This window comes from Schistocerca gregaria, chromosome X (genome assembly GCF_023897955.1).
Source record: "Schistocerca gregaria isolate iqSchGreg1 chromosome X, iqSchGreg1.2, whole genome shotgun sequence".
NCBI classification, from domain to species: domain Eukaryota; kingdom Metazoa; phylum Arthropoda; class Insecta; order Orthoptera; family Acrididae; genus Schistocerca; species Schistocerca gregaria.
This window is the reverse complement of record NC_064931.1, coordinates 862,553,118-862,625,206: the sequence shown is the minus strand read 5'-3', so window position 1 is coordinate 862,625,206 and position 72,089 is coordinate 862,553,118. Positions and strand designations below refer to the sequence as shown.

At 41.6% G+C, this 72,089-nt stretch overlaps 1 protein-coding gene across 1 annotated transcript; it reads right to left on the bottom strand.

Annotated features, from left to right (window-relative positions):
* Window positions 1–36,798: 36,798 nt before the first annotated feature.
* Window positions 36,799–61,909, bottom strand: LOC126299225 (beta-1,4-N-acetylgalactosaminyltransferase bre-4-like). The gene is made up of 2 exons (XM_049991011.1): window positions 61,617–61,909; window positions 36,799–38,190 (listed from the first exon to the last, which is right to left on the bottom strand). Exon 2 carries the CDS (start codon window positions 38,042–38,044, stop codon window positions 37,040–37,042), a length of 1,005 nt encoding a protein of 334 aa, XP_049846968.1. The 5' UTR covers window positions 38,045–38,190; window positions 61,617–61,909; the 3' UTR covers window positions 36,799–37,039.
* Window positions 61,910–72,089: the final 10,180 nt, after the last annotated feature.

Here is a 72,089-nt window from a genome sequence, read left to right as displayed (position 1 = left end):
AGTGCCGACTTTGTGAAACCATAATAGTGGACAGTTCACAGTTCATACAGAAATTAATAGTAACCAGATAAATGACAATACCTCAAAAAGAAACATGTACATTACCATTGTTTGCACGATGATTCTTATGGTGTAATGATATTTTCAATATATTTATTAGTTTAAAGTTTAGTATCTGACGATAAATTATACAAGTAACACTCAGCAACGAATTTCCGAAATCTAAACGGTTCATCCGATTTTGTCGATCTACGTGTCTTTAGAAAGCTATTAGTGTAATCCTAAATTGGTATGAATTACAGGTATGTAACTTGAATAGTACATGAGTTATTGGAGGTCAAAGAGGCCCATTACCACTGATCGCGTGAGGCCACAAGTACTCCACAGTTACACGAACAACGATAGCAGCATGCTTATAAACATATTTATTCGTCTATGTCTATATTTAGTATGTGCTTAAATATGTTTATGAGTGTACGTTGGCTTGGAGACATGGAGGGAGCGCTCACAGCGCTCGTTAATGGTGAGACTGTATGGAAGTGGGGGAGGAGGATCGTTTTCGAGAGAGGACACGAGGTTGGTTTTGGCAGTGCGGGACAGTACAGCACGGGACAGGGGACATGCTGGACGCAAGGAAGGACTTGGAGTGTGGAGTGGTTTGCGCGTGGTCGCGAGAGACAGAAATACTTCGGAGTGCAGACGTGAGATTTCCAAGGTTTCTACAGTGAAGACGTAGTATGCGTTTAGAAGTGAACGTCTCGCAAGCTATGTTGTTGTTCATAGCTAATTACGTGAAGTGGGAATCTACTGTTTCCCTGTAATTCAAGTTGTATTTTATTTAATTGCTGGACCATCGACACCAATAAGTGTTTTGCAGAAATATACCGCATTCTCAAAAGTACTTCTACTGTCGTACGCATCATTTAAAGTCGTTAAGAAAGTACGTGCAGATTTCATTTAATTGCAATCTTTCATTTATAAACGTCTTTGTTACGTTCTGAATTCGCAATTGCCGAGTGATAGGAACCTTCGAGCATTCGATTCATGTGTATATCTACATCTACATCCATACTCCGCAAGCCGCCTGACGGTGTGTGGCGGAGGGTACCTTCAGTACCTCTATCGGTTCTCCCTTCTATTCCAGTCTCGTATTGTTCGTGGAAAGAAAGATTGTCGGTATGCCTCTGTATGGGCTGTAATCTCTCTGATTTTATCCTCATGGTCTCTTCGCGAGATATACGTAAGAGGGAGCAATATACTGCTTGACTCCTCGGTGAAGGTATGTTCTCGAAACTTCAACAAAAGCCCGTACCGAGCTACTGAGTCTCTCTCCTGCAGAGTCTCCCACTGGAGTTTATCTGCCATCTCCGTAACACTTTCGCAATTACTAAATAATCCTGTAACGAAGCGCGCTGCTCTGATAGTCCAAATGCTCTTACTTTGTATGACGTTGGACTGCATGGCAACATGAGCGCAGGCACAACCGTTGCGTATGTCCTAGCCAACTACGTCTGTTCACAAGGGAGGAGCACCGTACTGTACATCAAGCATATTGCAACCCCTTCACATCTGTGCCTGCCATCCAATATCGATTAATGGATACCCTGCAACATTCTGGGTCACTTTGCACCATATGTCGGAGACTAGCAGCATCTGGACTACGGAATTCCTGTTTATCACCACAACTGCTATTATCACCACAACACCAAAAGCTGGTTTTGGAGGGCTGCTGTAACCAGGATGCTCGAGTGCTGCTAATGAATGAGTTGTATTGTGCTCAGCAATGAATTGCTGTTCTGCACTGTCCTAGATGACTATCAATGGTAAATGTGGCGGCTACCTGGGGAGAGGTCCCATTCTCTCCGTGTTGTGGAGGCACTCCACTGTTACACATGACATCATGGTGGGGGGAGATGAGAGGAATGACTTCAGGTCACAGCTGGTAGCGATTAAGGAATCTCTGATCGCGCATCGTGGACATCCTGCGTCCTTGTGTGGTACCATTCAGGTGACAGTATGGTGGTGGTATTGTTCAACACAACATCGCTCATTCACACACACAGCATTTTTCTCTGTACATCTACATCTACATGATTACTCTGCAATTCACATTTAAGTGCTTGGCAGAGGGTTCATCGAACCAAAATCGTACTATCTCTCTACCATTCCACTCCCGAACAGCGCGAGGGAAAAACGAACACCTAAACCTTTCTGTTCGAGCTCTGATTTCTCTTATCTTATTTTGATGATCATTCCTACCTGTGTAGGTTGGGCTCAATGAATTATTTTCGCATTCGGAAGAGAAAGTTGGTGACTGAAATTTCGTAAATAGATCTCGCCGCGACGAAAAACGTCTTTGCTTTAATGACTTCCATCCCAACTCGCGTATCATTACTGCCACTCTCTCTCCCCTATTACGTGATAATACAAAACGAGCTGTCCTTTTTGCACCCTTTCGATGTCCTCCGTCAATCCCACCTGGTAAGGATCCTACACCGCGCAGCAATATTCTAAAAACTGTCTATGCAGTGATGTGATACTCCTGTGGGCAGTATGATTCTCAGATCTGTCACTGACAGAATGTGGACTGGACCAGCTCAGATATCATTTCCACCCCAGTGCCAGTATATCAGGACCAATTACAACGGCCGTGGTGAGTTTGCCTCAAGAGTGTATGCAGTACATTTTTGACAGCCTTCTAAACCAAGTCATTTCAGGCATCCAGACGAGAGGGGGTGCAACTTTATATGGAGAAGTGAGTTCATATTGTCAAGTTGTTTGTAAATTTAATCCAATATTGTAGTCACTGAAATTACATCACATACCTTCACCCGTTAAGTGTCATTTTGCTTCTACCTCCACTTTTGTGTGCTTCACTTTTTTGCTACGCAATCTGATTAACATTATAACTGTAGTGCAACAGTATTTTATACTGAGATCTGACAATTAACAATGTTGTCTGAAAACCCATTATTTTAAATTACTTAAAAAATGTCTTAGTTTCATCCATTTGTTAACAACAAATCTCGCTACTGTGTTAATCCAACAATAAATATGTAAGATCAAATGTATTCGGTGTTTAATATTGTGTTCATGTTTATTCCCTTTGCTATTTAGATTTGATAGTAACACCGAGTACCTTTTAAATCATCAGTGATTTGTTACTATATTTGAAACACATTTCTGTAACAAGTTTTAAAAAATGTAGAGCATATATAATTCCCCAGTTGTAAGTTATGATTAAATTTTGTTTTCAGCTTTCACGTTTTCCTATGCTTGTGTATACACGGATAAACTTCTGCGTACTGCTTTTCAGTATGTCCGTTTCATGTCATGCAGATATATTGTGAGAGATTGCAGGGCACTCTCACTTCTGATTTGACGTAGGGAATACGACTACGGCGATATGACATACATTGTGATGAAATGGTGGGCAGCAGTTTATGGTCTTGTTTGTGTGCTCTAGGGAAAGAAATACGGTAAGCTTTACCTGCGTTCAAAGAAACAGGGTGCCAACTTAAACGACTGCATTAAAAGCATGGCGTTGGTGGGGCGACAAAGCGTTTCTCGAGAACGATGAAGAGACATTTCCAGACAGCTCTGAGCCACTGTCGTATTGTGCAGAAACACATTAGGATTGGCTCCACGGACAGGGGCAGACGTCCAGGTATACGGCCTAGCGCCGAAAAGTCGATAACAGCGCATTGCAGGCATTGTTAGCGAGCAAGCCGCCAAAAGAAATGTAAACGTCCTGCAAATGTCGGTGGGACTGGAAAACTGGCGCCCAGACGTGCAGACTCTGTTTCAAAACCTCTTTTGTCAATGCGAGATTATGGCCATTCTTTGCAAACTTTGAAATGAACGCAACAGCGGAGATATTCGTCAATTCGGTTTGCAGTGCAAAGACCATACACTGAGCTGAGAATGCCAGGCTCCAGCTCGTTATTGGCTTGTGCGAAATTGAGGGAAGACAAAAAAGAGAAATCTGCTTCTGGAACCGAGCTGAGAAGGCAACACAGAGTAAGGGAGGTTGTCACACTCTGGTACAAGTCTCTTGTACTGGCACTTCGCTAGTAAAGAACTGCAGGTCTCTACCTAAACGGTGAGACTTGTGTCCTTTGCTAGGGCGCGACTTGGAGCCTGTGCCAGTCACCTTCTGAACCGCCAAAGGAACTGCTTATATCGTCACGGTCACAATGAGTGACGCGTGGGTGTACTTATTTGTCTTGAGTTGGCCGTCTAAACATTTCACGTATTCCGACACGCACAGTCGTGGCACGGAGTCAGATTGGTTTGGAAGACCAGCAAACGGGTCCACCTGCACACTAGAATCTGTCGGAGTTTCAGAGACTGTTAGGGCAGTACCTGTGTTCTGAATTAACCGAACGCGAGACCGCGTACTTGCATTTTTCGGGAACGCGCATTTAATAACAGATTTCCGCCGTCCATGACTTCAGTCGCTGAACGCATCGAAGTGTGGAGTTTTAACCGGTAGGATGGTAAAGTATTTGCTGCTGCGACGTAGGGATATACTGTCTATTTCTCGGCACCCTGTTCTTTCGAAGCATATTTTTCCTTTTTTTTGTATGGTAGAATATAGATGCTTGGTGGTGGCGTAGTTTGATGCCATAATCTGGATTCACGTGTATGAAGTGAGACAAAGCGAGTAGTGTTCTGGTTAGTGTCGTGTGTCGATCCCCAGCAGATCACTTTGTCCACCATAGATCCCATTTTAGTAAGGCTATTGCGAAATAAATATTTTTTTGTATGATGATTCTTTAATAATTTTGTTACCTTATCTTGTTTAAGATCAATAAATCGATTGTGAATTAGACTACAACTTCTGGCATACAACGTGTATCATTTTCTTAAGGTCAAAATTATACAGATTGTACAGGATCTTAAAGTGGGACTTTGAGGTAGGGATCCATGGTTGCAATATTTCAGATGGTATGAAATCCTAATGAGCAATGTGTACGTAACTATTTGTAGTATCGTTCGCAGAACCGATCGCAGTCCTCTGGTTTGGAGGCGAGTGGAACGCTTAAACCAGAGGCTCAGACGATACTGCGGAGATCTGCAGTGCAAATTTCTCGACCTTCGCTATCGGGTGCAGAAAAGTAGGGTCCCCCTGAATAGGTCAGTCGTGCACTACACGCAGGAAGCGTAGCAGAATACGTGTGGAGTGCACATGTGGTTTTTTTAGGTTAGAGAATTCCCTCCCTAAGCCCGACAAGACGCCTCCTGAGACGTGACAACGTAGTATTAGGCAAAACGTAACAGGGAATAACAATATTAATGTGGTAATAGTAAACTGCAGGAGCGTCTATAGAAAGGTCCCAGAACGGCTCTCATTAATAAACGGTCACAATGCCTACATAGTACTAGGGACAGAAAGTTGGCTGAAATCAGATGTAAACAGTAATGAAATTCTTAACTCAGATTGGGATGTATATCGCACAGACAGGCTGGACAGCAAAGGAGGTGTGTTTATGGCGATAAAAAGTGCAATAGTATCGAAGGAAATTGACAGAGATCCGAAATGTGAATTAATTTGGGTGAAGGTCACGATTAAAGCAGGCTCAGACATGGTAATTTGATGTCTCTATAGGCCCCCTGGCTGAGCAGCTGTTGTAGCTGAGCACCTGAAGGATAATTTGGACAATATTTCGAGTAGATTTCCCCACCATGTTATAGTTCTGGGTGGAGATTTTAGTTTGCCGGATATAAACTGCGAGAGACAAACTGTCATAATGAGTGGCAGGGACAAAGAATCAAGTGAAATGTTTTTAAGTGCTTTATCTGAAAACTACCTTGAGCAGTTAAACAGAGAATCAACTCGTCGCGATAACATATTAGACCTTCTGGTGACAAACAGACCCGAGCTATTTGAATCAGTTAACGCAGAACAGGTTATCAGCGATCATATAGCGGTTCTGCATCGATGATTTCAGCCGTAAATAGAAATATTAAAAAAGGGTATGAAGATTTTTCTGTTTAGCAAAAGTGACAAAAAGCAAATTTCAGAACACTTGACGGCTCAACACAAAAGTTTTTTTCTTAAGTACAGATAGTGTTGAGGATCAGTGGACAAAGTTCAAAACCATCGTCAGTATGCATTAGATGAGTATGTGTCAAGCAAGATCGTAAGAGATGGAAAAGAGCCACCGTGGTACAACAACCGAGTTAGAAAACTGCTGCGGAAGTAAAGGGAACTTCACAGGAAACAAACACAGCCAAAACCTTGCAGACAAACAAAAGTTACGCGAAGCGAAATGTAGTGTGAGGAGGGCTATGCGAGAGGCGTTCAATGAATTCGAAAGTCAAGTTCTATATATTGACTTGGCAGAAAGTCCTAAGAAATTTTGGTCTTATGTCAAAGCGGTAGGTGGATCAAAACAAAATGTCCAGACACTCTGTGACCAAAATGGTACTGAAACAGAGGACGACAGACTGAAGGCCGAAATACTAAATGTCTTTTTCCAAAGCTGTTTCACAGAGGAAGACTGCACTGTTTCCTTCTCTAGATTGTCGCACAGATAACAAAATGATAGATATCGAAACAGACAATAGAGCGATAGGGACACTATTAAAATCGCTCAAAAGAGGAAAGGCCACTGGACCTGATGGGATACCAGTTCTATTTTAGACAGAGTGCCCGAAGGAACTTGCCCCCCTTCTTGCAGCGGTGTACCGTAGATCTCTAGAAGAGCGTAGCGTTCCAAAGGATTGGAAAAGGACACAGGTCATCCCCGTTTTGAAGAAAGGACGTCGAACATATGTGCAGAACTATAGACCTATATCTCTAACGTCGATCAGTTGTAGAATTTTGGAGCCCTTATTATGTTCGAGTATAATGACTGTTCTGGATACTAGAAATCTACTCAGTAAGAATCAGCATGTGTTTCGAAAAAGGCGATCGCGTGAAACCCAGCTCGCGCTATTCGTCCACGAGACCCAGAGGGTCATAGACACGGGTTCCCAGGTAGATGCCGTGTTTCTTGACTTCCGCAAGGCGGTCGATACAGTTCCCCACAGTCGTTTAATGAACAAAGTAAAAGCGTATGGACTATCAGACCAATTGTGTGATTGGATTGAAGAGTTCCTAGATAACAGGACGCAGCATGTCATTCTCAATGGAGAGAAGTCTTCAGAAGTAAGTGATTTCAGGTGTGCCGCAGAGGAGTGTTGTAGGACCGTTGCTATTCACAACATACATAAATGACCATGTGGATAATATTGGAAGTTCACTGAGGCTTTTTGCGGATGATGCTGTAGTATATCGAGAGGTCGTAACAATGGAAAATTGTACTGAAATGCACGAGGATCTGCAACGAATTAACGCATGGTGCAGGGAATGGCAATCGAATCTCAATGCAAACAAGTGTAATGTGCTGCGACTACATAGAAAGTATGATTCTTTATCATTTAACTACAATATAGCAGGTCAGTAACTGGAAGCAGTTAATTCCATAAATTATCTGGGAGTACGCATTAGGAGTGATTTAAAATTGAATGATTATATAAAGTTGATCGTCGGTAAAGCAGATGCCAGACTGAGATTCATTGGAAGAATCCTAAGGAAATGCAATCCGAGAACAAAGGAAGTAGGTTACAGTGCACTTGTTCGCCCACTGCTTGAATACTGCTCAGCGGTGTGGGATTCGTACCAGATATGGTTGATAGAAGAGGTAGAGGAGATCCAACGGAGAGCAGCGCGCTACGTTACAGGATCCTTTAGTAATCGCGAAAGCATTACAGAGATGATAGATAAACTCCAGTGGTAGACTCTGCAGGAGAGACGCTCAGTAGCTCGATGCGGGGGAACATACCTTCACCGAGGAGTCAAGCAGTATGTTGCACCCTCCTACGTATACCTCGCCAAGAGACCATTAGGATAAAATCAGAGAGATTAGAGCCCAGACAGAGCATACCGACAATCTTTCTTTCCATGAACAATAAGAGACTGGAATAGAAGGGAGAACCGATAGAGGTACTCAAAGTATCCTCCGCCACACACCGTTAGGTGGCTTGCGGAGTATGTATGTAGATGTAGATATGTAACCAGTGTTTGTAAACTGTTAGTGTTTGGTGAGCAAAGTGCCTGTCAATTCAAGTTTGCTGGCACTACATTATGAAACAATACAGAACCATCAGCCATCATCCATGGTGAAGGTTAGCAAGCTTTACAGTTCATGACTGGTTCTTGGAGATTAGTATTACGCATTACAGGAGCTTTTAGACTTGCATTTAAGGTATCGCATGCCAGAATGTAGAGCTTCGAAAGCTGAATGACGGCACTTGAAAATTTTCCAGCAACTGGCATCCTAAGCGGAAGAAATTTGTTGTTGTGGGCAGAAACTTACAAGAAACTGGTTCATTCAAGCAACAGCGTTTGACTAAAAGTACTTCAAAAAGAATTGCTCACATAGCAGAACTTGAGCTTTTGTTTGATCATGTGTGAGAACATTCATTAGTATGCCCTTAACTTGTATGTGAAATGTTTACTCCAATGAATAGTGTGGACACTATTGCTGGAGTGTAAATTGAACCCAAAGCAAAGTAGGCATAAGCACTGAGGCAAAATTATTTTGAACCAAATTATGTTGTAATAACGAGCTGATATTGGTGGTAAACACTAGAAATTATTTCCATTAGCTTAAACTCTTGCGGTCAGGTGCAAGTTAAAAAAATATTAATAATAATAATAATAATAATAATAATAATGGTAATAATTAAGTATTCATTTCCAGCCATTAGTTCTTAATCTAGGTGCACTCTGTTCTGGCATAACTACAAGTGCATGACGATGAAGAATGACAGAGCATAGAGAGCTGTGATATATCAGCCAATAGTACGCTGATTAGGGCGACACCAAGACAGGAGTGGCATCTGTAAGAAGAGAATACAAGCGCCGCACCGCCTAGCTGCGGGCAATGGAAGACGAGCTGTCATAGAAACACTACAGCAGTGACTTATGAGCTGTATTGTTTTGCTTGCATTGAAATTGTATATACCGAAAGACATTGATTGTTCGCATGTGGCCAACTGCTTTGGGACACACCTTTGTAAATACACAAAGTTAAGTACTGTCAATTTAACTTACTGTAATAAACGCCATGAATACGATTTGCTTGAATTGCTGTCTAGCGATCCGAGGAAACAGTTTGCTAGGCATCCTATATTATATGAGTGGGCAAGAACAAAAAAAAATCTCAGTTTGGGAACCCCTGCTGTACTGCAATTCTAATCATAAATGTTTGAGACATAATATCTGTATAATTCTCCCTGTACAAAAATAAGAATACAATGAAAGAACTTCACAGAGTTCTAAAAATTTTGCAAAGAGGCAGTCAACTAATGAGCAATGTGTCCTGAAAGCCTGTGCTGAACTAGTAGCCAACAATACTCCACTATACAGATTAATGTTACCAGACTTACAGACCATATCGTTGTGCCACAACTTAACCTGGTGTAATGAACTGCACAGCATCGATTCAGCTCAACGATATCATAGATGGAAAAGTGCCTATCAACCCAAAGGCCAGGCATTATCAAGCAAGTATATTCAGAAAGTTAGATCACTGTTTGAGTATGCCAATCCTGCAGAATATGCCAGCCACCTACTGCAAGGTGAATTTGTGACACCTTACAGCAGTGGCAGGTGTCTGAAAGAGCTGACTGGAAAGGAAAAAAAAAAAATGGGACGATTGAGGTCACCACTGCCTGTTACAATTTCTGGGCTATGGTAGAAAAAGTTAGGCACCCCACTGTCACATATATACCACCTAATTTAGTTCCTCACTTTAAGATGTTTCTTGTGCACAGCAGTGTCCAAGTATGTGCAGTACGCGTGCAGGGCATACAGGCTGCTTTTTCCATACGTGTAAAGTGTTAGAGATGTGGACTGCACCTACATTGTTGCTGACCATAGTCGAGGGCAGGTGCACTGATACCAGCCACCATGGTTTACACACTGTCCACAGTGGTGTATTTCGTGATGCAGCCGAGCAGCAAGGGATTTTCTCTGTCATGCCACCTCCAGTCGAGAGCGTGCCAGCATCGGGCACTGCCTACGTGACAGGCAACCGCTGACAGCAGGAAGCTGTAGTACACCACAGAGAACAACCACCTTCTCTCTGGCTACGATTCTGCCTGTCACTGTCACGAGTAAAATACTTTCTTAACCTGTGGTAACTTACTGACAGCCTACTGTACAATTCACCACCATCACCTCCAAAGCCTACGACCATGCGGGTAAACGGCAGTCCATCCTGACTTGCCCATAGAAAACTATGATGACATTAAAAATAATATTTGTCAGTGTCTGTTGGTTCCTGCAGCAGTTGGTAGATGGCACAAGAATGGTGTGACAGGATACTGTGCAGGTGAGTTAACAAAGGATGTGTTTAGAACAATGTGTTCAGATAATCACAAACTTTCCAAGATTATGCTATTTAGTTGTTGAGTTATTTCATGAGTTCCAGTGAAAGTAGTGTTAAAAATGCACCAAAGAAAAATATTAGCCAGGGGAAAAAAAGAGAGATGAGTTCTATCAATCATGAAACACAAAGGGCCACGAACATGAAAATTAGAGAAGTGATTGTTCTAGCAAGAGAAACAGGTCCTCAACAGGCACTGCATGTAGCTTTTTCAAAATTAAGTGTTATGTTCCTGCACCAGTTTGATGATGATGATGTTCGGATCGTGGGGCACTCAAATGTGCGGTTATCAGCGCCCGTACAAATCCCCAATGTTTGCTCAGTCCAATCTCGTCACTTTGAGAGGTGGCATGAGCCCCCTCTCATATTTCTATATTACTCTGAGTAATTCGATGTTACTCTCTAATTGCATGCGGTGAAAAGTCACTATTCCTTCGCACGCGGACTTACCACGCAGCGTCTCTCATCACCCGGATGGTCTGGTGACAGGCGGGTTCTGCTGATCTTGAAAGGGTTAAGCCAACGGGTGTGATGGAGTCGAGTGGATGCTTTCCAGATGCCGACATTGTCATAAGAGGGGCGGCGACACGCCCACAGGGGCCTGACGGAGCGGCTGGGCTAGAGATTCTGTTACTTCGCAAAAATTTAGTGAAAACACTTCCTGGCGGGCTACCAGCGAGGCGTTGGAATGACTTGTGTTCCCAGGTAGTCTCGGCGGGCAAATTCCCACGTTTTCTGCAAAATCATAACCATGATTAGCTTGCTCAGGGAATAGCTCCGTGACGTAGCAAAATCGGCGCAGAAATTGGCGCCAAGTATCTCCATTGGTGGAGTAGTACTACGTCGGCAATAGAGGGGAATTTTTCGCCGGTTTTCGAGTTGTTGATTGGAACGTTTAACCACGACCACTGTCGTGGGGGCTGGAATGTTCTGTGTTCGGTTTTTACGGGTGCTCTTGAGAGTGTCGGCTCTCGGCTTTTAGTCGGAGTAGGTTACAAAACTGAGCTCTCGCTGCTCTGGACAGCCTGCCTTCCGTTGGCTGTCTAATATACTTTTATTTAATTGTAACTGTTTGACGAAGTTGCTGAAGTTTCGACTTCAACGTAACTTTCCGAGTACAGTTGGCAATTAAGCGTTCTGCGTACAAGCGGCCTATGTTGTCCGTCTTGAGCAGTTTTGGCTTAAGTTGACTGTACCGGAGTTACTGTGTGACTTCGCTTGTTAAAATCACTCACTGTACCGTTAGTGATTCTGTAACGAGCCTTCTTCATCTCCCTCAGAGGTGTATTTGTGTTGCTAGGAAGTCTTTAGTCTGTAACAACCAGACCAGGAGAATTTGTTTCGGGCTATACTCACGACATTATCATCACCATGACGGGACGTCGAAGCAACCAGCCATCGCCTCCGGTATGCCAGATCATGTCCTTTCAGTTAAGAAGACAGCTTGGTAATGTACGTCGGCAGCACCGGCAGATCAGGCAATTTTGCTAGGTGATAATCAGAGCTCAGTAGAGTGCCCCTGTTCATCTTTTCTAACTTTGTTCTGTCTTGGGTGTTCATTATCTGAGTTATCACTACTGTAGCAGCAATTAATGTTGGGTTGGCTGGGTGTTTCTCGTAAGATTTCAGTTGCAAGGAACTGGCTCCACATACCACTTGGTCATAAATGTCACAATCTAGTTTATGGACAACTTGACCTTCACAGCATTTATTTGAATATCCAATTTCATATATAGTAAATGTTTCATGTGTTTTGTTTATAATTTTGAGTTTAGTCATAATAAATCAAATTGGTATTTTGGATCGAACTTTCATTCTGTTAATCGGTAGAGCAACCCTTTCATTTCTCACTATGCTAATGAATCTTTCCTTCATCTAATTAATTTCTATCCAATTAAATTATTGCAGGTGCCAAACTCTTTTCTACTCCACTTGCAGGGTCAATTACAGTCCGTTTGCGTTTCTTCTTAATCCATGTGCAACAGCAAAAGTCAGAGTTAGGAAGGGGGGGGGGGGCTTAGTGCATCATTTCCATATGAAGATTCGAGAAGAATTTAGTGCTAAATACACTGCTAGCCCCGGCACCTCGCAACTTGCACGAATGATAATGAAGTTATGAGGACGACACAAACACTCAGTTATCTCGAGGCAGGCGAAAATCCCTGACCCTGAATCGAACCCGGGACCCCTTGCTGGGGAAGCGAGAACACGACCGTGAGACCACGAGCTGTGGACCCCAGCTAAATGAAATGCTTGATGTGAATAACAGTGGCTCTCCAGAATCATGTTCAGCCTCCTTCACATATAATATTTTGATTAACGGAAAAAAATAAATGTATGCAAAAAGTGTGCATTGCATGTTTTAACAAAAACATGGTGTGGTGATTGACAAACCTGCTGCTGGGAGTATTTCTCAAATAGGGTAAGTGAGCTGAAAATCATGGTGCTTCTGAAAGACATTGAGTTAATTTTCTGTAGGAATATGAATATCAACTATGACTGGTTGTCTGAAAAATAAAATTCTAATTGATCTTCTCAAGACATGCAACCTGCTGCAAAGAGTAGACTTCCCAACTAGAGCACACAAATGATTGCACAGTTATTGATAATATCCTGTACTATATCTTAGGGGCTCAAAGAGACAGAAAAATTAGTAATGGCTTGACAGATCACACTGCACAAAAAACAAGACTGAAAGCAATCAAGAGTAGAATCATATCCCGAGGTAATAAACAAAAGATTTAGAGCTTTCCCTCGACTTGCAATGCCATTAAGAAGCTGATATCTAAGAACTTAGTCAGGAAGAAAACTGCAACACATACCATTAAAATGATAAATTACATTCCTATAAAAAGCTTCCTCACTGTCTAACAGTTTTTTCTATTAAAAATAAAGTACAAATGAGCAACCACTTTGAATAAACAAAGGTATTATACTATCAAGTGAAGGGAAATAATTAGACAGTCATTAACTGACAGAAACTGATGGTCAATAACAACACACTTAAAACACAAACAATGAACATTTAGTCCAAAAGTGACAACTGCAGAAAAACTATGGCTAGAGATCAGTGATGTAATAAACTACAGTCTACATAAATGTGTTGATTAATAAAAAAAACAATGACCCACCTTGATTTAATGGTACCACTTGGAGAATGTTCTGATAACGGACACACTATTGCTAAAAAAAAAAAAAAAAAAAACCTTCATCAAAATTGGTGGAGAAAATATAACAGCATTTTGTGCATCCACATGCATATGCAGTGTCAGTGTCGTAACTGCCGTCTGCTTCACGCCTGCTGTGCAGCGAGCTACGTTAATTTAAGTATTAACTGTATTTTTCTTACTTGTCACTTCTTCCGTGTGTTTTCGCTTTTAGGAAGCTTTAATTGTCGAGTGCTAGTAATAGTGTTCCATAGATTTCGTGTTTCTTTTGAATACAGTCAGAGTCCCTTTAGTCAGCCATAGTGCCAGTAGTGCAAGTGTTTGTTTTGAATACAGTACAGAGATAGGTGGTGCTATTTTCATTGCTTTCTACTAGAAGTGTCTAGCAACCATAGTCGTCAACTATCACCCGCCTTTAGTGAATTAGCAGTCTAGTTAAAAGTTGATTAACTCTACAGTAAATTGATTTCTTAGGATGGATAGGTGTACGGACGCAGGAGGAGCTGGCCACTGTTCGCGTACAGCTGAACTTGTTGATGGCCGTGGTCAGCCGTCTTCAGGCTGCTGCCTCGGAGTATAGTGGCAGTGGGGAGTCTGGTGCGTCGCATGGTACACCCCAGGTTTTACAGGCTTCACTCACTGTCCCTGCTGTCGAGACATCTACGCAGGTACCGGGCATGGTTGGCCACCCTCTCCCCAAGAGGAGTGACGGGTTCAGCGGCGTTCGCGGCGCACGAGGCGGAGGGTCAATGTGGAGGCTGGGCGTGTGGCATCGCCCGCTCTGCCTGTGAGTCGACATGTGGCAGCTCTTTCATCAATGTCCGAACAGGCACACGGGGGGAGGGCTTTATTAGTGATTGGGAGCTCCAACGTTAGGCGAGTGATGGAGTCCCTTAGGGAAATAGCGGAAAGGTCGGGGAAGAAGGCCAGTGTTCACTCTGTCTGCTTGCCGAGAGGTCTCATCCGAGATGTGGAGGAGGCCCTGCCGGCGGCGATAGAGAGCACTGGGTGTACCCGAGTGCAAACTGTTGCTCATGTCGTAACCAATGACTCCTGCCGTCTGGGTTCAGCGGTCATCCTCAGTTCGTACAGGCGGTTGGCGGAGTTGGTGAAGGCGGAAAGCCTCGCTCGCGGGGTGGAATCTGAGCTAACTATTTGTAGTATTGTTCCCAGAACCGATCGCGGTCCTCTGGTTTGAAGCCGAGTGGAACGCTTAAACCAGAGGCTCAGACGATTCTGCAGAGATCTGCAGTGCAAATTTCTCGACCTTCGCTATCGGGTGCAGAAAAGTAGGGTCCCCCTGAATAGGTCAGTCGTGCACTACACGCAGGAAGCGTAGCAGAATACGTGTGGAGTTCACATGTGGTTTTTTTAGGTTAGAGAATTCCCTCCCTAAGCCCGACAAGACGCCTCCTGAGACGTGACAACGTAGTATTAGGCAAAACGTAACAGGGAATAACAATATTAATGTGGTAATAGTAAACTGCAGGAGCGTCTATAGAAAGGTTCCAGAACGGCTCTCATTAATAAACGGTCACAATGCCTACATAGTACTAGGGACAGAAAGTTGGCTGAAATCAGATGTAAACAGTAATGAAATTCTTAACTCAGATTGGGATGTATATCGCACAGACAGGCTGGACAGTAAAGGAGGTGTGTTTATGGCGATAAAAAGTGCAATAGTATCGAAGGAAATAGACAGAGATCCGAAATGTGAATTAATTTGGGTGAAGGTCACGATTAAAGCAGGCTCAGACATGGTAATTTGATGTCTCTATAGGCCCCCTGGCTGAGCAGCTGTTGTGGCTGAGCACCTGAAGGATAATTTGGACAATATTTCGAGTAGATTTCCCCACCATGATATAGTTCTGGGTGGAGATTTTAGTTTGCCGGATATAAACTGCGAGAGACAAACTGTCATAATGAGTGGCAGGGACAAAGAATCAAGTGAAATGTTTTTAAGTGCTTTATCTGAAAACTACCTTGAGCAGTTAAACAGAGAATCAACTCGTCGCGATAACATATTAGACCTTCTGGTGACAAACAGACCCGAGCTATTTGAATCAGTTAACGCAGAACAGGTTATCAGCGATCATATAGCGGTTCTGCATCGATGATTTCAGCCGTAAATAGAAATATTAAAAAAGGGTATGAAGATTTTTCTGTTTAGCAAAAGTGACAAAAAGCAAATTTCAGAACACTTGACGGCTCAACACAAAAGTTTTTTTCTTAAGTACAGATAGTGTTGAGGATCAGTGGACAAAGTTCAAAACCATCGTCAGTATGCATTAGATGAGTATGTGTCAAGCAAGATCGTAAGAGATGGAAAAGAGCCACCGTGGTACAACAACCGAGTTAGAAAACTGCTGCGGAAGTAAAGGGAACTTCACAGGAAACAAACACAGCCAAAACCTTGCAGACAAACAAAAGTTACGCGAAGCGAAATGTAGTGTGAGGAGGGCTATGCGAGAGGCGTTCAATGAATTCGAAAGTCAAGTTCTATGTATTGACTTGGCAGAAAGTCCTAAGAAATTTTGGTCTTATGTCAAAGCGGTAGGTGGATCAAAACAAAATGTCCAGACACTCTGTGACCAAAATGGTACTGAAACAGAGGATGACAGACTGAAGGCCGAAATACTAAATGTCTTTTTTCAAAGCTGTTTCACAGAGGAAGACTGCACTGTTTCCTTCTCTAGATTGTCGCACAGATAACAAAATGGTAGATATCGAAACAGACAATAGAGCGATAGGGACACTATTAAAATCGCTCAAAAGAGGAAAGGCCACTGGACCTGATGGGATACCAGTTCTATTTTAGACAGAGTGCCCGAAGGAACTTGCCCCCCTTCTTGCAGCGGTGTACCGTAGATCTCTAGAAGAGCGTAGCGTTCCAAAGGATTGGAAAAGGACACAGGTCATCCCCGTTTTGAAGAAAGGACGTCGAACATATGTGCAGAACTATAGACCTATATCTCTAACGTCGATCAGTTGTAGAATTTTGGAGCCCTTATTATGTTCGAGTATAATGACTGTTCTGGATACTAGAAATCTACTCAGTAAGAATCAGCATGTGTTTCGATAAAGGCGATCGCGTGAAACCCAGCTCGCGCTATTCGTCCACGAGACCCAGAGGGCCATAGACACGGGTTCCCAGGTAGATGCCGTGTTTCTTGACTTCCGCAAGGCGGTCGATACAGTTCCCCACAGTCGTTTAATGAACAAAGTAAAAGCGTATGGACTATCAGACCAATTGTGTGATTGGATTGAAGAGTTCCTAGATAACAGGACGCAGCATGTCATTCTCAATGGAGAGAAGTCTTCAGAAGTAAGTGATTTCAGGTGTGCCGCAGAGGAGTGTTGTAGGACCGTTGCTATTCACAACATACATAAATGACCATATGGATAATATTGGAAGTTCACTGAGGCTTTTTGCGGATGATGCTGTAGTATATCGAGAGGTTGTAAGAAAGGAAAATTGTACTGAAATGCACGAGAATCTGCAACGAATTAACGCATGGTGCAGGGAATGGCAATCGAATCTCAATGCAAACAAGTGTTATGTGCTGCGAATACATAGAAAGAATGATTCTTTATCATTTAGCTACAATATAGCAGGTCAGCAACTGGAAGCAGTTAATTCCATAAATTATCTGGGAGTACGCATCAGCAGTGATTTTAAATGGAATGATCATTTAAAGTTGATCGTCGGTAAAGCAGATGCCAGACTGAGATTCATTGGAAGAATCCTAAGGAAATGCAATCCGAAAACAAAGGAAGTAGGTTACAGTATGCTTGTTCGACCACTGCTTGAATAATGCTCAGCGGTGTGGGATCCATACCAGATGGGCTTGATAGAAGAGATAGAGAAGATCCAACAGAGAGCAGTGCGCTTCCTTACAGGATCATTTAGTAATTTCGAAAGCGTTACGGAGATGATAGATAAACTCCAGTGGAAGTCTCTGCAGTACAGACACTCAGTAGCTCGGTACGGGCTTTTGTTAAAGTTTCGAGAAGATACCTTCACCGTGGAGTCGAGCAGTATATTGCTCCCTCCTACGTGTATGTCTCGAAGAGACCATGAGGATAAGATCAGAGAGATTAGAGCCCACACAGAGGCATACCGACAATCCTCCTTTCCACGAACAATACAAGACTGGAATAGAAGGGAGAACCGATAGAGGTACTGAAGGTACCCTCCGTCACACACTGTCAGGTGGCTTGCAGAGTATGGGTGTAGATGAAGAAAACCATGTTAGTTTCCATAGCCACATGATTTATTACAAAATCCCAGGAAATCCTACATGCATGTAAAGTCAATGGACAGTTCCAAACCTTTCATTCAACATACAGATGAAATACTAAATTTCACAATTAGAAATGTATCTTTGAGTGGGGATACTATCATACAACACATTAACAAATGAGAGATACTGATGTGAATTCAAGACAAGTCAGTCTATGCAAGCTGAATGAGCTCCTTGCCTCTGATGAAATTCAGCTAAATTATGTAACGAATGTGCCACAAAATTAATTTCATCCTAGCTCACATTTACTGAAAATGTATTACTCAGTTAATAATCCCGTGTAACTGGAAAACACTGCAGGTCAATCCTGTTTATAAAAACAGATACATAAAATTACACACCAATATCTGTCCATTGTGGTCTACTAGAGCATAAACATAATCTCAAACGTTACAAAAATAATGGAGGAAAAGAAGCTTTTCTCAAAGAATCAGCACAGATTCAGGAAAAATTATGGGTAATGCTGCTCACTTTGTTCACATACAATATTTAGTAATCAATCAGTGAAACTCAGGTCTGTTAGAAGGGTTCTGGGAAAGTGCAGAGTATCTATAAAGGAAATCACATACTAGATAATAATGTGGCCAGTTCTAGAGTACTGCTCCTCTGTTTGGAGTCTCTATGAAGTAGACACCACAGCAAGCATCAATTGAATTCAAGAATGTATGCTAGTATTTTAACAGGTTCATATAAATCATATGAAAATAACAAAGTTATTTGGGGAACTTAACTGGGAAAGTTTGGTATTGTAATGTTACACAAATTTAGGCAAACGATTTGGCTGCCTAGAGATGGTATGAAGGGAGGTGAATTTGCTTGTGTGACTGAGGAGGACCTGCCATGCGGTCCGAGGGCCGAGTGCACATCACGTCTGGTACCTGCCAGCCAGGTGCAGATCACAGAAAAATGAGGCACATCCCATAACACAACAATATTTTCAATGTCCTTAAAACTACAGAAGTCAATATTTCACAGTGTATAAACATTTTCATAACAAACCTCTGAATTAAAAATTTTTAACAGTTCATGCGATTTCAACAAACGATATCTCAGATGATAGTATTGCACTGTAGCTGTCATCTCAGAAAGATATGTATCTATTTTATTTATTGATTTATTAAATTTTTTATATCTTTCCATTATACAAATGTTTGTCCGGACATCGTATCCTCCACAATTACACAGAAAATCAATACAGCATGAACAGCTCACATTTTTGTCATACTTGTCTATTTATTTAGAGAACATTTTACTATTTTTCCAGTAACTTTATGTGACTGTTGACTGCAAGTGCTATCAAAAAACGGTGTTAATTTAAAACTGGTCAACTGCATCTGTGATCGGACACCACAATTGAAAATAGAACCAAGATCCTTCTGCCAAGAAGGCATAAATAATTGTTTAAGTAATATTTAACAACATCTTGTCAATTAATGTGAACGATTTTGCACAAGAATACTAGCTTATTTATTTATTGACAAACCTTTATTTGTAATTATTGTGAATGATCTGAGTGTGACCAAATATTTATTACATTTCTTTATTTAAATATTGTTGCAATATATTTGTAGTTTTTGGGACATGGTCAAGTTGAGTCAAAAAATGTCTGTAGACCATAAGAATGAAGCATTTTTGATGGGGACAGCCTTCAAGCCAATGGAAAAACAGATAGCAGAACACTATGGGAGCCAAGTGGAGACTGGGACTTCTTGAGTGAAGACCTAAGGGCATGATTCAGTCACTTTTACACGAGTTCTGGAAGGAAGCAGATCTGACTGTGGTAATGAGGGGTATTTGATCATGTGGGTGATTGATTCTGGGTGGTAAACTGCCACTATAAAACTAACTTCTCAATGGCCTTTATTATTTCAAGAGGTCTGAAAATAGTTCAGTGTGGGATTCTAACTTTTTCCAATTGTATTATGGAACTCAGGATAGACAGAGTATGAGTTACTATCCTTGGTATTGTGTGTGTTAATTTGTGAAACCATCAAGTTGAACTCTGAAATGTGTTTGAGCTGGTGAAGATTTTGTGTATTGTGATTATGAAATGGACTTAGGTTTTTATGTATTTTTGACTACAATTTAGTTTGAGAATTTTGTTACCGTTCTCATAACATTGTCAACTTCAGCATTTCATATGGGCATATTCTGTCTGTATTTCAATTGACTGTCATAAGACCACTTGTTTATTTGAGATGTCCTTCCTTAAATAAACATTATTCAGCACAACTCTGTCATATACATCATTGACAGATGTTAGAATATAGCCCTTGTCATTTAACTTTAATCTGTATATCTGAGTATTTTATTAACTTGCAATTTAGGTCAATGCATAGACTATTTGACTGCAGGATCACAGCTATAGATTATTATTTGCAGCAAATTACCTGCGAGGCATGAAAGCAGATGTACATGGGTTGAGCCTATGATTAAATCGAGGTATTCTTTTTAAACAGAGCTGTGCATAGCCAAAGTAACTAAAGTACAAGTAACCACATATAAAGCTGTAACTGGTTTACTCGTATTGGATGCTGTTTACGAAGAATAACTACATATAGCAGTAACCATTAGATATTGTTGCAGTATGAAGATGACATTCTTCACCCAAGACCCTGTCAGGCAAACTTAACAAGGTGATAGTTGAGGAATTTTGTGTGACAAGGTATATACAGGACGATTCAGCAAGAATGTCACATAATTTGTGAGGTGATGACAGAATAATGGTGGGACAGATGTCTGATCTATCCTACACGAGACGTTCAAAAAGTCTCCCACCCATCTCAATGCTCTTGTTAACACATTAGAGGGTGTGTGGTGTTGCACATTGAATGTCATCTTTGCGGGCTACAATGCCGACAACAGCACCAATGGAGTGAGTGCCAAGTTAATGAGTCTGGCATGGCCAATCCACCGGTAAAGAAATGTGTTATTCAGATACTAGGACACTTGTCTGCTACAGTGAATCCATGAGCCATCACACTGCAGGTACATTTGCCATCATTGATCTACCGTCATGTCTCCCAAAAGTGCAGGTAGGTCTTTTACAGGAAATGTGGATATGCTGCAGCTCTCAGATGAATTGGCAGGAACACAAGCCCTATCACCAAGTCACCAATCATACCACACCAGAAGTTCACTGAGAAACTAGGAATTTTGTTTCCGTGGTGTCATGTGGGTTCCCCATCATACAAGTATGAGAACTGCAGCTGTTCATAATACCACTGTGTGTAAATGTAGCATCATTTGTAAATAAAGTGTATTGCACATCTTTGCATTCAGGCAGCCATTCACAGAATTGTTGTGTGCTTACTGAGTCACCTGGATGCACATATTGCACAGGCTGCACATGGAATGGGTACAAGCCCTCAGAATGTAACATATGCCACACTCATGTTTGTGGAATATCGAGTTGATGGCTAGTGCTTAATGTAATACTGGTGGGACTCAGTTGTATAATTGCAACAGTGTCGTCCATTCCCTCAACTGACTGGACACCCTCATATTCTGATGTTACGTGTATACAGGGTACTGTTTAGGATTCAGGTCATGTTTGAAAAACCCTGGTACAAGGGGTTCGTCGATCAAGAAAACGTTTATGATACTCCCTCATTACAGTACCCATACACAACCAACAGGCCTGTGTATTCTGCACGACTGAATGTATGCAGCATATTGGTATTCACAGACACAATGGACTTGCTCAATTAAACAACACCCATGCATGACACACACATGACCTCATGACTGCTCACTGATCCAACACATGATCGCACACTGGGTACAATTGCAGCTGTTGCCTCTGTGTCGACGTCACAGTGTTGTCACCTGTTGGCGTCATCTGACTCTGCATTGTTCTGTCCATCACCGTGCCTACACAGCATTTTGGTAAGTAATATTCACACTTGTCTTCATATCCATTTATTCCAAGATGTGTGTAGTCTTCAATCTACTCCAGTTTCTGAATGATGGAAAATCCAACACAGGTTCCATAGGACTTTTTTGGTTTATTTTCACAAGTGGAATCATATCACAAACTGTGTGGCATTTCTCCTGAATCACCTTGTACATATAGCCTTTTTCTCTAACTCAATACACAAATGGGGAAGTACAGAAAATTAATATTGGTGCCAAGCACCCTCTGCCATGCATTGTATGTAGCTTGATATGTGGAAGTAAGACATATCACTTTTTTCCATAACATTTTAAATTGTTTAATTTTTCAACTTTCTTAACAGACCGCTGTGAACTATGTAGTGACCCACTCGATATCTAGTAGCTGTGGCTCACACGGTCAAGTGAAGGGATGCTCAACCTATTTAGGCTTCAGATCTACTTCATGCAATTTAGGCCATTTACAGAACTACTGACTTAAAAATTCATAAAGCCTCAAGCGCAAAACAACACTGTGGCCAAAATTAAGCATTTTAATTACACTAAATACATAACAGGTAAGTTTCTCTGCATCAAAAGTTGTATGCTTACTATCCAGTTTTCGAGATATTACACTTGTCGAAGAAATTAAAACATATACCATCATAAATGCTGAAATAATTTGGTGAGAAACTTGTGTTTGCACATAATCGACCAGATTATTACAATCTTGTAATAATTACAAGGGTTGGCCGAAAAAAGTGCTAACCCACAAGAGTTTTGAGCTATTGTGTGTTTGGTTAAATCTGTAAGTCTTCGATCACAACGGACTTAGCTATAACTTTTTCTATAAATTGTTCCACTATTTCTTTAACTATGTAATATCTTACATGCATTAGACACTGCTGGTCAGTCCTTCTCCAGTGAGTACCTGCAGAACTTTTGAGAGCAAGTACGTGATTTTTATTACCATACATGATGGAAGAATATACAAAGTTGTTAAACGCAGGAAAGAAAAAGAAACTATTATTATAATAAAACTAAAACATTAACAATGTAACAATTTCAGTTTTTATCCTCAGTTTAGTTGGAGCATAAAGTGTTTCTGAGTTCTGTGTTCATTTTCTTTTGTTTACAAAACTGAATACTAGAAGACTAAATTTTCAAAATAAAATAATCTTAAATGGAATATGTATAACACATTCATGAAGAAAACAGTGGGTTTTAGTTAATTGTTGTCACAACTCTAATAAAGTAATTCTAGATTCCAGAAGAAATTAAAAATGTCATTCTTGAGATATGATAGATTTCCTTCGCACTTCAGTGGACATTTACGCAGTTCGTCAACAGATTCTCCAGGAACTGCTTCCCGTTTACAGTTTCTATAAGGTCGGCCTGCCTGAATTCCTTCTCTGATTGTTTCTTTCCTTCTTAGCAATAATTCTGTTCCTTCTTCAGGTCTGTTGTTATCTATCTGAACTAGGATGTGACGAACTGCTTTCTACTATTCTTTTGGTGAATGTAGATTGTGCTTCTTCCTCAAAATAAAACCACACAAACATTTGTTGAGGGCTGAAACAGGATAACGTGTGTGTGTTTGAGGTTTACGGGCGCTAAACAGCGTGGTCATCAGCGCCCAAGCGCATAGAAACAGGAACACAGGCGGCGAAGGGACGAAGACGGACGCCGAACAAGGAGAACGGCTAAAAGACACAGGCCTGACGCAGTTCCAAATGCGCACATACAGAGGCAAAACAAGAGGAGAAGAAACACACTAAAAAAGGAAAGGAAACACAAGGAAAAGAGAACAGATACCGAAGTGAAACAAGGAGGTAATCGTGACTGGCGGACCTCTTACCTAAAAACTGGGTGAGCCAGTCACCCAGCAGCACATTAAAACCTTCTCCCTAAAATCCGAGGCAACAGATTGGACAGGACACAAAACCGTAAAACCTTAACTACAGTCGCTGCGTCGTCTTGCAAAATAGAGGGCAAATCCGGTGGCAAGGAAACCACCGCCCTCTGGTCAGAGAATAAAAGACAGTCAAGTAAAATGTGGCGGACAGTAATCTGGACGCCACAAGCACTGCAGATTGGGGGGTTCTCCCGCCGGAGTAAAAAACCATGCGTGAAGGGACTGTGTCCAATGCGGAGGCGAGTGAGGAGAACCTCATCCCGCCTGTATGACTGGTAGGACGTACGCCATGGTCGCGTAGTGGCCTTTACCAGACGCAGCTTATTGTCAGAAACTGCCAACCACTCCTCTTCCCATTGACGCATAACACGAAAACGCAAAAGGGAGGTTACAGCATGGAGGGGGACGGCACATTCAACAACGTGAGGGAGGGAACATGCATCTTTGGCAGCCACATCCGCCAGTTCGTTTCCCCTAATACCCACGTGCCCCGGCACCCAGCAGAAAGAAACCTCCTTCCCCTGCCGTTGCAGGTGGAGTAGGGCATCATGGATGTTCTGGACGACCGTATCCGCTGGGTACAAGTGTTGAATGGTCTGAAGGGCACTCAGGGAGTCAGAACAGATGAGGAACTTAATACTGGGAACACATCTCATCTGCTCCAATGCCCGCAATATTGCAAACAATTCGGCATCGAGGATGGTAAACACCGCAGGAAGCCGTAACTTGACGACTCGATCAGGGAAAACAACAGCACAACCAACAGTGTCCCCCTGTTTAGAGCCATCTGTGAATACAGGTACATGGTCCGGATGCTGGTTTAAAATATCGTAAAATAAGGAGGTAAAAACAAACGCCAGAGTGCAGTTCCTCCGGTTCTCCGACAAGTCTAAAAGGATGCTGGGCCTCTGGAGCAACCAGGGAGGCAGGAGAGTAAAACCTTGTCGTTGGGGGGCCACACGCTCCACACCAAGGGACTCAAGCAAATGCTTGGCACGAATCCCAAATGGTTTTGTTGCCCTGGGACGACTGGAAAAGAGACGTTCCATAGGCGGTCGGGCAACGGTAGGGTACGCAGGGGAGGTAGGACAGGCAAGGAAATGACACACCCGTCGCACCATGAGGAGTTTCCGCCGGATGGCGAGCGGCGGTTCCCCTGCCTCAGCACACAGGCTGGGGATGGGACTGGTACGGAAGGCACCAGTGGCCAGCCTGATACCCTCATGGTGTACTGCGTCAAGGATCTTCAGATACGAAGGCCTTGCTGACCCATACACGGTGCAAGCATAGTCAAGACGCGATCGGACGAAAGCCCTATAAAACTGCAGCAGACGTGCCCGATCTGCTCCCCAGGACCGATGGCTCAGACACTTCAAAATATTCAGTGCCTTCAGGGCCCGCACCTTGAGGTCTTTAAGGTGAGGCAACCACGACAACTTGGAATCAAAAGTGAGGCCCAGGAACCTCACAGTGTCTCTAAAAGGAAGAACGGTGTCCCTCAGACGCAATTCAGGGGAGGTAAAAAGACGCCGAGAACGATTAAAATGAACACACACAGATTTGTCTGCAGAAAAGGTAAAACCCGTCTTTGCAGTCCATGCCTCTAAGCGCTTTATCGTAAGCTGTAACTGCCGACTAGCACTGACAAGACTGGAGGAAGAACAGAAAACAGCAAAATCGTCCACAAACAAGGAGCATTGGGCAGGACTCCGGATAGTGGACGTGATACTGTCAATAGCAATGGCAAAGAGGGTGACACTTAAAACGCTGCCCTGAGGAACACCATTCTCCTGCACGTACAAATCCGATAGCACATTACCAACCCGATACCGAAAGAGGCGGTGAGAAAGAAAGGACCGAATGAAGATGGGGAGACGGCCACGAAAGCCCCACTCATGGAGTTGATTGAGGATAAGGCGGCGCCAAGTAGTGTCATACGCCTTATTAATGTCAAAGAAGACCCCTAGACAATGCTGGTTACGTAGAAAGGCCTGCTGGATGGCGGCCTCAAGCAGGGTCAAGTTGTCTATAGTGGAACGACATCTCCGAAAGCCACACTGAGAGGGGCTAAGGAGCTGCCTGGTCTCGAGCAGCCAAACCAGGCGGCGGTTGACCATGCGTTCCAACGTCTTCCCAACACAGCTCGTCAAGGCAATACTCCGATAACTACTGGGATGCGTTCGGTCCTTCCCTGGTTTGAGGAGGGGAATCAAAATTGCCTCCCTCCACGAGTCAGGGTACGTGCCAGATAACCATATCATATTGAAACAGTTCAGGAGAACTTCCTTGGATGGCAGCCACAGGTGCCGCAGCATGCTGTACCGGATTTGATCATGACCAGGCGCAGTATCATGAGCCACAGACAGCGCAGAATCCAGTTCCCACATTGTGAAGGGGCAGTTATAGGGTTCAGAATTTAGAGACCGGAAGTCCAAGTGACCCCTTTCGACGGCAGTGCGGTAGCGGCAGAAATCTGGATCACAGTTAATAGTGGCGGTAGATTCCGCAAAATGCATGGCCAGTGTCTGGGCAATGTCTCTCGGCGCCGTGAGGAGACATCCCTGATGCAGCAATGCCGTGACAGGTAGCTGGCTGAGTTTTCCGGAAATCCTCTTGATGGCTTCCCATACTTTCGTAGAACTAGTGGAGCGAGAGATGGAATTCAAGAACGATTGCCATGACCGTCGTTTGCTCTCTTTAATCACTCGCCGCGCTCTGGCCCTTGCCACCCGAAAGGCCGCAAGATTGTCAGCTGAGGGACGGCACTTGAAGCGGCGCAGTGCTGCACGGCGGGCGCGGATGGCTGAGTGGCACTCACTGGTCCACCAAGGGGCAGGACGCCTCTTGGGATGACCGGATGATCGTGGGATTGACAATTCAGCAGCATGAGAGATCACGGCTGCAACATGGTCTACCCATTCGTGGACGCTGGCACGGTGTTCCAAAACAGCCAGTTGGCTGAAAAGTGTCCAGTCAGCTCTGCAAAGGTGCCACCGGGGCGGCACTGGTAATGCCACAGCCTCATCCAGGAGGCGAATCCAGAGGGGGAAGTGGTCACTAGAATGGAGGTCAGCTGCAGCCTCCCACAGAGCAGAATCCGCGAGTGCTGGAGAGCAAAAGGAAAGGTCAATAGCCGATGACGATCCGGAAGCAGTACAGAAATGAGTGGGAGCACCAGAGTGGAGGAGGCACAGTTCTTCAGACATCATGACGCTTTCCAGAATGCGACCCCTGGGGCAAGTAGTCGGAGAGCCCTATAAGACATTATGAGCGTTGAAGTCCCCCAGAAGAAGAAATGGGCGAGGGAGTTGGCTAATAAGGTCCGTGAGAGCCTCAGAGTCTATCGCATCCGGAGGTGGTAAATAAACAGAACAGACTGTGAGCCTCTGACCCACAAGAATGTCAACTGCAACTGCTTGCAAGTCGGTGACGAGAGGGAGCTCAGATGAGGGGTGCACATCACGGTCAAAAACCGCAACACCACCCTTTGCCCTTTGCCCCGTCAGATCATCTTTTCGATATGCGGTATAGCCGCGTAAAGAAGGAGAATCAGTGGCCTGAAAATGTGTCTCTTGGATACATAAGCACAAGGGGCACTCTCGTATGAGGAGTTGTAATTCGGCCACATGCGTCCTGAAACCATTCAGGTTCCACTGTAATATGGGAGCCAGTGATCAGGGTGGCTGAACTTTCACCCTGCCTCTGTGCTTTGGAGGAGAGACCGTACTGGCCGGAGATTTATTCCTGGGGCGAGAAGATCGCCCCCGGTCGACATCAATGTCCATAAGATCCGATGACGACCCACGGGAGATGTCAGACAGTACGATGGCATCATCATCGGACCGACGCTGACTAGTCTCCTCAGGTGGCAGAACCTTCATCTTCTGAGGCTTTGTCTTGGGGGGCTTGGAATGCAGAGCCTTGTCAACAGTTGGAGGTTGACTCGCCTGGGCAGAAGGCGCCATATGGGGGGAGGCTGGAAGTACCTCAATGTCAGCAACCACGGCCTTGTCCGATGTAGCGGGGAGAGCCGCAGATTGCAAAACAAACGCAGCAGCACAAGTGCACTGGCAAGCGCAGGTTTTAGTGCTAACACTAGCAACCTCCGTTTGTGTAGCAACAGTGGCCAGTTGTACCGGTTTTTTGAGAGCGGAAGCGAAAGATGTGGAAAACACAGGAGGTTCCATGGCCTTAAAGATCTTCTTGGCCTCACCATAGGGGATGCGCTTAGATGTTTTAATCTCCTGTACCTTCCGCTCTTCGAGATAGATGGGGCAGATCCGGCTCCAGACAGGGTGACTCCCAGAGCAATTCACGCACTTCACAGGCGATGAACAATCGGCTCCGTCATGGGCAGGCTGACCACATTTACCACACGTGGCTATCCCATTGCACCCCAAAGTAGTATGCCCAAAGCGCTGACATTTAAAACAGCGCATTGGGTTGGGGAAATATGGCCGTATGGACAAACGTAAGAACCCCGCTTTAACATGCTCCGGGAGTCTCGGGCAACTGAATGTGAGAATAAACGAGTCAGATTTGACGAGGTCCCCATTGACTCGTTTCATAATGTGCTGCACGTCAACAATTCCTTTGTCAGCCCACTCAGATTTCAGCACGTCTATGGGGATATCCACCAAGTCCCTACACGTCACAACACCCTTACTATAGTTCAAAGTGGAGTGGAGCTCAGTCTCGACAGCGTACTCTCCTAGACAATTTGCTTTCCGAAGGGCAGCGACTTGACGGGAACTAGAAGTTTCAACTAACAGAGTCCCATTGCGCAGTCGCTTTACAGATTTCAGTGTTCCTGCAATTCCCTCAAGACCCTTGTGGATGTAAAAGGGAGAAACCCTCTCAAAGCTACCCTCCTTCCTTTTAATAATCAAAAACACATTCTGATTATCAGCATGTGCTCCGTTACTACATTCTGTTAAACCTCTAGCAACACCAGGCGCTGGAGGACTCGCAGCGCGTAGCCGCTTTTTCGATTGGGTGTGTTTTCCTACCAGCGGCCCACCCAAGCCACTGGTAGGGGGAAATGTAGAGGTCGAAGGGTCCACTGTGGTCCCACGAGCAGCTAGGGAACTAAAAGTCCGCTCAGACAGAGCCCCGCGTGCCTGAGTAAGCCTTATACAACTGGGGTGCGGCAGGTGCCCCAGAGGTTGCCCGCTTGCGACTGTTCCACCCCAACAGCCATGCATCTTCTAGGCGCGGAGCACACCGAAAGATTGAGGGGTTTTTATAGAGCTTGGCCTTCCTCGCAATCCAGGCGGTCAAGCCAAGATTACCATTCCCCGCAGCACACAACATTTCACCGCCGCGCCGTACGGTGGTCGCTGAAGCATGTCCGGGGGTTACGGTGACAGGACACTGGCGGCGCAGACCAGTCCCCAGCTCAGGACCCCGGGGTCGCCAAGCCCGTACTCAGCAAGTGAAACAGGATAAAAATCATGCAAGCCCCGAGTGTTTAGCATTAGGGCGAAAACAATGATAACCCTCAAACACATCTACAACAGGTATATTTGTTGTTACACAATGAGAAAGTGGTTATAACAACCTTACAAGGATTTACTGATATATTTTATGTTAAGTTTATGAACTGTTAACGTTACTGAAGTCCCTAAAATTTTTCTAAATGCTATGCATAACCATGTTAGGGTGCATTGGTGGTAATATAATACCAAGCCACACTTACAGAATTTTTATAAAAATAATGTAATTACTGGTGTGTGATGAGGATCAACATCACTGTCATCAATAAATGGATTATTTTTATTGTTATTAACATACTTGCCAAATAGCCTTCTCTTTATCTGATGACAAGATTTCATTACAACTGCCACGTTTTCTCTATAGCATAGCACTGTTTTCACCTGATGATAAAAACAAAGCTACGGTAAGATAATACAATGTGCATAGCTGTCGGCATTTTCCAGTGGTATAAAAGTGAACTTCGTGTTATCAGCATGTGGTGCAACTGAAATCACAACAGTAATCCCAAAATTTCACTACTCTACATTAATTATTTTTTGGTGTAGCATTTTTTTCCAGTCAGTGGATTTGATTTGAAGATGTGATAATGTATCTTTGAGAATTCACAAGTGTGATCAGGCTAATTATCACAGAATTAAGGGTTAGCAGTTTCTTCTGCTAAACACTTCAATTTGTCACATGCAACCTTACATGGTCTGAAAGATGAAAATCAGTCATTTTATTTCTACACTTAGATTTCACTATGTTCACTGTTGAAAATTCTGTCTCAGATGCATAAACTGATCCAAAAAACGATAAAACATACAATACCACTTTTACAGTATTTGAGCAGGATTATACACCAACTAATTTCCAAAAGTTATCTTCATTGTATCAGAAAACTTCTTACTCCGCATCCCACTACCAACAGCTGCTTCTGATTTTAAGTCTTTGTGAACCATTCTAAAATGGTGTTCAATATTTCTGTTTTTAGGTGTGGCTGAGGTAGCATTATATATCAAACATATACACCTAACTCTAAGCATTCTAACAAAAAACTTTTCTTACCACTCACCATGCAAGTGGTACGTTTTCCTATGTTTCCCTGCACTCATTTATTCACAAACACGTTACAAAATGAGAACTGTAACTAAGCAGGTTGATTCCCTTGTTCTGATCAGTAGCACTCGGCAGCAGTGGGGAGACTTTGTGTCGTAGTGATTTAGAGATGTTTGTTGCAAATGTACAGCATACTTGGTGCTGACTGCATTGTCACTGGACTGCATTGTTGCTGTAGTATGAGTTCTCACACTATTCTGATTGCGACTGTTTTGAAAATGAGTGATGTGGTGGGTGTTTGACATGTCAACAGAAACAGCCATCTCAGTTTCAATAGCAAAAAGTATTTAACTGATCATTATCTCTGTTGTGCACATTTTTGTTTTGTGGAATCTCAAAAACAGATGCTCATGTTGCCTCCTTGATACAGAGCATGTTTTCCCTCACACTGCATCTAATCTTGCGGCAAATCGCTCACCACCAACCCCGCTGACATGTCAACTTACTCGTGAGTAGTAACCTCACCATGCAGGAGGAAAGACTGTTGGAGACAATGTTGTCAAATTTACTGCCTGCAAATGCTTTGCATAACACTCATTATTAACAAACTGGTATTTTACTAAAACACCTCATTTACCCTCCCCCCATGAACCATGGACCATGCCATTGGTGGGGAGGATTGCGTGGCTCAATGATACAGATAGCCGTACCATAGGTGCAACCACAACGGAGGGGTATCTGTTGAGAGGCCTGACAAACGTGTGGTTCCTGAAAAGGGGCAGCAGCCTTTTCAGTAGTTGCAGGGGCAACAGTCTGGATGATTGACTGATCTGGCCTTGTAATAATAACCAAAACGGCCTTGCTGTGCTGGTACTGCGAACGGCTGAAAGCAAGGGGAAACTACAGCTGTAATTTTTCCCGAGGGCATGCAGCTTTACTGTATGATTAAATGATGATGGCGTCCTCTTGGGTAAAATATTCCGGAGGTAAAATAGTCCCTCATTCGGATCTCCGGGCGGGGACTACTCAAGAGGATGTCTTTATCAGGAGAAAGAAAACTGGCGTTCTACGGGTCGTAGCGTGGAATGTCAGATCCCTTAATCGGGCAGGTAGGTTAGAAAATTTAAAAAGGGAAATGGATAGGTTAAAGTTAGATATAGTGGGAATTAGTGAAGTTCGGTGGCAGGAGGAATAAGACTTTTGGTCAGGTGAATACAAAATTATAAATACAAAATCAAATAGGGGTAATGCGAGGAGTAGGTTTAATAATGAATAAAAAAATAGGAGTGCGCGTAAGCTACTACAAACAGCATAGTGAACGCATTATTGTGGCCAAGATAGACACGAAGCCCATGCCTACTACAGTAGTACAAGTTTATATGCAAACTAGCTCTGCAGATGACGAAGAATTTGAAGAAATGTATGATGAGATAAAAGAAATTATTCAGGTAGTACAGGGAGACAAAAATTTAAGAGTCATGGGTGACTGGAATTCGAGTGTAGGAAAAGGGAGAGAAGGAAACGTAGTAGGTGAATATGGACTGGGGCAAAGTAATGAAAGAGGAAGCCGCCTGGTAGAATTTTACACAGAGCACAACTTAATCATAGGTAATACTTGGTTCAAAAATCATAAAAGAAGGCTGTATACATGGAAGAATCCTGGAGATACTAAAAGGTATCAGATAGATTATATAATGGTAAGACAGAGATTTAGGAACCAGGTTTTAAATTGTAGGACATTTCCAGAGGCAGATGTGCACTCTGACCACAATCTATTGGTTATGAACTGTAGATTAAAACTGAATAAATTGCAAAAAGGTGGGAATTTAAGGAGACGGGACCTGGATAAACTGTCTAAACCAGAGGTTGTACAGAGTTTCAGAGAAAGCATAAGGGAACAATTGACAAGAATGGGGGAAAGAAATACAGTACAAGAAGAATGGGTAGCACTGAGGGATGAAGTAGTGAAGGCACAGAGGATCGAGTAGGTAAAAAGACGAGGACTAGTAGAAATCCTTGGGTAACAGAAGAAATATTGAATTTAATTGACGAAAGGAGAAAATATAAAAATGCAGTAAATGAAGCAGGCAAAAAGGAGTACAAGCATTTCAAAAATGAGATCGACAGGAAGTGCAAAATGGCTAAGCAGGCATGGCTATAGGACAAATGTAAGGATGTGGAGGCTTATCTCACTAGGGGTAAGATAGATACAGCATACAGGAAAATTAAAGAGACTTTTGGAGAAAAGAGAGCCACTTGTATGAATATCAAGAGCTCAGATGGAAGCCCAGTCCTAACCAAAGAAGGGAAAGCAGAAAGGTGGAAGGAGTATATAGAGGGTTAATACAAGGGCAATGTACTTGAGGACAATATTATAGAAACGGAAGAGAATGTAGATGAAGATGAAATGGGAGATACAATACTGCGTGAAGAGTTTGACAGAGCACTGAAAGACCTGAGTCGAAACAAGGCCCCGGGAGTAGACAACATTCCATTAGAACTACTGACGGCCTTGGGAGAGCCAGTATTGTCAAAACTGTTCCATCTGGTGAGCAAGATGTACGAGACAGGTGAAATACCCTCAGACTTCAAGAAGAATATAATAATTCCAATCCCAAAGAAAGCAGGTGTTGACAGATGTGAAAATTACCGAACTATCAGTTTAATAAGCCACAGCTGCAAAATACTAACACGAATTCTTTACAGACGAATGGAAAAACTGACAGAAGCCGACCTCGGGGAAGATCAGTTTGGATTCCATAGAAATGTTGGAACACATGAGGCAATACTGACCTTACAACTTATCTTAGAAGAAAGATTAAGGAAAGGCAAACCTACGTTTCTAGCATTTGTAGACTTAGAGAAAGTTTTTGACAATGTTGACTGGAATACTCTCTTTCAAATTCTAAAGGTGGCAGGTGTAAAATACAGGGAGCGAAAGGCTATTTTCAATTTGTACAGAAACCAGATGGCAGTCATAAGAGTCGAGGGGCATGAAAGGGAAGCAGTGGTTGGGAAGGGAGTGAGGCAGGGTTGTAGCCTCTCCCCGATGTTATTCAATCTGTATATTGAGCAAGCAGTAAAGGAAACAAAAGAAAAGTTCGGAGTAGGTATTAAAATCCATAGAGAAGAAATAAAAACTTTTTGAGGTTTGCCGATGACATTGAAATTCTGTCAGAGACGGCAAAGGATTTGGAAGAGCAGTTGAACGGAATGGACAGTGTCTTGAAAGGAGAATATAAGATGAACATCAACATAAGCACAACAAGGATAATGGAATGTAGTCGAATTATTGAATTAAGTCGGATGATGCTGAGGGTATTAGATTAGGAAATGAGACACTTGAAGTAGTAAAGGAGTTTTTCTATTTGGGGAGCAAAATAACTGATGATGGTCGAAGTAGAGAGGATATAAAATGTAGACTGGCAATGGCAAGGAAAGCGTTTCTGAAGAAGAGAAATTTGTTAACATCGAGTATAGATTTTAGTGTCAGGAAGTCGTTTCTGAAAGTATTTGTATGGAGTGTAGCCATGTATGAAAGTGAAACATGGACAATAAATAGCTTGGACAAGAAGAGCATAGAAGCTTTCGAAATGTGGTGCTACACAAGAATGTTGAATATTAGGTGGGTAGATCACGTAACTAATGAGGAGGTACTGAATAGGATTGGGGAGAAGAGAAGTTTGTGGCACAACTTGACTAGAAGGAGGGATCGGCTGGTAGGACATGTCCTGAGGCATGAAGGGATCACGAATTTAGCATTGGAGGGCAGCGTGGAGGGTAAAAATCGTAGAGGGAGACCAAGAGATGAGTACAGTAAGCAGATTCAGAAGGATGTAGGTTGCAGTAGGTACTGGGAGATGAAGGAGCTTGCACAGGATAGATTAGCATGGAGAGCTGTGTCAAACCAGTCTCAGGACTGAAGACAAAAACAACAACCTCAACCTCATTTACACTGATTTTGGACACAGGTTTTGAAAGATTGACTACTAAGGCCATGGCAATCAACCAGTTTATCGCGAGATTGACAGGTTGAGCACATCTGGTCTAATGGAACCTGATAAATTAATAAAATAAAAAAAAAGACTACACAAAAATTGCACATGGTCAAAAATAAACTGATAAGAAAGTGTTAAATAAATGTTCAAAAATCTTAACTAGCACACAGTTAACTAAATACACAAAAAGCTAGTTATAAGTGTTAAAGACTGCATTACATAAACTGTAACTGACCCCAACTACAAGAAGTTGTTCTTGTTATGTTTAAACTCCGCCACACGGTTTCCTGAAAATGGACATTTATTAGAAACAAGAATTAACAACAGAGCTTGGCTTCATTCTTTTGTGGCTTACAGTGTGTTTGACAAATTCCAGTTAGTGTAAAGTATATTACAGAGCTGCAACATGAACCACAAGTGTGCCATATGCTATTGATGACTCTCCTGAATTCTCAAGGATACATTACCACTGCTTCGAACCAAATGCACAGACAGGGAAAAAAAAATTGCAACACCAAAAACTGATCAATGTAGGACAAATGAAATTTTGGGAATACCTTTGTCTAGCAAGCATATTTAAGTGATCAACACTGCAAGACCACAGGTTAATGTAAGTGCAAGATAAGTCATTGCAAATGTAAAATGCTGGTACATTAATAACCAGTGTAACCACCAGAGTGTTGAATACAAGCATGGAAATGTGCCTTATACATGTGCCTGATGTCAGTTTGTGGGATTGAGTTCCACGCTTGTTGCACTTGGTCAGTGAATGCTGGTTGTGGATGATGTTGAAGTTGTCATCTGATGACGTCCCATATGTGCTCGATTGGAGACAGAGCTGGTGACCGAGCAGACAGAGGCACCACATCGACACTATGTAAAACATGTCGAGTTACAACGGCGGTATGTGGGTGAGTGTTATCCCGTTGGAAAACATCCCCTGGAATACTTATAAATTATAGAGTGCAGCAATCAGTCGTCTTTTTTTAAGATTTTATTATGCAAATTCAGATTTTGGCTAATGGCTAGTCATTCTCAATGCACTATTTTCTATTCTTGCGGCATGGAAGTCCCTGTTGATTGGGCATCAGTCACATTTATTTGAATACTACTGTATAAAAAAAGTAGGCTGTGTCTACCTCCTTTATACAGTAGTATTCAAAGAAATGTGACTGACGCCTGAACAGTAGGGACTTACGTGCATCGAGAATAGAAATAGTGCATTGAGAATGGCTAGCCACTAGCCGAAATCTGGATTCGTGAAATAAAATCTAAAAAGGGACGACCGATTGCTGCACTCTTTAATTTATAAGCCACATAAACAGTCGCTGAGTGCACCCACTTTCTGAATGGAGGTTAACCTGATCCCTGGAATGCTGTTCACAATGGCAGTGCAACAGGGTGAATGACCAGATTAACATACAAATTTGCAGTCAAGGTGCTCCTGCCATCATATGAAATTGCACCCCAGATGATATCTCCGCATGTAGATCCAGTGCATCTAGCATGCAGACAGGTTGGCTGCAAGCCCTCAACTGGCCGCCTCCTATCCAACACACAGCCATCACTGGCACTGAGGCAGAACCAACTTTCATCAAAGAACACAACAGACCCACCCTGCTCTCCAATGACCTCTCATTTGACACCATTGAAGTCACAAATGATGATGGTTTGGGGTCAGTGGAATCTACTTAACAGGACATCTGGCTCAGAACTGTCCTCGAAGCACTCAAACTACAACAGTTTGTTCTGTCACTGTGGTGCCAACTGCTGCTCAAACTGCTGCTTCAAATGCAGTATGATGCACCTGAGCCTATGCCTAACACAATGGTCTTCCTTCTCGATAGTGCCACGAGGCCATCCAGAGCACAGTTTTCTTGCGACTTCACATTCTTGTAACCACTGCCCAGTGTCACAGAAGGAACATGCAGCTTCTTATATCGTATTACACAACTTCGTTCAAACTCAATGAGATGTTGATAATGTGTCTTTGTCACCTGAAAGGCATTCTTAACTAACATCAAGCACAGGCAGACATGTGTAAATGAATTTACACCTGGCTGCCTGTGTCTCTATATATGTGCGGACGGATTGTGTGTTGTGTGTTGTGTGGGTGGGTGGGTTTGTGGGTGGGAGCGCGCGCGCGCGCGCGCTCGCGAGTGTATACCTGTCCTTTTTTCCCCCGAGGTAAGTCTTTCCGCTTGGAATGACTCCTTACCCTCTCCCTTAAAACCCACATCCTTTTGTCTTTCCCTCTCCTTCCCTCTTTCCCGATGAAGCAACCTTGGGTTGCGAAAGCTTGAAATTTGTGTGTGTGTTTGTGTGTTCTTTATTGTGTCTATATACTAGCGCTATCTCGTTTGGTAAGTTTGTTTTCCATAACTTATTGCTACATTTTATCCACGCCACATACTTTTCTACTAAAAAAAAAATTAATTATTTTATGTAAATAAGCATTGTACGTCATTTTTCCATGAAGTAACTGAAGAAAGCTTAACAGCACATACCTTAACATTTCTGACAGGTGAACTTAACTGAATTTATCAAAAGTTTCAATATTTAAAATCTTTCTTGTGAAAACTGTGTCTTTATTATCACTGTAGCATACTTTGGTCAAAAATATAAAAGGAATTCACAATTATCTATCTACTACAGAAAATACAATACAGAATTTGTAAGGACACAGAAAACAATAAAATAAATAAATAACACATTTACAACCTACTACATTAACAGTCTTGTGAAAATACAAAAAAATTATGTTTCAGGTACATACAGACATCAAATATCATGAGAATACATCAGATTACACTTCTACCAATATCCAAGTGTATAATGGGAGATATATACGTTTGAGCAAAGTGTATTTCAATGCATTTAAACCATCAGTTTCGAAACGCTCACTTCCTAATTTTAGATTTAGGAATCTACTTTCACTTGGTGGCTCTTTTGCATGTGGTAACATAAAATACTGTGCAACATTTGGAGAAAAGCGTAATACTTTCAAACCCTTATGTGTAATGCGCCTGTGGAAATCATCATCTTCACCACCCCAGCCATAAAAGTTGTTGGAAAATCCATTCACTAATTCAAACTGATTCTGAAGTATTGCAACAGCTCCACCAAACAGTTCCTCATATGGCAAATGGTAACGGAAAGTATTCACGCATGATGACATGTGTCGTGGCTGAGAAGTGCATGCATATATGTTATTGTCCTTCTGAGGAATCAAGTCTACGTCATGGAAAATAAAGCAATGAAAAGGCCGTATCTTCATAGCTTCCACAAAGCCTATGTTGAGCAACTTTGCTCTGTTAAAGGCTCCATCCAGTGCCTGTTCCACAACAAATATCTGGTAGCTCAACAATTGGTTCTGAAGAAATGGATGCATGTATTTCAGAAAAATTTGTAGCTGGCTACTACGGTTGCGGTATGGAACAACAACAGCAACACTGAATTTTGAAACACATTTCTGTGGTTTCCATTCACCTCCATCAGTTATATTCAGTCTTTTGGCAAATACTGTGCCATCATTTAGGTCAGTATTTTGTGTAGGGTAATGTACTTCAGTAACTGAACTATTGAAGGTTACAGAACAAAGTGGCATGCCATAATCTTCCGCCATCTTGACTGCAGCAGGTGAGATTCCCAGAGAACTGACAATTTCATCATCATTAATATATGAATAATAACAAGCAAAGCGTCCTGGATGAAGCGAATATATAACACAGAAAATCAGCACCACTGCAATAACAACCCTTTTAAGAATGTATGCTTTCTGGTTACACACAGATGCTAAATTTCGAAGCATTATGTTTCTTGTTCCAGACAGATGTCTCAGCTACACAAGCTTGCTTTTTATTTTTTTGCAGGCATCTTTAAAACGTGGATACTGCAAGTATGTAGAAGCTGCTGTTCTCCAAGAGAAGTCTAACACATTTAGTACTGGACAGAGACCTGAAAGACAGAAGTAAAATTATATTACAACTGAAACCAAGGCAAATGCAGAGTTTGCAAACATTTTCTGTATGTCTCAGCTCTCTATAATTTTGTAATTAAAAGTTTTCAGGCTTTGGGAAAAAAGTTATTGCATCAGGAACTGGCTATCATTGCATTTTATATGCAAGAGAGAGTTATGTTCCTTCTCTCTCTGAAAAAAAAATCACACACACACACACACACACACACACACACACACACACACACACACACAGAGAGAGAGAGAGAGAGAGAGAGAGAGAGAGAGAGAGAGAGAGAGAGAGACTGACTGATTTAAAAATAGTTTACAAACACGAACAAGAATAGCTTCCTATCTATGACAAAATGTCATTCATCTCACACACACATGTAATGGATTTTGGCAATTGTCATCTTAAAGTATCCTTAAGAGCCACTTTGATGTGTACATCTAACTTCCTGGTACACAAGATCGCAAAATGTTTGCTGTTTCAATTTAAAGCCTGTGTCAGATCATGCTGTCTAGAACTAGTATACTGCTTTGTGTTAAGACATAAATTCAAAGATGAAAACTGCAGTCACCAAAAGTCCCATGATGAAAAACAATGACATACAAATTGACTACAGGCGTAGAGATGGATACTAAGCTGCTGCTTAACAACTGAATATGTGATTTTAATGGTATTTTATTTACTTCATAAATTTTACAATTTTCATAAATCATATCACAATTGGTGCAATCAAAATAACGAAACTATTTTGATACTAAAAACTTACTTATTATCTGATACATCACAGATAACGATCATCCAAATATAATAGTGACATAATATTAAATTTTGATTAGACGGGTCTTCAAGATTGCCAAGTGCCTCAAGCAAATATGGTTGGAAATACTTTCTGTGTTTCCACATATCTACAGATGGGTGTAGTAATGAGTTTCAGTGGTGTGATGGTTTCAAAAGATGACCAGAGGCTCTGCTTGAATAAAGAAGCAGCACTGTAATATCATACAATGACTACAGCAATTACAGGAAGGTGATGTTTCCATCTATTATCCTTTAAATGCTTTGGAAGCACAAGATGCCTAACAGGAGCAACAGACGATGAATATCAGCCCAGGTTCTGATTTAAACTTTTTACTTTACAAGCTCCATATTGCATACAGGAAATGCACAAGTATCTAGAGCAGAGGCAGTTCCACTACTTACTCAGTTGGTTGAGCAATGTTGGAAGCAATGTAAATGAACACACAGAGATGTGTCAACAGCCAGCAAGTATACAATGACAGAAAAGCAGACAGGCAAAGAGTTTAGCAGGAATGAGCTGAAGTTATTGTGACAATACGTGACGCACACACAACCATGGAATGCAGAATGAATGTGGAGAGATGGCAATTTTAATCCTTAATTTCACAAGACACTCAGTATAACTATAAAAATTATTTTGTGGCACACGATGTACAGCAAAAACTGCAAAAAAGTTTTTTTGCATCACATTTGTTGGCTTAGACAACTCACATCCAAATACAAACTAGACCTCTGATTACACTACATATCCATCGATCACCACAACCTCCAATCAAAAAATGTAAAAGATGTGGCAACAGAAATTTAAGGGAATCTTTCACAACAAAATGCTACCGGTAGTGATCTATGAAGTATATCAACTAATTTCAATTTCACTGTTCACAATATATCACCCCCTTTCTTGTCTCTCATTAGTTAGCTTAAAACCATCCTCCAGTTGGCTCTGTGAAACATACGTTATCAATCTACGTGTTAGAGAGAGAGAGAGAGAGAGAGAGAGAGAGAGAGAGAGAGAGAGAGGACCGCCTAGGTTGGCACTGTCACAGCTGTAGATTTCAGCCACTGAAATGTAGCAATAATCAGCAATATAACATGACATAAAATGCTTTTAATACAAGAGGGTGCAGCCAGCTGCAGATTAATGCACATGTCAACATTGTGTTTAGTGTAACTGAGATTGTAAAACAGTTAAGATCCTTAGACGTCAGGAAGGCATCCAGCCCAGACGGTATCCCTGTAAGATTTTATGTTGACTATGTTACAAATATAGCACCTTTCTTATTCATCATCTATCAGAGATCAATGGAACAAAAGAAAGTTTTACGGGACTGGAAGAAAGCCGATGTCATAGCAACCCATAAAAAGGGAAGAAAATCCGATGCACATAATTAATTTCACTGACATTGATTTGTTGTAGAATCATGGAACATATTTTGTGTTCAGACATAATGACCTTTCTAGACGCTGAGAAGTTCATCTGCAGAAACCAGCACGGTTTTAGGAAACAGTAGTCTTGAGACACAGCTGGCCCTCTTTGTGCATGACATACAACAGGCTCTAGATACTGGCTCCCAGGTTGATACCATATTCCTCGACCTTCGAAAGGCGTTTGACTCAGTTCCGCACTGTCGCTTGCTCAAAAAGTGCAAGCTTATGGTCTATCCGATGATATATGTGGTTGGAGAGAAAGTTTTCTAACAGACAGAGAGCAGTATGTTGTCCTGAATAGGGAGACTTCAACAGAAACAATTGTAACATCAGGTGTCCCCAGGGCAGCGTAATACGTCTGCTGCTTTTTACGATTTACATAAACAATTTGGTTAATGGTTTTGACAGTAGTATTAGACTGTTTGCTGATGATGCTGCAGTCTACAGGAAAGTAGTATCACACAAAATTGTGAACAAATCAATGAGGATTTGCAGAAAATAAATGCGTGGTGTAATGACTGGCAGTTATCTCTCAATATTAATAAGTGTAACCTACTGCGTACAACAAAGCAAAAATCCCTATTAATGTATGAGTACAAAATAAATTCCCAGTCTTTGGAAGCGGTAACATCTGTAGAGTATCTGGATGTGACTATTCAAAATGATCTCAAATGGAATGATCAGATTACACAAGTAATGGGTAACGCGAACTGTAGATTGTGGTTTATTGGTAGAATCTTGAAGTGATACAGTCCTTCAAAAAAGGAAATTGCTTACAGTAAGTTAGTTCATTGGGTATTGTTCGTCTGGATGGGGCCCTTACCAGTTGGGTCTGATTCAAGAGATTGAGAACGTCCATAGAAGAGTGGCAAGATTCGTGACTGGTACTTTTAGTCATCATGAGAGCATTACAAATCTCATAGAAAGTTTGAAGTGGGACACACTTGCAGACAGACGATGCGCTAAATGGAAGGGGCTACTCACCAAATTCCAAAATCTGATCTTCGCCGAGGATGTAGAGTGTATATTATTACCACCACCAACTTTCAAATCGCGCAATGATCACCATTCAAAGATGAGGGAAATTGGAGCTCTTACTGAGGCGTTCCGACAGTCATTTTGCCACTGCGCGATCCGCGAGTGGAGCAGAGGGGGGTGGGGTTGGGGGGGGGGGGGGGGGGGGAGATGGACTTTGACACGAATAGTGCCCTCTGTCACACACTGCTTGGTGGCCATCGGAGTGTAGACGTAGTTATAGAATGCATATATAACTAACAAGTGCTTTAATCAACAGCTGGAAAGTTGCGCTAATGATCTGTTCATGAATATGCTGATCTTCCTGGGTTGAAATCTTTCTGGTGTTGTTGCTGTTTTATTGTTCACATCATTTTCATTTCTGTTCACTGTAACCAATCTTCTTCTGTCTCAGCAATGTTGTTGTTACACTTTGTATACCTTTCAATTTTTACAGTGTCCATATATCAATAGGGGCTCATATTAAAGAGTTGAATTCAATATTGGGCTTGTAAGATTTCACTTTAGTACAGTTTTCCACGTCATTCCACACAAACACATGAAATGTGTATTCCCTTTATTTTAATCATCAGCAATCATTTTACTGTGCAATAAATGTTAAAACCACAAGATTCCCTTCTTTTTCCCATCTTGTGAAGACTAGGCCAGTACTCTGTTCCTAATGACTTAACTGCAGACTCAATATAGAATTCTAATACAAAAAAATGATGAAATGACAGAGAAAAAAGTTAATCATACTGTAAGATCAACAGTTTAATTTTTAACAGTTATGTCTCATATCTGAAAACTTTGAATAAATATACATGCAAGTTCCATTCATTTATACAGTCCATTTTTTCTACAATCTTTATTAAATATGACTGGAATTATTTTCCTAACTTCTACAAGTACTAATCATCTCTACTTACTGCAATGCAATAACAATTTCTTTTCCAATAACATTATGTTTCATATAATAAAGCTCAACAAACACTTTTGTATCATATAACTGCCACTGAGAAGCTCCAGTGTCGCTATGTCAGGCATCGAACTTAACAGTAACAAGTACTAATTTTGTATGTTCTCCCGCAATTCATCCTACTGTAATCTCTATTTTACTGATGAAGGCTGTGGCCAAAAGCTTTATGTAAGTGTCTTTTAATTGTGACTGTCTGCAACTTGACGTGTCTTTCTTTCCGCAAGTAGCAATCTGTGTTTTCCTACATTGCTGTTACTGTAATCTTCTGCTTATGCATTTTATAATTTTTAATCATCTTTTCCTTTATTATCTTTTTCTTTACAAACTTTTACATTTCTCCACAACTATAACAACGACATTGATGGAGGAGGTAGTGGATGGTAATCTACTGACTGACAATGAAAGCTGAGATATGACAGTATGAATATTCTGATCTTTCTGGACTGAAATTTTTCTTATGTTGTTGACCTTTTATTGTCTGTGGTGTCACCGCCGGACACCACACTTGCTACGTGGTAGCCTTTAAATCGGCCGCAGGCCGGTAGCATACGTCGGACCCGCGTGTCGCCACTATCAGTGATTGCAGACCGAGCGCCGCCACACGGCAGGTCTGGAGAGACTTCCTAGCACTCGGCCCATAGATGATAGTTAGCATAGCCTTCAGCTACGTTATTTGCTACGACCTAGCAAGGCGCCAGTATCCGTACTATTGATATTGTGAATCATGTACCATAAAGGGCGACGCTCTTCATTAATGGATTAAAGTTAAGTATTCCACCACCTACGTCCGTTTTTCTCAATTCTAATTCCCTTGTCATGTTCCAGACCTCACGCCAGTCTGCGTGAGCTGAGACGCGTGCAGTTCGGCCTCCTTTAGAAAAACACGGTTGGCTCTCCTGCCAACCAAAACATTGTCCACCTCATAAAATAGCAAGATGAAAAAGTTATATACACAACTGGGTACAGAACAATGTTTGGCAATGTTGCAACCACTGCAGTCCCTGCCGACAAAAACTTGTACAGGCTCTACAGTATGATGACTGCACAGCTCTCAGAGTGGGCTAACATAGGCTCTTGCCAGTAGTTGAAAATCAAAACTATCATGAACATTGAAAGTGAACACACACATTACTGTGAGTACAGTGTTTCTAATTCCTCAAACAAACACAATGTAGGCACTTTGGAGAATGTATTTCCACCTCCGATGAGCAGTTTTTGTACAGAAAATAATGATGATGAAATCTGAAACATTGCTACAGTGACAACTAGGTCAAGTGCAAACCAGCAGGTGTAAACCCTCAAATATGAACAAATACTGATTGGCAAAGTATAAGCAACAAGCAGGAAACAGATGATATTTAACTGCAGAAAAACAGAACGTTTTCAAAATAACTAACAAAAAATCATACAAGACTACGTCACAGAATGAAAAAGCTCATGAAAGGCATCCACAGAAGTCTACTATGCACACATTCAGAACAGCACAGGAAAATAATGAATACTGGTGATGAAAACGGAATGCTATACTGTGAGGAAAGAGCCTGGGCCCATCTTAGTAAACTAAAAGGTAACAAAAGATGAAAAGCTAGCTGATATTTTACAAATGAATTTTTCATAGCACAACTTAACAGTTGAAGAGCTGGAAGCAAAGAGCTTGGGTAATAGCTTCAAAATGGTGTTGCTGTTTTTGTAAAAGATGAAATAATGGTCAGTAACTTATGACATTAAAAAGTTGTTGCACAAAGTTTTCTGTTCAGGAGAATTGCCCAGTACTTCACTGTGATGAGCTTTCCTATAGAAAGTGGGAATCAATAACATTCTTACAGAAAATGAGCTGACACTATAGCAAAAAATGCAGCCATAGTTATAAGTTTTGTAAATAACTTATGTCACAATGTTTAACTACATGTAAGAACAAACTGTATAAATATATGAATGTACGTAACTGACAGCATCCATAAATTTTAAAATGTCCACGGATGGCTAAATAAATAAATAAAATAAAAGTTAATGTAAATGCACAGTGCATCAGGACAAATTTTGCACTATTATTCATGACGTGGTTTTTTTTTTAAATATTATATGAGCAAAACATGGTTTAAAAAACTTCGGTGTGGATTTGGTTATAGAACTGAATGCTCCAGAGTTACCAAATACAAACTCTACTGCCATTTCTCTTTATCATTCCCCAGATGTAAACTTCATTACGCAGATGGAAAACTATCCATGCCACACTATTTGTTTGATAGCAAAAACTGTCCCATGTGGTGATTTCAACATACATATTTGTGACAATCTAATGAGCAGTTATGGACTGTATGTGGCAAATTATTTACACGCTCGAGATTATGCCTGTCTTGACACTATTGTAACAAATTTAAATAGTTGGAACTAAAAGATAAGTGTGGTCAAGCCAGTGTTCGCAGACCACAGAGCAGCAATCATGGAGATATGGACCAATTTAGTGAGTAACCAACATATTCCTACATGACATCCAAAATCTGTGTTTCGTAGCAGTTGTCTAAAACAATATACTAGATGCATCACAAACTGATTTTTCTGCTACTGAATAACAGTTTCAACTACTTGAAGAGAGGGCACCAAGTGGTGCATTCAGTTGTATGTCCAGACCATTAAAGAAAAATTTAATGAGATGTTAGCCTTGAACCATAAGACAGTGAACAAAGGAAAAAAACCTACCTACTGCTGAAATACTTATGGTCTAGATAAAGTTAAACAGTATTTTACAAGGATAATGGCAGCAACTGTAGGTTAAGTACCCAATGTAAGAGCAAAACCTGCAATTTCTATGAAACTCTGCAAAACTGGAAGGGGATACATGCAAACAACACAGTAAGAATTGTGAAATTTACAAATCATCAGTTAATCCAGACAATTATAGTATGTCCTGCAACATTCGAAAATGGTAATTAATGAAAATTCTAAACCACTAACTGAAATAAATGCCTGTTTACTGGTTAATTCCTAAAGTCCCTAAAATCAGCACTCAGAGTACAAGTTTACAAAAAAGGAGACTTCGATGAAGTCTCCAGCTCCATCTCCATAATCCCAGTGCTGCCTAAGGTGATGAAACATATAATGAAAACAATTAGCTTATTTTGAAGGCAAGAACTTATTTCATGATGCACAGCATTGTTTTTGGAAGGGCAAGTCCATAATAACAGTAGCTCTGGATCCAACTACAAAAATGAATCAAGCTTTTGAAGAAAGTGTGATGTCATATGAGAGTGACTGTGTGTGAGATCTCTCTCTAAGTTTTTATATATTATTACGTTTCAGATACATATTTTAACGGTTTTTGTGATAATATTTACTATATAAGTGACATATTAATGGTTTCTTCGTTCGCCTCTGCCTTTCTTGTGTTGTGACGTGATATTTGTGAGTGTTTCGTATCGAGCAATGTAACCCCTTAGCTGTGTTTACATTCCGTGCTGACCAGTTGCAGCTGTAGCGGCACATCGAAAGCTAAGTACTGATTAATTGTTTGTGCTTAGTGGTTCGTTTAGGAACTTTAGTAGTCTGCAACCGGTGTTTTTTGTGTTTTCTGGTGAAATAATTTCAGAAGAACCTTTTTTGGGAACTGTTTTCAGCTTCGTTACTGTGTCATTCGACGTTTGATTATCTTTCAGTATTAGTCTTTTGTTATATTCACATTTGTGGTTTATTAATACTCTTAATAATAGTAGTTACTTCCCTTGTAAAGTAAGTTTGTGATTATTGTAGTCAGGTTTAAACATCTTATTGTAGTAGTGGAACTTAAAAAAAGTAAAATTTTACCATGAGTGAGAACTGTGGGCTTTGCCGTAGGTTCGAGAGTAGTGGATTGCGGTGTGAGACTTGTTCGAAGTATTTTCACTGGGGGGAATGCAGTGGGGAAGCCAGTGGGCATTCTGGTGAGATCCTCTCCTGGAACTGTAGGTTATGTAGCAAGAGTAAGTTGATAGAGGAGCAGGAGCGTAAGATCTGTGCCCTTGAGGTGCAGTTGAAAAATGCACAGGAGCAGCTAGATAGGATCAGGATGGAGAAAGGAGTTAGGGAATGGGAGCTGGCTGTTGGTAAGAGATCTGCTAGGAGAAGGAGATTTTCAGATAGTTTTACTATTGGTGTTTGCAATAGATATGACCAACTGTCAGAGTCTAGTGGAGAGGAATCTCTAGTAGCTGTAGATGTAGGAAGTATGCAGCAGACCTCAATAGTTACGGTGGCTAGAACAGTTGCAAAGTCCAAGAGGAAGAAGAAGGTTCTGCTGTTAGGTAGTTCTCATGGCATAGGTGTAGGCCAGCAGTTGCAGCAAGTGCTGGGGAGTGAGTATCAGGTCACCAGCATTGTGAAGCCTAATGCACAATTGGCTCAGGTGACTGTTAACATAGGGGGGTTATCTAGGGATTTTACTAACGAGGATCAGGTAGTGATTGTGGGTGGGGCTGGTAATAGTATTGATAGGGATGGGGAGTATGACATAGATGGTGACCTGGAAAAGATAGCCACTCACACTAGCAACACGAATGTGCATTTCGTGGAACTGTTTCAGCGTCACGATCGGCCTCATCTTAATACAGCTGGTAGACCTCCTTAATTCATATAATCTTATGCAAACCGTATTCTTTCCAACTAGAGTGCAAGGGAACAGTAGAACAACCATAGACAACATTTTTGTTCATTCCTCATTACTAGAAGGGCATTCTGTTAGCAAAAAGGTGAATGGCCTTTCAGATCATGATGCACAAATTTTAACTCTAAAAAATTTTTTGTGCTGCAACATGTGTTAAATATAGTCATCAGCTGTTTAGGAAAGCTGATCCAGTTGCTGTAGAGACCTCTGTAAACCTTATAAAGGAACAAGAGTGGCAAGATGTTTATAGCGCTGATACAGTAGACGATAAATATAATGCTTTTCTCAAGACTTTTCTCATGCTCTTTGAAAGTTGCTTTCAGTTAGAACATTCAAAACAGGGTACTAGCACAAACAGGCAGCCTTGGTGGCTGACTAGCGGGATAAGAATATCTTGTAGAACAAAGTGGCAATTATATCAAAACGTTAGAAACAGTCACAATCTAAATGCAGCAGCCCATTACAAACGGCATTGTAAGGTGCTTAAAAATGTTATTAGGAAGGCAGAAAGTATGTGGTATGCAGATAGAATAACTAAGTCTCAGGATAAAATTAAAACCATATGGTCAGTCATAAAGAAAGTGGCTGGTCTGCAGAGACAGGTCGAGTATATAGAATCAGTGCATAGTGGGAATGACCGTGTTACTGATAAGTCATATATATGTACAGTATTTAATAATCACTTTCTGAATATAGCAGGTGAACTAAATAGAAACCTAGTCCCAACAGGGAATCATATAGTGCTCTTAGAAAAAGTGTTCCGAGACTGTTACCTGAAATGCTCCTCCATGGTACTGATAAGAGGGAGATTGAGTTAATAACCAAATCACTAAAGACCAAGAACTCTCATGGATATGACGGGGTATCTAGCAGAATACTGAAGTATTGTTCTATATATGTTAGCCATATCTGTAGCTTTTCCTTTAGTTGTCGGTTTCCTGACCGATTAAAGTACTCAGTAGTGAAGGCACTTTATAAAAAGGGAGACATTGATAATGTTGACAATTTTAGACCTATTTCTATGCCATCGGTGTTTGCTAAAGTTATCGAGAAGCTTGTATATACAAGGTTACTGGAGCATTTAAATTCACATAATTTGCTGTCAAATGTTCAGTTCGGTTTTAGAAATGGTTCAACAACTGAAAATGCTATATTCTCTTTTCTCTGTGAGGTTTTGGATGAATTAAATAAAAGGTTGCGAAAGCTAGGAGTTTTCTTTCATTTAACGAAGGCTTTTGACTGTGTTGACCACAAAATATTACTGCAGAAGTTGTACCATTATGGAGTAAGGGGAGTAGCTTACAATTGGTTCGCCTCTTACTTTAAAAACAGAAAGCAGAAGGTAATTCTCCGCAATATTGAGAGTGGTAGTGATGTTCAGTCCCAATGGGGCACTGTTAAGTGGGGTGTTCCCCAAGGGTCAGTGTTGGGACCACTGCTGTTTCTTATTTATATAAATGATATGCCTTCTAGTATACAGGTGATTCAAAAATATTTCTGTTTGCTGATGACACCAGCTTGGTAGTGAAGGAGCTTGTGTGTAATATTGAAACAGTATCAAATAATGTAGTTCATGAAATAAGTTCGTGGGAAATAATTTGATGTTAAATCACGGTAGGACTCAGTTTTTACAGTTTCTAACTCACAATTCAACAAGAACCGATATTTTGATCAGACAGAATGGTCATATTATAAGCGAGATGGAACAGTTCAAGTTCCTAGGCGTTCGGATAGATAGTAAGCTGTTGTGGAAAGCTCATGTCCAGAATCTTGTTCAGAAACTAAATGCTGCTTTATTTACCATTAGAACAGTATCTGAAATAAGTGACAGTTCAGGACGAAAAGTAGTCTACTTCGCATATTTTCATACGCTTATGTCGTATGGTATTATTTTTTGGGGTCATTCTTCTGATTCAAAAAGGGTATTTTTGGCTTAAAAACGGACTGTTCGAGCTATATGTGGCGTAAGTTCAAGAACCTCTTTCGACCCCTATTCAATAGTCTGGGAATTCTGACATTGCCCTCACAGTATATATTTTCTTTTATGTCATTTGTTATTTGCAATATCAGCCTATTCTCAAGAGTTTGCAGCTTTCACTCAGTCAATACTAGGCAAAAATCCAATCTGCATGTGGAATGCACTTCCTTGACTCTTGCGCAGAAAGGAGTGCAGTATTCTGCTGCATCCATTTTCAATAAGCTACCACAAGAACTCAAAAATCTTGGCAGTAGCCCAAACTCTTTTAAGTCTAAACCGAAGAGTTTCCTCATGGCTCACTCCTCCTATTCTGTCGAGTAGCTCCTGGAAGATCTAAAAAATTAAGCAAATTCCTGTGTTACATTGTTGATTTTCTTTATTACAAACTTATTTGTCATCCGAGTATGTTTTTAATATTTCATTTTATCTGTTTCTAATATCATGTTATAATTTCATGTATTGACTTGTTCCATGATCATGGAGACTTCTCCTTAATTTGGTCCCACGGAACAATAAAGAAATAAATAAAAATAGCTCTCATACTTTGTGATCTTAGTAACGACTTTAATTGCATTCCACACATGGCCCTGATTACAAAGTTAAAATACTACGGAACTTTGGGAGTTGTAACCCCACAATTACATCTAATTAACAGATGTCAAATGGTATTAGACCAAGGAGGAGTTTCCTACATAGAGAAGTTGCAATATAATGTGCTGCAAGTGTGTTCTTGTTTCTGGATTTTGTTAATGATCTAAGCTCGAATAGACACAACCTATAATTTGCAGATGACAAAATATTGTTTACTAGTGGTAAGAATAACAAGCAGGCTGTACAACAAGTAGATATTCTGATCTGTGACCAAGAAGTTGTTTCATGAAAACATAAAACAAATTACAGTGCATAACATGTAGCCTGAGTGACACAGATGCAATAAGTAACATTGAAGCTGTTAAACTTCTGGGTTTCTTCAATGATAGTAAATTAACTTGGAAACAGCACAGGGTACCTGTATGTGTCAAGTGTTAATGAGTCCTCCACCTCCTAACAAAATTAAATAGGATTTTAACAAAACAGTACATAATGTCTTATTTCAGAGCCCCATCACATAGAGCCCCTCGGTTATAGGGTTCCTCTGCTGGATGCAGGAATGAACTGCTGATACAGAAGAAAACAGTGAGAAACATTACTTCTAACACACACAGACCATTGTAAACCCATCTCTGCTAAACAGGAAGTTGTAGGTATGACTGTTTACAGGCATTAGAGGTTAAACTGTCTCATTCACATGAAGCTGAACTGTAACACTTATAGCAAATTCATTATCACAAAATCAAGAAATCAGAAGTCTCGATAGTCCAACATGTTGTCTGACCAAGACAGATTCCTAGTAGTGGCCATGGAAATGTTTAATGCACTACCTACCTATGGAGCTCATAATGGCTGCCTAAATGGCAACTCAATGCTACTGCACTAGCAATAACCCTGATATATCCTGCTCTCCCTTGCCCCTTTGAACTGAATATTTGCAAATTTATGCTGCTTTGATACAGCACACTGCTTTAGGATTTTATACTGAAATTTAACTATCCACAAATAATCTCTTTCTTTTTAATTTATTTCAATGTGTCCTATTTTTATGCCTTTTATATAATTTCACCTGATTGGAGGGTATATAAATGATTAGAGTTGCTGGTTGAATGGCCACCAGAATGAATTACTGTTGTTACCAGGGTTTGTGGAGTATATAAGGGGTGTGAACAGTGTCAGATGTTAAGTCATTACTATTAAGGGCACTGAGATGATGTGTACACATGTGAGACTGCATATCAGCACCTGAAGGAATTTGATTAGTGGGCTCATGTTGCTAAATTCTCTGTAAAGTTTATTCAATTTTGAAATCACAAAAATAGCATCACACACCCTCTCAGCCCATTAAATTTCATTTCGTCTCCTCCTCCCCTTCTGTCTGCTTCACCATCTCTCATATCTGCAATAGAACATTGAGAGATGCCCAGTTTTTGAAATTAATCACTGCGTCTTCAACACCCAACACTCCAATTTAGGCCTTCTCACAAGCCAAGTATCAGTGTTCAACTAGGATTCTGAAATTACTACTAATTTAAAAGTATCAAACTCCACATCCACGAAGCAGAAGAGACCTAGCGTGGGCCACAAGATGTGGCCAAAAGGAAGCAAGTGTCCTCCCTCAGAAACCTCATGAGCCCAAGCAACAAAGAAGGGATGCAGCCAGGTAAAAGGCCAAGACCTGTCACCACATCATAGCTGAGAGATTGTCTGCAATTCTGCTGCTTGCCAAAGTAGTGAATATGGCGGACAGCTAACCTGCATCTGACAGAAATAAGAGCTCACTGACTAGACATCACTTCCTATAGTGTAGAGAAGAACTGCCAGAACACTGACCATAAATTTAGTGCAATGCAGTGATTGTATCTACAGCAACTAACAACAAGGAAAATTTGCAGCAACTCTGAAGAAACAGCAGCTTACATATCGTATCCACAAGAGCATACAGTGTGTGTGTGTGTGTGTGTGTGTGTGTGTGTGTGTGTGTGTGTGTGTGTGTCAGAACTGACAAACTCCAAACAGTCACAGCAATGTTTCACATAGGTGTCACTTGGTACAAGGTAAATGTCAAAACTGGCCCTTGAACATAAATCAACAAGATAAAACTTTTTGTGGGCATGCAAATCTCATATTAGCCACACAACACAAATGTACATCACTCTCGGGATAATAAGAGCACACACGGTAAGCTTAAAAGCTGTCCACCCACATCCGAAGGATAAAACTGGATCATAAAAGTCACTGTTTTTGTTTTCAGTACGACTGCTTCGATGCAGCTCTCCATGATAGGCAATCCTCTGAAAGCCACTTCATCTTAGAATAACAACTGCAATCTACATTCATTTGAACTTGCTTACTCCATTCATCTCTTGACCTTTGCCTACAATTTTTAGCCCCCACACTTCTCTCCAATACTGAATTCCTTGATGCCTCAGAATGCGCCCTTTTCGTCAAATTTGCCACAATTTCATTTATCTCCAATTCTATTCAGTACTTTCTCAGTTGTTACATGATCTACCCTCCTAATCTTCAGCAGTCATCTGTAACATCACATTTAAAAGCTTTTATTCTCTTCTTGTATGAACTTCTTATCATCCACATTTTATTTCCTTGCACTACTATGCTCCAGGCAAATACCTACAGAAAAAAATCCCTAACACTTACCCCCTCTGCAACATATGGTACATAAACTCAAGCAGCCTGTCAGATACATACATACATTAATGTAGTGTATAGATCATGAATTTCATACATTTTGTAATGATGTGGAACATATCACTTTAACATAAGTTTTCTTTACACAAAATAATTATTTAATTATTTTTTTAACAGTTACTACTTCATACCTAAGAATTCATCTATTAAGTAGAAGGAGTTGTCATTCAGAAATACTTTTAATTTGCTTTTAAATGTTGGTTGGCTATCTGTCACACTTTTAATACTATTTGGCAAATGACGAAAGATTTTTGTGGCAGCATAACTCATCCCTTTCTGTGCCAAAGTGAGACTTAATCCCGAATACTGAATATCATCATTCCTTCTAGTGTTGTAGCTATGCACTTTGCTGTTATTTTTGAACTGGAATGGGTTAGCAATGACAAATTTCATAAGTGAATATATGTATTGCGAAGGAACTGTGAATATTCCGAGTTCCTTAAATACATGTCTGCAAGGTGATCTCGGTTGGGCTCCAGCTATTATTCTGATTACACGCTTTTGTGCAATGAATATTTTCCCTCTTAATGGTGAAATGCCCCAAAATATGCCATATGAAGGCAAAGAGTGAAAACAGGCATAGTAGGCTAATTTACACCAAAATTTGCAAAAACCCTAATAGCATAAGTAGCAGAACGTAACTGTTTCAGCAGATCATCGATGTGTTTCTTCCAAATCAATTTTCTCATCAATGCACACCAAAGAAATTTTGAGTATTCTGCCTTAGCAACAAACTTCCGTTCATAGTCTATTTTATCAATGGTGTTGTGCCATTTACTGTACAGAATTGTATAAACTGTATTTTCTCAAAATTTATTGAGAGTCCATTTGCAGAAAACCACTTACTAATTTTCTGAAAGACATTATTTGCAATTTCCTCAGCTGATTCTTGCTGCTTGGGGGTGATTACTATACTTGTATCATCAGCAAAAAGAACTAGCTTTGCATATTCATGAATACAGAGTGGCAAGTCGTTAATATACACACATCAAGAAAAGTTTTGCATCACCTCGGTATCGAGAGTTCCGGAATCTGTACAGAAAATTGAAATAGAGATCAACATAAACATCACCTCCGCCATTTTTATGGCTCATGAAAACCACACATCACATGTACCACCTTACAGCAAGACCTTCGGAGGTGGTGGTCCAGATTGCTGTAAACACGAGTACCTCTAATACCCAGTAGCACATCCTCTTGCGTTGAAGCATGCCTGTATCTGTCAAGGCATACTATCCACAAGGTTATCAAGGCACTGTTGGTCCAGATTGTCCCATGCCTCAATGGCGGTTCCACGTCGATCTCTCAGAGTTGTTGGTGGGTCACACCGACCGTAAACAGCCATTTTCAATCTATCCCAGACATGTTCGATAGGGTTCATGTCTGGAGAGCATGCTGGCCACTCTAGCTGAGCGATGTCGTTATCCTGAAGGAAGTCCTTCACAAGATGTGCATGATGGGGGTGCCAATTGTCGCCCATGAAGATGAATGACTCACCAATATGCTGCCGATATGGTTGCTCTATCGATCGGAGGATGGCATTCACGTGTCATACAGCCATTATGGTGCCGTCCGTGACCACCAGCGGTGTACGTCAGCCCCACATAATGCCAGCCCAAAACAGCAAGGAACCTCCACCTTGCTACACTCGCTGGACAATGTGTCTTAGGCATTCAGCCTGACTGGGTTGCCTCCAAACACGTCTCTGGTGATTGTCTTGTTGAAGGCGTATGCGACACTCATCGCTGAAGAGAATGTGTTGCCAATCCTGAGTGGTCCATTTGGCATATTGTTGGGCCCATCTGTAACAGGCTGCATGGTGTCGTGGTTGCAAAGATGGACCTTGTTATGGACGTTGGGGTGAAGTTATGCATCATGTAGCCTATTGCGCACAGTTTGAGTCCTAACACAATGTCCTGCGGCTGTATGAAAAGCATCACTCAACATGGTGGCGTTGCTGTCAGGGTTCCTCTGAGCCATAATCCGCAGGTAGTGGTCATCACCAGCAGTATTAGCCCTGGGCGGCCTGAGCGAGGCATATTATTGACAGTTCCTGTCTCTCTGTATCTCCTCCATGTTCGAACTACATCGCTTTGGTTCACTCCGACACGCCTGGACAATTCCCTTGTTGAGATCCCTTCCTGGCACAAAGTAACAATGCGGATGCGATCGAACCGCAGTTTGACCGTCTAGGCATGGTTGAACTACAGACAGCACGAGCTGTGTACGTCCTACCTGGTGGAATGACTGGCTGTCGGACCTCGTCTGTCTAATAGGTGCTGCTCATGCATGGTTGTTTACATCTTTAGACGGGTTTAGTGACATCTCTGAACAGACAAAGGGACTGTGTTGGTGATACAATACCCACAGTCAACACCTGTCTTCAGAAGTTCTGGGAACTGGGCTAATGCAAAACTTTTTTTTGATGTGTGTATATTAAGAACAATAAGGGGACCCTAGACTGAACCATTTGGGACACCATTTTTGATACATCCCCAGTTAGAGGACTCTGATGGTTTTTGCAGACTATCTGTAATGTTAATTTCAACCTTCTGCATTCTTCCAGTTAAGTATGAATTAAACCATTTGTGCACTGTCCCACTCATACCACAATACTTAAGCTTATCTAGAAGAATTTCATGATTCACACAGTCAAAAGCCTTTGAGAGATCACAAAATATCCCAATAGGTGATGTTCAGTTTTAATATTTGATCAGTGGAAGCATATATAGTATTTTCTGTTGAAAAGTATTTCTAAAAAGAAAATTGACATTTTGTTAATACCTCATTTTTACAAATATGTGATGCTACTCTTGAATACATTACTTTTTCAAGAATTTTGGATAAAGCTGTCAGCAGTGAGATTGGGTGGTAGTTGTTATCATCAGACCTATCCCCTGTTTTATGGTATGGTTTAACAATAGCATATTTCAGTCTATCTGGAAAATTGTCCTGTTTCAGTGAGCTACTACATATGTGACTGAGAATTCTACTTATTTGTTGGGAACAAGCTTTTAGTACTCTGTTGGAAATGTCATCAACTCCATGTGAGCTTTTACTTTTGGGCGAATTTATTATTTTCCTAATTTCAGTAAGAGAAGTGGGTTGAATTTCGATTTTATCAAATTGCATAGCTACTGCTTCTCCCATATACTGCCTTATATTTTCTGATGAATAGCTGGATCCTATTTCCTCTACAACATTTAAAAATTGATTATTAAAAATGTTTTCTACTTCTCACTTCTTGTTAATAAACTTTTCATTGCGTATGATAGAAATACAGTCTTCCTGTGCTCTAGGTTGCACTGTTTCCCTTTTCACAATACTACAAATTGTTTTAAATTTATTAGCAGATGTGCTAATCTCAGACATAATGCACATACTTCTGGACTTTTTAATAACTTTTCTTAATACAGGGCAGTAGTTTTTATAATGTTTCATTGTTTCGGGATCATTACTCCTCTTAGCTATAAGGTACATTTCCCTTTTCTGTTTACAAGATATTTTTATCCCTTTAGTAAGCTATGGCTTTTTACACTGTTTCTTACAATTATATTTCACTGTTTTCTTAGGGAAACAGTTTTCAAATATACTCACAAAGGTATCATGAAGTAGGTTAAATTTTAAATTAGCATCATGTTCCCAGAGATAGTGTTATCAAATGTGTTATTTGTCTGGTTTCCTAAAACCGGACAAGAGTGATAGAACAATTTGACATGGACCAGTAGTAAGGATCGAATTAGAGCCAAAGACAGTCTTGTGCGCTATCACCTATGCTATAAAAACAACTAACGCTAATGGTATCTGGTGGGCTGTTTGAATTTGTGTGTACTATGGCCAGAATGGCTGACTTCAATGATAATTAGCTCAGAAACAGCATAACATATTCAATTTCTTGTAGTTAGTTAGTTAGCTGGTTGCGTGTTTCAATGACCAATCGCACGGTATGGTAGCCGCTATGATGTGGGATGTGTCAAGCGCACATAACAAACAAGATTTTTTAATATACATATATTATAGTATAGTGTTAAAGATTAATATTTCTATTATTTACCCCATTCCCTTAAATGCCACAACATGCATATACTATATTAATAGATTTATTTATTCCTATTCAAGAATTCATCTATGGTATACAAGGAGTTGTCAAGGAGATAGGATTTAAATTTATTTTTGAAGATGTTACTGATGTCTGTCAGACATTTTATTTCATCTGGTAATTCGTCAAAAAATTTTATAGCAGCATATTTTACCCCTTTCTGTGCCAAAGATAGGTTGAGTAAAGGATAGTGTAAGTCTTTCTTTTTTTCTGGTATTATAATCATGAATGTCACTGTTGTTTTTTTAAATTGGTCCATGTTGTTGAGAATAAATTTCATTAGTGAGTATATGTACTGTGAGGCTTTTGTAAGAATTCCCAATCCTTTAAAAAGATGCCTACAAGGTGTGCGACTATGAACCCCACACATTATTCTAACCACATTCTTTTGAGCAGTGAATACTTTTTGTCTAAATGATGAGTTACCCCAAAATATTATTCTGTACGACGTCAGTGAGTGAAAGTACGCAAAGTATGTTAGCTTACTAATTTCTATATGCTCAAAATTGGCAATTATTCTGATTGCGAAAGTTGCTGAACCTAGTTGCTTTAGAAGATACAAAATATGAATTTTCCAATTAAGATTCACATCTATATGTACACCCAAAAACTTGTAATGCAATACCCTGTCTATTGACTTCTGTTGATGTTTTATATTTATTGAAGGAACTGTGCTTTTTGCAGCAGAAAATTGGATGTACTGTGTTTAGAGCAAGCCTATTTGCAGAAAGCCAATTTATGACCTTTTCACAGACCTTATTTGCATCATTTGCAATTGGAGTTCCTTTTACTGGATTAATAATGATGCTTGTATCATTAGCAAACAGTGTCGGTTCAGCTTCTTTTTTAGATAAGAAGGGTGGTCATTCAAATGTATCATGAACAGAAGGGGACCCATGACTGAACCGTGTGGAACAGCTAATGTAATTTCACCCCAGTTATATGAAGTGGCAAACTAATTTGAATGACTTGACCCATATAAAGAAACTTTTTTCCCCATTCTGTAGGTATGACTTAAGCCACTCATATGCTATTCCATTTATACCATAGAATTGTAGTTTCTGTAACACAATGTCATTGTTCACACGATCAAATGCTTTTGCTAAGTCACAGAAAATTTCTGTTGGTGACATTTTATTATTTAAAGACTATTATGTGGACAGTGAAATTGTATGTAGCTGTCTCAAGGGAACAGCATTTTTGAAATCCGAACTGTGATTTACTAAGCATCCCATTACTGCTGAGGTGGGTAACCACTGTTGAGTACATTATTTTCTCAAAGATTTTTGAAAATGCTCTAAGCAAGGATAGTAGCTGATAATTATTGACATCTGTGGTGTCCCCTTTTTTGTAGAGAGGTCTGACTATGGCATATCTTAACCTGCCTGGGAAAATACCTTGAGTTAGTGATACATTACACATGTGACTCAGAACATCAGCTGCAATTGCTCCACACTGTTTTAATACCTTATTAGAGATGTCATCTACTACAACAGAACATTTATTTATCAAAGATTTAATAATTCTACTTATTTCACAAAAGTTTGTTAGGTGAAACTTAATCTGGCTAAAATTTTTCAAAACTGACTCTTCTATGTACTGCCTGGCTTTTTCTTTTGAACTATTCTCACCAATTTTTTCTCCTACACTTAAGAAATGGTTGTTAAATATATTAGCTACTTGTGTATTGTTGGTTAGGATGGTCTCATTCTCTTTAATAGTAATACTATCTACCCCAGTGGTTACTTTTCCTGTCTCCCTTTCTTAACAATCATTTCTCAGCACAACCTACCCTGCAAAACCCTTATAAATTTTTCAGAACTTTTCTGACCACCCATGTATTCATTTCGCCTTTCCCTTCTTCACTTTCCCATATGAGCTCTTAATATTTACACAGGTGTTCTCTTTTCTATGAAAACCTCTTTAATTCTGCTGTAGGTGGTATGTATATCTTTTCCCTAATTATACATGTTTATATAGACCTGCATTTGTTCTATAGCCATTCCTACTTATCCATTTTGCAGTTTCTATTTGTCTCATATTTAGACATCTGCATTCCATTTTGCCTGCTTCATTTTTATATGTTCTCCATTCATCAGTTAAATTCAGTACCTTCTGTGTAAGGATTTCTACTAGGCATTGTCTTTTTTACCAATTTTGTCCTCTGCTGCCTTCACTAGTTCATCTCTTAAAGCAACCCATTCATCTTCTATTGTATTCCTTTCCCCTGTTCTAGTCAACTTCTGCGAAATGCTTCCTGTGAAACTCTCAACAACCTCTGGTTCTTTCAATTTATCCGGGTCCCATCTCCTTAATGTCCTACCTTTTCCCAATACCTTCAGTTAATATCTACAGTTCAAAATCTGGTTCGTAAACCTCTGTCATACCATTATGTAATCGATCTGAAACCTTCCAGTGTCTCCAAGTTCCTTCCACATGTACCATCTTCTTTTATAATTCTTTAACCAAGTGTTAGAGATGATAAAATTATACTTTGTGCAAAATTCTTCTAGGTAGCTTCCTCTTCCATTTCTTTCTTCGAGTCCATATTCACCAACTCTTTTTCTTTCCCTTCCTTTCTCTACTATCGAGTTACAATCCCTCATCACAGTTAAATTTTTGTCTCCTTTAACTGTCTGAGTAATTTCTTTTTCTGATCATATATCTCTTCAATCTCTTCATCATCTGTGGAGATAGTTGGCATATAAACTTTTACTACTCTGATGGGTGCTGGCTTCACATCTAACTTAGCTACGAAAATGCATTCACAATGCTGTTCATAGTACCTCACCCACATTCTTTTTCTATTTTCATACTAATCATCAGACCTACTTCTGCATTACCACTAATTGATTTTGTATTTATAGCCACGTATTTGCCAGAGAAAAAGTCCTGCCACTGGACTTCACAAATTCCCATTAGAACTTCAACCTACCCCTTCCTTTTTTTTAAATTTTGTAGCCTACTTACCCAATTAAGGGCATTCCACACTCCGATCTGTAGAGTGTCAGTTTTGGTTTTCCTGAATAGTCCCCCGCAGGAGACTGTAGTGGAGGACTATTTTAACCTCAGGAATACTTTACCCAAGAGGACGCCATCATCATTTAACCAGGCAGTAGAGCTGCATGCCCCCTGGAAAAATTATGGCTGTAGTTTGCCCATGCTTTCAGTCATTCACAGGAATACCACAACAAGGCCAGATCAGTCAACTACAAAGACTGTTGCAGTTGCGACCATTTAAAAGGCTGCTGCCACTCTTCAGGAACCACATACTGGTCTGACCTCTCCACAAATACCTCTCTGTTGTGGTTGCACCTATGACAAGGCTACCTACATCACTGTGGCACACAGTCCACCCTATCTTGGCAAGGTCTGTGGTGCATGGGAGAACTACTAGTTTTCATCTAGCATCTTAATGCCTACTGGATGTTGATACCATACAGCAGATTGGTACTTTAACTGGGAATCACAGATTTGAGCTCACAAGAGCATACAGGTGTAATCTGCCTGTGTTCAAATAAGTATGCTGTCAGCCTATAGGTTTGGACAACTCACACTCTCTATGACAAACTTATTACCAGGTCTCGTATGTTTCTCAATTAGCAAGAGTGTCTTGCAATTCACATAGCTCAAATTGAATGGTACCATCTGGATAGAGGAAAGTCCCAATCCCCGATGCTGGTTTGGTGTGGATAACCATTAATTTCAATCTTCTATATCACACATCATCTCTAACCAGCCAAATGAATAAATATGAATGGCAGTGATCAGTTCTGGCCAGTACTGAGCCAAATAAGAATTTCATGGGAAGAAGTTAGCTTTTCAAAACACACATAAATAGCAATACTGAATATTAATTTGGCAATGCTCCAGCCTTTAAGAGGCTACAACACATGAATATCTTTATAAGGTACAACTGACAACTCATTACTCGAGTCAAGTAAGCTTTACAGCACCAAACTTAATTCCGCAGCAAACAATGTGATTGGCTGTTCATGACACTTTCCATAGATTACACACAAAAATTGCATAAAAGCAATACATTCATCTTCCCTACAATCAATTCCCCATATTCAAGACAGTAATGCCCACCTGACAGGTCAGTATTTGATGCAAGTCATTTTCAGTAGCAAGTTGTATGAGTTATATACAGTCTCTTTTAATGTACTTTGATCATCTTCATGATATGCAATAGGTCATACATTTGGTGTGTTTGTTTAACTTTGTTATTGCCGACATATAATAGCTAGGATTTGTGGTGTTTGTTAACGAATCTACACTATCAGTTGCTCTTGAATGTTTGAAGTGCGAATTATACTTAAAACATATAAAAGAGGCATAGGGTGGTAATGTCTAAAATCTTGGCTATGATGTGCTTGTAACCACAATAGTTACGGGGCATACAGGTAATGTGTGATCGTTTAAATACAACAAAGACGATCGACACTTGTAGGGAAAACTAATCCATATGGAGGTGTGCCGAAAATTACTTTGCACAAATATTTAACAAGCGTTTTAAATAGAGACTATCAAGTCCCACAAATTCTGTAATTCGTTAAGTGTCTCCACTCTACTGTTTCAATGTAAAAAAACTACGCAAATTACCGCTCAGCTGTACGCTGCAAAAATAAAACTTCGGATCCTATAACTCAGACTTCATACGGTAACAGTGTTTGGGTTACTATTACAGCTCCTCTATTACGACGTGTGTTTAAGGGTGTTATTCTTGGAAAATGAAGTATTCTCATACACGGCATCACAATTTATAGGCCTATATAACAAATACCACACACTGGCCCGATTTCCGCAAAGCGTATCGGATAGCCGGTACGTCACTTTAACAATAAGAGATAAACATTTTATATTTACATACAGATCGCTGAACTGTTTCGATTTTTTAATATACTGTTATCGGACTTCCTGCCACTTTTGTACAAAAGTATTACAAACGACGCGTTTTTGAGCGCTCTTTAATGCGGTCTATTACCAAAGTATTCAGTTTAAATTATATACATATAGTGATTTGAAGGTCTGGCCACAACGTGTAAATTATAAAAAGAAGTTGTCAGGAGCGCCGATAACTGTATATAAAAATGTTGCCATACCTTGTAACACTAATTTGGTTTTCTGCTTCATTGTGTCTTATTTCTTCAAAAAAGTATGGTGTCTAATTCACGTACCTGTATAATAATGATTTGACCGAATTTATTTCCGAATCATGTGCAAGAAAGGAACTGGGGGATCACGCAGTTTTCTAGCCGGCTTTTACTCTGCACACATTCAGCAATGTATCGTAAACCAAAATCACTTGCACTTCACACACTAATTACTAGCCCGCTGTATGAAAAATGTAAACAACTACTTCAAACGTAATCGCAACACAACAATTACTTGTTCACATATTTAGAAATTTTCAACACACAGTACGACACCATCCCTCTTCTTCTTTAAAGCCAACGCTTCTGCTCACATTCAGAGATAATAGTAACGTGTGGTCAACGTTTACTTTCGATATATGCCACAATTCCCGCAACAGACTAGTTGCATTATGGATTAGTTAACGTTTATTTCAAAAGAATGCTATTTCTATTCTTTGACAAATATATCCTCAGTCGTCATATCTTATGATTGGCGAAGTTTGCTAGCACTAGTTCTGAATAGACCTCCTTGTTTGCTAGCATCTAGAAATACTAGTAACATCACGTATAACCGAGTTCACATACGCAGCTAAAGTAACCCCACAGTGACATACTTTAGTGACAAAATGCTGAATGTTGGACACCCAGTTTTCAGTGGCGTCACTCAAGTATTTGTAAACTCAGATTAAGGGTCTGAACTGTAACTATTGTACGCTTTCTAACAAGTTGCCATTCGGCTTCCAAACAATTAAAAATACTCCGTACCCCCTAAAAACAAATGTATAGCAGCTGTTGACTTGGATGACGACGTATTATTACCGTGGCAGCAAACGGCGTTGTTCGACTGCTACCTCGTGGCTGGATTTCGAACATTCTCCGCGTGCTTTCGCCCAATACAGTGTCAGAGCCAAAAGTACCGGTACACAAGTCATATCGTTTCCCTTTTTTAAAATGATGTTGAATATTGTATATTTTAGAATAAAGAACTCCCCAGACGATGGCGAGATTTGCTGTTTGATTGGCAAGATGTAAAACGTTTGAGGAAGCAGTAGAATCAACTGTTGGTTTCGTTGAAGCACTAACACGACCGAATGAGATGCAGAAACAAGAACGCAGAGTTTTCAACACAAGGGTAAATTGGCTGGGGTAATAGCAGGAAATTTAAGTGGGGGAGGCACTGCCATGAATAGTAGAATACCAGTGGTTACAGATATTGGAGCAGCACCATTTTTAGGATAGGTAAGACAAAAAGAGGTCAAGTTCTACGAGAGGTCTGGATTGAAACAAATCTTCAGTTTAGGAAAGAAATTAAACAGCACAATTCTAGTACATTGGATCACCAATCACAGCTGTCAATTATAAATTTTCACCAATCTCCAGAAATTTTATCTCCACCAAGTTGTATCTCAGTCCTACATAACTGCATTGATGAATTAAAGTCACCCAACCCAGTTGACATAATCTGCCTCTCTGAACACCATGTGACCACTGGTATAGGACCTAGGCCTAAGCACAATGAGAAACTCAGAGAGGAGAGTACTGCAAATGTTGGAATAAGGAAAGGTTCTCATAAAGTATAATTGAAAATAATGTAAGTATGTTTCATCAAAAATTAGGAGTTTAAAGAATAAAATAGATGAGCTTATGGTTTGTTTAGAAGATTTAGAAGCTGAGGATAAAATACACTCCTGGAAATTGAAATAAGAACACCGTGAATTCATTGTCCCAGGAAGGGGAAACTTTATTGACGCGTTCTTGGGGTCAGATACATCACATGATCACACCGACAGAACCACAGGCACATAGACACAGGCAACAGAGCATGCACAATGTCGGCACTAGTACAGTGTATATCCACCTTTCGCAGCAATGCAGGCTGCTATTCTCCCATGGAGACGATCGTAGAGATGCTGGATATAGTCCTGTGGAACGGCTTGCCATGCCATTTCCACCTGGCGCCTCAGTTGGACCAGCGTTCGTGCTGGACGTGCAGACCAAGTGAGACGACGCTTCATCCAGTCCCAAACATGCTCAATGGGGGACATATCCGGAGATCTTGCTGGCCAGGGTAGCTGACTTACACCTTCTAGAGCACGTTGGGTGGCACGGGATACATGCGGACGTGCATTGTCCTGTTGGAACAGCAAGTTCCCTTGCCGGTCTAGGAATGGTAGAACGATGGGTTCGATGACGGTTTGGATGTACCGTGCACTATTCAGTGTCCCCTCGACGATTACCAGAGGTGTACGGCCAGTGTAGGAGATCGCTCCCCACACCATGATGCCGGGTGTTGGCCCTGTGTGCCTCGGTCGTATGCAGTCCTGATTGTGGCGCTCACCTGCACGGCGCCAAACACGCATACGACCATCATTGGCACCAAGGCAGAAGCGACTCTCATCGCTGAAGACGACACGTCTCCATTCGTCTCTCCATTCACTCCTGTCGCGACACCACTGGAGGCGGGCTGCACGATGTTGGGGCGTGAGCGGAAGACGGCCTAACGGTGTGCGGGACCGTAGCCCAGCTTCATGGAGACGGTTGCGAATGGTCCTCGCCGATACCCCAGGAGCAACAGTGTCCCTAATTTGCTGGGAAGTGGCGGTGCGGTCCCCTACGGCACTGCGTAGGATCCTACGGTCTTGGCGTGCATCCGTGCGTCGCTGCGGTCCGGTTCCAGGTCGACGGGCACGTGCACCTTCCGCCGACCACTGGCGACAACATCGATGTACTGTGGAGACCTCACGCCCCACGTGTTGAGCAATTCGGCGGTACGTCCACCCGGCCTCCCGCATGCCCACTATACGCCCTCGCTCAAAGTCCGTCAGCTGCACATACGGTTCACGTCCACGCTGTCGCGGCATGCTACTTGTGTTAAAGACTGCGATGGAGCGCCGTATGCCACGGCAAACTGGCTGACACTGACGGCGGCGGTGCACAAATGCTGCGCAGCTAGCGCCATTCGACGGCCAACACCGCGGTTCCTGGTGTGTCCGCTGTGTTGTGCGTGGGATCATTGCTTGTACAGCCCTCTCGCAGTGTCCGGAGCAATTATGGTGGGTGTGACACACCGGTGTCAATGTGTTCTTTTTTTCCATTTCCAGGAGTGTAGATATAACATACCTGTCTGAGCATCACATGGTTACTGATATGGATAGGGTAAATGTAAGTGGATATAAGCTCTGTGCACATGTAATTAGAGAAAATATGGAGAAAGGAGGAGTTGCCATGTATGTCAAAAGTTACCATTGTGCAAAAAGTATAGAAACAAAAAAGTTTTGTGTAGAGAAACATATGGAAGCATGTGCCTGTGAGCTTAAATTAAATAAAGGCACATTTATAATTGTAACTGTGGATTCTCATCACCATCAGTGGGACGAGTATTTGAAGTATATTGTATGTGCATATAATGCAAAAATCCATACCAATACCGGTTTGTGTCCGTTTGACGTAGTGCAAGGGCGAAAAACGCCGTCACCACTGATTTAGTGAAGCTACAGAAAGGAAGGACTGGTGACTTTGTACGTCAATTTGCAAGATCAATTCAGGATGTTTGGAAACGGGTACAAAAGGCGAATATGAAGGCTTTGGAAAGGCAGGAAGGTGCAGTGAAGCTGAAAGAAAGTTTACCACAGTATAGAGTGGGGTAATGGGTAATGATATCCAACCCCTATATACCAAAAGGGAAAATGAAGAAGATCGTACCGATGTATCAAGGGCCATACCACGTAGTTGAAACCACATCCCCCATTAATGTTAAGTTTCAGCTGTCAACTAGAACAACGATAGTACATACTGAGTGGTTGCGGCCATTTAAGGGCTGTCCAGATGTGATTCGAGGCATGTCAGAGGAAGGTAAGAGGAAGAAACAGAGAGTGAAGAGAGGTGTTAAGGACAGGGAAAACCCGGAAGATAGAGTACAGCATGATGTACTGGGTTTGCGTAGATGAATTAGGCATTGTATTTTTATATGTTGCATGTGTTTTTTTTTTTATTATTGTGAGCCTGCTAGGGACAGCAGGGTGATGGTGATCACTGTCCTCAGGTCACTGAAAAGGGTTCAAAAAATGGTTCAAATCGCTCTGAGCACTATGGGACTTAACGTCTATGGTCATCAGTTCCCTAGAACTTAGAACTACTTAGACCTAACTAACCTAAGGACAACACATAACACCCAGCCATCACGAGGCAGAGAAACTCCCTGGCCCCGCCGGGAATCGAACCCAGGAACACTGAAAAAGGGAGCGTTGAGCAAGTTTGTAGAAGTACAAACTGAGGAGGTATTACTGATCTCAGCAGTTAACAGCCGGGATGCCGAGATGACAAGGGAGGAACTGCAGAGCTGCCATAGAGGGAAGGTAACGGTATGTCCAGCCAGGGTGATAAGCACCAATCCAGACATGTAGACGGTGCAATTACTTTTAGCCAGGAGGGAAGAAATAGATTGTCCAAGAGACATCACGGAGCCGAAATTGAGCTGGCAATGGGTCAAGATGCATAGTAGTAGCAAGTTGTTTTGAACAGGGAGTATTTGCCAAAGCGAAACGTATAGTACTCGTGGGGAGTGGAATCTTAATCAATGGAACTGCGTGTAACATAATAGGACCAACCTTCCATCTGCCAACGTCAATTTCAGGAGTCATGGAATTGAATGTTACACAGTCACAGCTGTACTGGCCAGAAGCAACTTTAGAGTTTTGCCAAGGCAGAACCTGACGTTGTTAAATCAAACTCTGGAGTTAGGTCTGTTGAAATCCAGTTCATTTCAGAGCAAGAGGGGCGCATAGCAGCTGAACAGCTTGTGCAGCATGTCGCTCAATATAGGGAAAGGCAACGACAAGTAACAATCGTTTTGAGCACCTCTGTGCCAGGTGCCATCGTAGCCTTAACTTTGTTGTGTGTTGTTTTCATTCTGATCAGGCAGAGAGCCAGTTCCAAGAGGAAACCGACGGTAATCCGAATCCCAGTGAATTGGATACGGAGGGCGAAAGATGGGTAGGTAAGGGGTTGATCTACCATTAAGTGGAGTGGTCATCCAGTAGGAAATATTTACGTTTTCTGTCATCTCATGTGTTTTAAGAGGACTACACCACATCTAGGTTTTCTAATAGTAGTAGTAAATATGTCATAAGTACGTGACAACCCAAACAAGTTTAAGAGTGGTTAGAGGTCGACCTGGGGGCCGGGTACTTCCGAGGAGGGGAATAATGCAGCAACACCACCGGTTAAGATGGGAGAAGGTTAGTTTCAGTGCAATATTTCTGAGCACACAAGCTACAGCCAGGTGCAGGCCTGTTGACAGTAAGTTACACAACCAGCAGTTGCGAAGTGGAATGGAGGCCACAAGGCCATAGACCCGCTGAAAAGAGTAAATGCAGCGGTTTGCATGGCGCAAGTTACAGTGAGAAGGGGCCCACTGGGGCAACCTAGGTGTTATGTGTACTTGACTCAGAGCAGCGTGTTAGCAAAACAGAGGCGCACAGCCACATATAAATAGGTGCTGGTTCACTAACAAGGGATTCAAGTGTGACAGCTCTCCTGAACGGCAGGGAATGTCACTCCACTGGCTACATGCAGAAGTAGATGGGACGCCAGCGTTCCAGCCCATGTCAGGTCGCTGGTTCGACCCTCTGAGGCCAACACAGGGTCCACAGCCAGCCAGCAGCCGGCCACACCACGGCTCGCTACTGCGGGCAGTCTTGTTGGCTCCCAACACACGCCGGAGGAGGACTGCAGAGTAGGACGCTGGATCGTGGGCTCTTGTTGTCGCCGTGATCTTAGCCACACAGGCGAGGAAGCACACTGCGGCTGCTTTGCAGCTCCCAGGAGCGGCGCTGAGGCAACAGGGGCGAAGACCGCTGAGTCCACTGCAGACGCTTCCTGTCGTCGACACAACTCTGTGGCCGTACAAGGCCGACACACAGCAGTGCACTGCATGGGTCGATGAGGCAGCCATTCCGCACCGAGCCGTTTCACAGACAGGGAAGTGGTGTCCTCAGCATTGTGGGACCTGGTGATGCAGACTAAGTGGGACAGGGGCACTGTAGCTGGAAATAATAAATCACTTGGGAAACTCGGACGAGTTTTCATATGGCGCACCCTGACAGCCCATTCTCTTCCAACATAACCGCTACACCGTAGATCACCGAAATAATGCATGTAAAACACGCTGCAGATGCACTTACTAACTACAAACTGTCAAAAAAATGGTTCAAATGGCTCTGAGCACTATGTGACTTAACATCTATGGTCATCAGTCCCCTAGAACTTAGAACTACGTTAACGTAACTAATCTAAGGACATCACACACATCCATGCCCTAGGCAGGATTCGAACTTGCGACCGTAGCAGTCACGCGGTTCCAGACTGAAGCGCCTAGAACCACACGACCACACGGGCTGGCTACAAACTGTCGAGATAATGCAGTGCACAAAAAATCAATGCATGTAAAAACACTTAGTGTTCTGCACAGGACCCGCAATAGACCCAAGTTAGCATTTGAGTGTGGATCCACCGCACATTACATCTGAAGCAATGTTGGGATATGGATCCAAAATATACCACATCTGGGTTAGCATTCGTGTGGGGATATGCCCTGCATTACATATCCAGAGCAATGTTCAGAGGCGGATCCACCACATGTCACATCTGGGATAGGACTCAGAGGTGGACCAACCACACGTTACGAATGAAGATGTGTTCTGTGTTTGAAGTTGGGTCCACCAGCTGGAGGACTGGCTCCTGGGAGCCGTCCGTAACATATGTACATACACAGACACACAGAAAACGGAACAAACACACTGCAAATGTAGAATATCTGGGTGGAGGTGAGTGGATACAATGGACTACAGTGCTATACTATGCCACCCAATCAGAAATATAGTATATTTGCGCTAAGATTTGGCAGCTGTACTATATTTACAATCAATTTTAGAACATGGAACGAGAAGTGATGTCATTATTATTATTTTCGAATCAGAAACATACAAATTTACAGTAGCCATACACATCAATATATATATATATATATATATATATAAAATTGTATTTATATTACATGTGCTCAGTACTTTGCAACCTCCAAGGTGCTTGGAGTGGCTTGCAGGAGATCAATCTTCGTGCAGGATGTAGGGAACAAAAGGCACTGGAGCATGTGGCTTGTGGTTTGTTCTTGTTCACAATCACAGGACGTATTTTCTGTTATGAAGCCCCATCTCTTCATGTTGTCTCTGGATCGTCCAACTCCTGATCGTAATGTGTTTAAAGACTTCCACACCAGCCAGCTCTCGTTGTGTCCAGGTGGTAGTTCTTCAGATTCTGGCGTTTGCAGGTGAGGCAGCGACTTCTTCCATAACTCCAGCCTTGCCTTCTCTGGTGAAATGGTGAGCTTCTCGGATGTTCTCAGGAAGCTCTTTCACGATCTCAGCCGTTGCTGTGGTGGATTATGTCCGTGCAGTGGATGGCCACTGTCCTGTTCCACTTTCAGTCTCTCCTTGTTGGCAGCCACTGTTCTGCGTACCCATTGTGGCGCTATTCCAGCCAGGCAGTAGAGCTTATCAGTTGGGGTGGGTCTTAAGCAACCTGTGATCAACCTGCAGGTTTTGTTGAGAGCAATGTCTACTTGTCTGGCATGAGATGACTTGTACCAGACTGCAGAAGCACATTCAGCAGTAGAAAAGCACAGTGCCATTGCAGAACAGCGAATAGTTTGAGGATGTGATCCCCACTGTGTCCCCGCTAGTTTGCGAATTAGGTCGTTTCGAGCGGAGATTTTCATTTTGGTGTTCTTGCAGTGAGTTTTGAATGTCAGGGTTCTATCGAGAGAGACTCCCAAGTATTTAGGTTCGTGATGATGCTGGAGTTGGATGCCTGACCATGCAATATGTAGCTCAAGATTAGCTTCCCTGTTCCTTAAATGGAAGGCACGCACTTGTGTCTCCGAAGGGTTTGGTCTGAGTTGGTTCCGATTGTAGTAGCTTGACAGTGTTCTAAGTGCTGTTGTCAGGTTTCTTTCCACTCTTTCAAAGCATGAGCTCTGCGTAGCAAGGACTAGGTCATCTGCAAATAAGAATCGCCTTGTGCCTGGGGTCAATGGCTAGTCGTTGGTATAGATATTGAAGAGAAGTGGAGCAAAGACGCTTCCCTGAGGTAGACTATTTGTCTGCGCTCTCCAGCGACTGCGTTGTCCTTGAAATTCAACAAAAAACCTGCGGGTTTGCAGGAGGGTGCTGAGTAGTCTAACAAGGTGGGCGTTGTTGATCATATTATATAGTTTTGCATGGAGTAACCGATGATGGACAGTATCATACGGTGCTGTGAGATCCACGAAGACCACGCACGTTATTTGACGGGTTTCAAAACCATCCTCTATAAACTGACTGAGATTCAAAAGTTGCCCTGTGCAGCTTCTATTTGTTCGAAATCCTGCTTGTTCGGGTATGAGAAGAGGGTCTATTACTGGTAGGATTCTATTCACAATCATACGTTCGAACAGTTTATAAAGGTGACTCAAAAGGCTAACTGGTCTGAAATTCTTGGGATGATTTGCTCCCTTTCCAGGTTTCAGAAGAGCTATCACCCTGCTCTTTCGCCAGATCTTTGGTATTTGGCACTGGTTCATGCAGTTGCTGAAAAGCTGCAGGATCCACTTTCTTGTTTCTGGGCCGAAATTCTTGATTTGCTCCCTACGGATGTCATCTAAACCGGATGCTTTACCAGTTTTGCTCTCCTTAATAGCCCTGTTTAATTCAGATATCTCGAATGGGAGAGTCAGCGCCCTCGTTTGTTCTTGGGCCTCTTGCTGTACTTTCGGAACTTTGATTCTGTGGCTTCCTTTCCCATTCATGAGCAGTTGGTGTGCTATCTGATCTGCAATAATGTTGCAGTATGCTGTCTATCTGGTTGGGTCATTATTGAGGCGTCTCAGTAATCTCCAAGCTTTGTGACTGTTTCTGATGAGATCAAGTTCTTCCATAGTTTTAACCCAAGAATTCCTTTTGGATTCTTTCAGAGATACAATAAGTTTATTCCCAGCCGATAGTGTTGTCTCGCCGAAAGGATCTTCTTCGAATAGTACCTTATACTCTGTAAAATGAGCACTGAGTTCTGAAGTTAGACCAGGAATGTATGATGTCCGACAACCTAGAGGAATTGCAGTTCTGGAGCACCTCTTTACAGCCCTCACAAAAGTGTCGTATGAGTCAGGTGAAGGTCCAATATTGAGAACTGCAGCCTCCAGCGTTTCTGTAACCTCCGACCAGTTGGCTTTCCTGAAGTTAAACCTGCTTCTGAACGGAACTGTCTGTGGTCTAACTGCTGCGTAAATTTCGCACATGATCGATCTGTGCTGTGTATTTGGAATAAGATTGCAGACACTTTTTATGCACTGTTGTGAGATGTTCTCGCTGCAAAATATCAGATCGGGGTTGTATCCGCGTTTCCATCTGCCATTGTTGAAAGATGCAGGTTGCTTAGGGTAATGTATAAGGCTCAGATGGTTGCCTTCCGCCCATTCTTGTAATGCTGTACCATTCTCATCATCATGCTCATAGCCCCACGTGGTGCTGTGACAGTTGAAGTCATCAGTCACTATTTGTGTGTGTTGACTATAAAAGTTATCAGGTAGATTGATTTTCAGATCAACGTCCGGTGGTTTGTATACGGATGTGACTGTACAGACTTTGATTTCCAAAGTTAAGATTTAAATATCATTTGTTTCAGTAAAGGCTGATGATATTATCTGTGTATCTGGTTGGACAAATATAGCACTTCCGTATTTTGGGTGGGGTCTTTCCATAGCCAGTCGCATTCCGTTTATTTTTGGTCTGCGCATTTCACAGCTTCTGTGGGTCTCCTGTATGCAGAGTACATCGCACTTGGTTTGTCTGCACAGCAGTTCTTCTTTTGGTGGTGATATACCTTCTATATTCATCGATTTGATGGTCAACTGTAGTCCTAAAAAGGACCAAGATGATGTTTCTGGTGTGAAAGGATCAGCCGCCAGAGAAACCTGACGCCCAGGGTACGCCCGACTGCAAGTCTTATCTTGGTCGGAAATCATTGCAATCTTCGTGGAGGCTCCTTTAGTGATGTCATGATTGCATGGGTAGAAGTGACATAAATTCGAGAGAAATACGGAAACGACGGAAAGTAGTATAAACTGAGGGAAAACACATCGAAATGAGGGGTAATTGAGGAAGTACTGGCATGTCTTGTGGCTGCCGCACAACAATTCTTGTACATAGTAACGAGTATGTGACAGTAAGAGGAATCCGACAAAACGTTGACATTGGCGCACCAGGAACCAGGGAAACATTCACATTTTTTCTGTCAAGGCAGCATTATACTGTACGTATATTGAGGTAACAGTGATACACACGAGTTGACTACTGTATTTGACGCTTTCCATGTAAACAGAGAACCATCTGTCTCGAAAATTACTTGCATCTGTGTTAAAGGATGACAGAGAGTGGATGGGGTAATCGGTTGAGATGAACCTGTAACGAGGTACAATTTAGT

Excerpts from the sequence above, each read along its gene's own strand:
- LOC126299225 (XM_049991011.1), bottom strand. The coding sequence starts at position 38,044 with ATGCTTCGAAATTTAGCATCTGTGTGTAACCAGAAAGCATACATTCTT.